The sequence below is a fragment of the Adiantum capillus-veneris genome, chromosome 25 (assembly GCF_014529385.1).
Source record: "Adiantum capillus-veneris isolate H3 chromosome 25, ASM1452938v2, whole genome shotgun sequence".
Taxonomy (NCBI): domain Eukaryota; kingdom Viridiplantae; phylum Streptophyta; class Polypodiopsida; order Polypodiales; family Pteridaceae; genus Adiantum; species Adiantum capillus-veneris.
In genome coordinates this window covers 76,389,775-76,461,863 of record NC_140955.1, presented here as the reverse complement: position 1 = coordinate 76,461,863, position 72,089 = coordinate 76,389,775, and the positions used below count along the sequence as shown (strand labels likewise).

General features: G+C 44.9%; 1 protein-coding gene across 4 annotated transcripts; it reads left to right on the top strand.

The window, feature by feature from the left end:
- The first annotated feature begins 16,245 nt into the window (after positions 1 to 16,245).
- LOC147425122 (uncharacterized) lies at positions 16,246 to 71,509 on the top strand. Of its 4 annotated transcripts, none has more exons than XM_086499716.1 (9): positions 16,246 to 16,457; positions 16,635 to 17,111; positions 17,276 to 17,437; positions 17,586 to 17,709; positions 55,133 to 55,319; positions 55,416 to 55,572; positions 55,671 to 56,100; positions 56,203 to 57,110; positions 71,303 to 71,509. In XM_086499716.1, the coding sequence occupies exons 2-8, from the start codon at positions 16,700 to 16,702 to the stop codon at positions 57,101 to 57,103; spliced, it is 2,373 nt and encodes a 790-aa protein (XP_086355842.1). In that variant the 5' UTR covers positions 16,246 to 16,457; positions 16,635 to 16,699; the 3' UTR covers positions 57,104 to 57,110; positions 71,303 to 71,509. The 4 variants fall into 4 exon arrangements, with proteins under 4 accessions (XP_086355842.1, XP_086355843.1, XP_086355841.1 ...); XM_086499717.1 differs by lacking the exon at positions 71,303 to 71,509 and adding an exon at positions 67,812 to 67,984; XM_086499715.1 differs by lacking the exon at positions 71,303 to 71,509 and having other exon boundaries at positions 16,247 to 16,457; positions 56,203 to 57,263.
- The last annotated feature ends 580 nt before the right edge of the window (positions 71,510 to 72,089 follow it).

The following is a 72,089-nucleotide window of genomic DNA, read 5'->3' as shown; positions in this document are numbered from 1 at the left end:
AAAAGCCCACCATGCCTTTTCTTTTTATCGATGGGCCTATTGGGCAACAACACGTCGGGATATTAAAAAACCCAAGGGGTCCGCAACTTAATAAAAAAACGAGCTCACCCAGGTCCATGGGGTGGCATTGTTTGAGCCTTGGAGGGTTGGGGGGGGGGGGGGGGGGGGGGGGGGGGGAGAGAGAGAGAGAGAGAGAGAGAGAGAGAGAGAGAGAGAGAGAGAGAGAGAGAGAGAGAGAGAGAGAGAGAGAGAGAGAGAGAGAGACGATGATGATGACCTCTGCAGGTACATCAAGAGGAGAGAGGGAGGTGAGGGGTCATGTGGGAGCGTACTCTGCATCCCAGTGCATGGTAGTAGCAAAGTACCTAACCACATGAATCATGTGTTTATGTCATGTGTGTGTTGTGTGGTAGAGTGCCTTGTGTCATATTGTGCAACAATAACAAGGTACCTCACCACACAATGTGGGTGTGTGCGTTAGATGTTCTACAGAATAGTCCTTACCACACGGGGGCATCACGTCAGTAAGGTGGGAAATATAATGTCCTTGTGGCAAGTATTGGCTCATCATATGGGTAAATGAAGTTAATGTGGCAATATTAGTATCATTATGGTGAGTCAACTTTTCTTCTCCATGCAATATGGGCATCAGTCGGTAATGCGGTCTTATGATGTTCGTATTCAAACTATTTTTACTATTTAGATTAGAGCGACATTTGGTCAATGACACAACCAATTTGTGTTTTTTGTTAGAAGCATGTGTTTTCGTATAAATATGGCATTCAATTCATTGCCTCACCTTTATGAACATCGTATAAATTGTATGGGCATGTCTATAGTGTTTGTTTGAGTATTAGGTGTACAAAATACTTGGTCGGTAACGTTGTCGTGAAGAGTATTTTGTATACAAATTTTTGTAATGTCTATAAATGTTTTATATTGATTGTTCTTGTTAAAGTATATCATATCAAATCATATAACATATTTACAGAAAAACCAAAAAATAATAATTATGTAACAACTATCTGTTGAATTCTTTGTCAACCATCTTTGGTATATTAACACTAGTTTGGTACCAAAAAAAACATTTTAGTACCGTCTTTTCACAAATCTAACAAAATGATACGTGCAATCTAGAAAACATATCAAGAAATGCTTTTTTTTCAATTATAAAATGTTATCTAAAGTACTCATAAAATTTGTGGCATGTTGCATTTGTACAATCTCAATAGTAGTTATACTTGTGAAAAGCACCTTCGCAAAATAGATGTTTCACTACAATCGACTTCCACATGAAACATTTAATTCATCTAAATTTGCAATGTCTTATGTTGCATATATACAACATCTACAACTCTACTACATAAGGTGATACTACTTGATGGTTATGCAAGCCAGATTTATTGATTTATGCCATATCCCACAAACTACGCATGTTGTAGTTTTCATTTATCAAAGATTATTTTTTGTCCACTTCTGAATTTTTCATTTATCTCACATATTTGTATACAAATAATTCATATGGACACAATTAGGAAATTGATATATACACGCTCATTAATTTTTCACAGCAATGTTTTCTTTCAAGAAAGTTTGCACTATAATTTTTTTTAAATCGGCTTAAATTACACGATGCTTGTGAGTTTGAAACCTTGAAAATTCCTTTTTTGATGGGTGTTGGTGATAGATGCATTAAAAACCTTAAGTTTTGTCTTGATATCTATGGAAAATCTTCTTTTGATGAGAAATTATATTCAATTTATGATTTTTTGTTAAAATTACAGTAATCTTTTAAAAAAATTATATGTTAAAACTTATCATCATATAACTGATTTGGTGGACTCATGTCTCATAATCCATCACAGTTTTTTGAAGTGTTATAATGTTTTGAATGTCTTCAACCTGATATTTTAATAGGCGTTACATGTATGAGACCTTTGGTATGCTATGTACTTGTATTTAAATTATATGAGATAGTGTTTTGAAGTGTTATATAAATTTAACATGATATTCTGATAGTCCAACATGTGTAAGATCATTGGTATGCTATTCAATTGTATTTAGATTGTTTTTTTATTGTCCAATGCAAAAATGACGCTTGAATACAGAAAAATTATTATGCGGGCTATTCGAAAGGAGTGCATACATGCAATTTTTCTTTGTGCAGATCCTTGAATCCAGAAAATAAATGAGAGTGATATCTTTATTAAGGATTTCATTAGCATTATTTGGGAGAACACAGAGCGTAGATTGTGTGGACAAGGGAAGTACGAGTTACTTATACCAATAGGGATCGGAGAAGTCAACCCGCACCTTAAAATTAGTAAGGAGCTTGGTAGTATGAAAGTGTGCTGGAGAGATTGGAAAGAAGACCTCCCTCCCACTTGCAACGTGGCCAAAGTAGAACTCTCGGATAAACAATGAGAGGAGCAGAAGGTGAAGATGAAACGGGTGAAAGTCCAAGACCTATCCTCTTTGCTGAAGTGAATCAACATGGAGCAAGATGCATAGACAGGGGGCCATTCGTGGCCGATAAGATGCTAGCAACCTCAGCACATTCATGCACACAATGCTGAATGCCAAGTGCGCACATTTAATAGGCATTCCTCACAAAGCCCTGGTCAAAGGTGTTAGGATTGGAGCACGCTCATTTGGTCTTTGCAAATTATATACTATTAAAATCATATCATCTTTCCAGAGCATATCACTTACGTAGGAAAATGCTACAAGGGAGGGATAGAAGAGAAGTTTGATAGCTTCTAGACATAGCAGGGCATGCAAACATTGCACCCGTCTGTTGTTAGATGTATTGGATTTACTACAGAGGGCCCTTGGATCACACTCTTCCATACTACAATGGGGGCTCATTGGGAGATCGGATGTGCCGAGTGTCCTTCTCGTAAGGAACATTTTGGTGTTGCATGCATCGCCTTCAATATGGTTGGAAGAATTTGCCACCTGCAAGTCAACAAATATAAGAGATAGAAACCGCAAGTCTCAAAGCAATGATTGAGCAAATGCCAGCTCTCTTACATGCTTTGATTGAGAGCGCTACGATCGCCTACTCAAGAATACTAAAATGGCAAACCAGTTGCTGCCAACCCTAAGCAGCTATACTCGGCCAACTCCTAGTGTCAGGCCAACGGCCACGACGGACATGCGGTCAAGGGGCACTATGTTTAGAGACTAAGAGTCTATATATAGAACGATTGGGTGCAAAGTTGCATGGCCTAGTCCCCGCGGTCTAACATTGGTATCAGAGCAAGGTGGAGAGGAAGGGGGAAGGTGGAGCCATGGAGGAGGAGAAGGCATGGAGCTCTCTCTCTCAAGCGTGGATCTCTCTCTTTCTCCCTCTCTTTCACAATCTCTCTCTCTCTTTCCGTTCATGGAAGCTCCATCTGTTTTCTTGCTCGTTTTTCCTTTGGCGAGGTAGGAGTAGCTTGTGCTAAGCATGAAGGCGTGCATGAGAATGAAGCATGGCTTCTCCCTTCGTGTAGTCGAAGGTTTCATGGCAAGCAGGCTGGAAAGAATGAGCGCCAGGCACGGAGGGGATGATTCTAAAATTTTTCAAGGCGAGCATGCCTACGGGAACGTATGCTAGGCTCAAGGGGGCAGATTCTAGAGCTGCAGCAATGCTGTCTTGGTAAGGCTCGATGCAAACGCGAGAGCATGCCGGTTGTTTTTTGCTTCTGCAGCGGGCGGTGCCAGACCGTGCAGGTGAGGTGAAGCAAGAGGTCGTCGCCTTCGTCGGTCTATGTGTTCCCGCCATCGATGCAGACTTCCTTTTGCATCGCATAACTTAGGGTACCATAAGGGTGCCCTCCCACGTATAATATACAAAAAAAAGTCCAGGAAAGAGCCATGGTTGCATGGCATGTCCAATGTAGAAACGGTGAAAATCTGCAAGGTACTCAAGATGTATTCTTGAGCTTCAAGAACCTAGGATTGTTTGATAATTGAGCAAGGCTCACAGTATCCTGTAAAAAGAAAAACCGTCCGTATGCCTCGAACTCTCTTTGATTCGAGTGAATCACATTCGAAAAGGTTTGCAGCCAAGAATTGGTAACTGATCCAGCAAGGCTTGCATGCAATCAAGGGGAGTGCACTTTAGGCACTCCAAGCACAAGCACGCCTTGTGACAGTTGTTTTAAGCATTACAATTTTGTTGGCATCGAACCAATGCTTAACCTGCCAACATGACTCAAGCATGGCTTGAGTACCTACAACCTTGATCTGTTGCACGGATCAATAGCAGTTCAATTTTAATGCCCATGGAATCTCAAGGAGATCGGCACACCCTGTGGCTCAACTTCAAGAAGGGTGCACAGAGCTCGGCATGGCCGACTTCTTGTCACTGCTTCCAAAAGCTGACAAAGATGCTCGCCACACAGCACTAGCCAATTTAAATTGAAATTGCTTGACAAGGTCAATTCTCGTTTGCCATGATCTTTGTACATCGGTACCAGCATCTGTTGGCTACAATTTGGGCATCTTGCATTGAACATTCCCGCATTTGGACTATGCTATGAGCATACAAACTTGGCGGGGGAATAGGCAATATGATTGCAGGTTATTTCATTACATACGAGACGGGCGTATATGATATACGAGGGTGTATATGATACACACGATAATTCTCTCTTGCACAACAGATAGGGCTATGAGCCATTTGAGCGAGTTTTTCCTTGACATCTCAAGACAACTGGTTACAGCAGGATGTCCAGGTTAGACCATGTTCAATTTTGATTATTTTTCCATGTTTATACCTTTGATTAAACTACTGCTTTTGTGCAAAGCAAAGTGCTTTAAAAATTTTACAGGAAGCAAGGCTTCTCCTTTGTGCCAAGGTACTGCGCAATGACTTGGCATCAAGGGCATTGGCACACAAGTTCAGGAAACTGGCAAAATAGGAAATCTTAGCTCATAGAATCCCTACCAGTCTAAATTGTGCAAGGCACTATGGTTTTGGCTCTCACGTTTGAGGCCATCATTTTTGCCAAGGGCTTAAGATTATGTATGCATGGCATGCTAGCTCGGTGGATTCAATTCTACCGCCTCCTGAAACACACTTCTGCTATAACACTAGACCCTTTGTCAAGGACAAGATAAGTTCTGGATTGTTTCACATAATTTTGGTCGCTGTCAACGCACAACAAAACTAAAAAGAACCTAAATCAAGGACTTAATTCAAAGGCAAAGTGCTATCATTAAGTCACATTGGTGTCGTCACAACCACGTACATGGTAGGTGGGTCAGTTTGTGACTTGTTTGTGTTTTTTTGTTACCTCTCTCGATGAGAGAGTTATAGTAGAAAATTGTTGCACGCTTATATGATAAGCTTCATGCTACGCATAAGATGCACACGAGCATGGGCACAGCATATACAAAGTAGTCACTTAAGGAAAGTTCCTTAGCCCAACATTCTCTCTCTCTCTCTCTCTCTCTCTCTCTCTCTCTCTCTCTCTCTCTCTCTCTCTTTCTTATTTCTCTCAAAGAATAAAGAGAACTTTTAAAGAATCTTTTGATACATGTTTTGCTCGTGAGTCATCCTGAGCCAAGGTGCTCTAACTTTCAGCTAGAAATTAGGCAAGACGCCATCCAAATTAGTCTTCATCGGTTCGTTGATTGACCATTAATTGCCATGAGGGCTATGAGCCACACACGCTAGCTAAGAGTCATTGTCAGATCTTGGGTAAGACCCAACTTTTAGCATTCCTTGGGTGATTGTTCTTAAGATCGAACAGATCTACCCAGTGGAGTACACATTGACGTTAATGGACAAGCAAGAGTCTTGCCATTATGGATGTTTAGGGTGTCATTTTTGCACTACATGTTTTCAGTGCGACGCTCGGTTGAATTTTTGATAACCATAAACTCACATCAACTGATCTCTCCAACGAAGTCTAGATGCAGCAAACCATTGTGATAGCATGGTTGTCCATGAGAGCTAGGCATTTTACTTGTGTTGATATCCTGCTCTCTCTATAGCACCACGAGTGTCTATGGAAGCATAGGTTTGGGGTAAGACCAGCAGGTGTTTACTCAATCATCCCGTATCTATTGAGGATAACAGTTTGATCTATTCCGTTATACTTTCAAGGAAAGAATTCCTCAATCTACCATGAGGTAGCGGACAAATTCAACTTTTCAAGTGAATTCCTCTCATTCTGTGCACGGTTGACTATGTTGGTTACCGTTACCTGCTAGTTGAGCAGTTTCTACAAAGGGTCTTACAGAGGGGTTTGACTACGTAGATTAGAACCAACGAGTTTTCATTGCGAAGGCAACATCCAGGGTTTCCAGTGCAATGTTGCTTGGTTTTTTCACAGGTGGGCGACGTGCTCGTGTTATTCCATTTTTTCGTATGTTTTGCTTGGGTTTTTCAAGTCATATAAGGTTTTTCAAGTCGTATAAATACGCTTGAATGTTTTAGAGACATGCCAAGGGCATGTTGAAACAAAGCATTTTGGGCCATCGTGTCCCATATATTTTTCTGCACTATGTTGTTATGGATCCACGTGTAGGGTTCGATTTGGCACATTTTGTCACATGGGATACAACATGGTCTAGGAACTCAAGGAGTTTGGTTTAGCCAGTGTGGAGCAATGATAATGAGGGTCCCTCTCACTAGAGTTGCAGAGTATTTGTAGTTACCTCCACACACAAGTACATCTCGTACTTGAAGGATGTTCTTTTTACAGAAATCCTTATTTGAGACAAATTCCACATGTGGAGAATATGAGTCTCTGGGACTGACAATGGCACCTAATGCCTAATGATGTATCACGACGAAGTCCCTACGTCTTGGTCGCATCCGTTCATTAGACCAATTGCAATACACCGTATCAGGAGCAATTTTCGTGGCCAAAAATTGTCAGGTACTAAGTACAGACTTGTTACGATTACAAGTGCTGTGAAACCACCTTAACGGAGGGTCGTTTCTACGTATAGCTAAGTATGCTACGTTCGTGAGAATGTCTCATGGTTGGTACCTAGGTGTGACTGGGTTGTCACATTCTGTTATGGTCCAACTTTTATTGCAAGACTTTCACGTATGTATCATGAAATTTTTTGTCATGGAATTGCGGTTCGAATGTGTTTGTGTTAAATTCATGCACACTAGGTGTTATGGGCCCTAGTGTTTAACATAGATTTAATCGGAGCGGCATCCAAATTCATGGACTTTATTTTTTCTGCACTCTTTTGCACCGCCAGTGCAATCTCTCTTGCAAATTTAGTATGAGTTTACACCCTGCCAAATGTAATGGCTCAGCATGGGTGTTTGTGATTGGATGTTTTAAATTCCAATCCGCTTTAAACCTAGTTGATTGTTTCCCCTCCATATCCAGTACATGGTTGGAACCTCACTTGGTGAGTCATAATTTATCGTCAGTCATGGAAGACTGTCTGTAAGTGGTTGGGGGAAAGCACCTCACTCTTACTACTGCTATTCATCACGTGTTGGATGGGCATCTTACAAGAATTTATTTAGTACTAAAGGATATGCTAAGCGCATACGTTAGTAAACCATGCTAAAGGATATGCTACGTGCATATCCTTTAGCAAAACTACTGGATCGGTTACCTTTCTGGTTTGGAGTTTGCTTCACATGGTGAAAGGCATGTTATGACTAGTTTTAGTCTCTGTCTGTTATTCTCAATTTATCAACCTTGATCATCAATTTTGATGAGGTTGGCTACTGGCAAGAAACAACAGCAAGTCAAGGACATGGTTGCTGCTTCTGCTGAGTATGTCAGCATAGTACTTTCATGAAAAGTTGAGTAGAGGTTGTATTGCACGTTCCAGTACCTTCCAAAATTCTGAAACCTGGGTATGCAATTAGACACCTCTTAGTTGTGATAACTCGATTAGCATTCTCAAGTGAGTTCTAAATGGAGTCTTCACACTATGTTGGTTATGGGTCTGGTTATGGGTCGGTTAACCAAGATGGTTGCACAGGGAGAACAATGTAGAAAATCAAGATGTTATCCTTGATTTCATTGAGCCTCCTACTGATCCGGGTTCTGATCCAACAAACCATTGGATCCATGAGGGATGCCACGGTGGAAACATTAGTGTTCTTATGAAGATACCACCACTTGTGTTTTTGAGGACAAAAACGCTTCTCCAAGGGGGGAGTAATGTCATGCCAAGGGCCAGGACGGACATGCGGTCAAGGGGCGCTATGTTTAGAGACTAAGAGTCTATATATAGCACGGTTGGGTGGAGAGTTGCATGGTCCAGTCCCCCGTGCTCTAACACCTAGCAGCCAAACCAAAGGCTGCTAACCCTAAGCGGCGGCTAGCCCTAGGTAGATATGAAACGACCAAATGCTATCCTAACCTGATTTAGAGTGGCCAAACCTAAACGACTCTACACGGTCAACCCTAAGCGACCAAACCAAAAGCTGCTAACCCTAAGCAGCTAAACCTAAGTGGATTGAAATGGCCAAACAATGGTCTAACCAAATTTAGAGCGGCCAAAAATAAGTGGATTACATAGCCACCAACTATAAGCTGCTAACCCTAAGCGGCTAGCCCTAAACAAACTAAAATGGCCAACCATAAGCTGCCAACCCTGAGCATCTTTACCCGGCCAACTCTCGACAGCCAAACAAAAAGCCGCTAACACTAAGCAGATATAAAATCGCCAAACGCTACCCTAACCCGATTTAGAGCATCCAAACCTAAGCGGCTTTACACCGCCAATTCTAAGTGGCCAAATACGGCCAACTATTAGCGACCAAACAAAAAACCGCTAACCCTAAGCAAATGACCCCAAGTAGCTAGCCTTAAGCAGATTGAAATGGCCAAATGCTACCCTCACCCAATTTAGAGCGGCCAAACCTAAGCGGCTTTACACGGACAACTCATAGCGACCAAACCATAAGCTGCTTACCTTAAGCGGCCAGCCCTAAGGAGACTGAAATGTTCAAATCAATACGACCCTAAGAAGACTGAAATGGACAACTCCTAGCGGCCAAACCAAAATCCACTAACCCTAAGCAGCTAGCCCCAAGCGGTTAGCCCTAAGTTTAAGCTTAGTATCACCTTATTTTCTTATTATTATCATTTTAAACTTTTTCAAGTCCTTGCATTGCATCATTCGCAAATAAACAAATAATAGACACGTTTAAAGGTACATTACTAAGCAAAGGTGCCAAGTGGAAGATACCTTAAAGGCACTTTGAGTCTAAAAAATAATCAAACCTGACACTCACGTCCGCTCTCTCTCTCTCTCTCTCTCTCTCTCTCTCTCTCTCTCTCTCTCTCTCTCTCTCTCTCTCTCTCTCTCTCTCTCTCTCTCTCTCTCTCTCTCAAGCCGCACCATATCTCTGTTTACAAGCTTTTGCCTAGCTCAAAAGGCTTCAAGCACTACCCGAGTGCTGCCTGGCTATACATCCACATACTTGTTGGTCCCCCGATTGGCTTCACTATCCACTATCTTGAATCATCACCACGTACCATGATGTCATCAACCCCTCTGACAATGGAGCTACGCATCAGCCCCTCCTCCCCCCCGGCCTATGCTCAAGCTTGCGTTGGCTGCTATTGCACGCTCGTCATCAACTGCAACCTTCACTTGCCTTGCTCAAGAATCACCCCCTATAGATCATAAGATTTGTAACCGGTTGCACTCTGTCTTTTCTTGCTTAAGAGCGTCTCCAAGCTTTTGTTGCTGCTATGTGCGAGCCCAGTCGATGATGCTAGGCATGGAGGCCATCATTCCACCTCTTAACTCCAACGGCTATAGGTGACTACATTGGGCATAATGGGCACCCATATCGCGTCCTCGTTCTTGCCAGCCAGGTCCGTAGCCATGCTATGGGGCGAGGTCAACTCCCGCTCTTTGCCTCTTGTCGGTGTTACCTGCAAAAATTTTGAGGCGAGGTCAACTCCCGCTCTTTGCCTCCTGTCGGTGTCACCTGCAAAAATTTTGAATTTTTGTTTTTCAAGGTTTGCAGGAGGTAGGTCCCACGAATTCGATTGTGCCTGGGTCAAGGCCCTCTTTCTACAAGATAAGGGAGCTTTCCCACTATCACTATAGCCATAATATCAACAACTAAAGAAAGTGGCTCGAGCTGACAGATGTCGATTAAAAATGAAGGGGAACAAACATGAGAACTTCATCATGAAGGACAATCCCATTGACAAAGCATCATTATCATTGTCTACACACTTCTATTTTATGTTACAACATACAATATTTGAATTATGGCATGGGTAATATGTCTCTTTGTACGGGTTTAGACACTACCGCACATGAATCGCGCCAAGACCTACCCTAAAACCTATGCATGGATGTATCCAAGTGTGAACCCAAGTGTGATGCATCTAATTAGAACCACGTCTTGATGAATCCAAATGTGAACTCGTGCCTATTCCTAAGGATTCCATTGTGAACCATGAGCTAATGCATCCAGAGATAACCAGCCATGATGTATCCTAACATACCTAGGATGAATCTGGGTTTAAGGGGGAAATTGTTAGGTAAACCCAAGCTTCATCAAGAATCCACTCTCATGTGTGCAACACCTCTTATGACTCGACAGCCATGTGTCAACCAAAGGCATCACTTTATGCATGTCACCCACCTAGAAATCTATGTGCCACCCTATGTGTCAAAAGACTAAATCCCTCACTATGCCTATAAAAGAGGCTCTTTTGTACATGTATTTTAACTCTGATAATTTCAAGCACTCTTTTCATAATGAATGGTTCTGTCATCTTTCCTCCGTAACCCTTTAGCCAACTCCTAGCGGTCAAAATGTAAGCCGCTAACCCTAAGCCAACTGAAATAGCCAAATCAAGAAGAACTGAAACTATAAGCAGCTAACTCTAAGCTACTAGCTATAAGCCGACTGAAATAGCTGGCCAATCTTAAGCGGTAAGTTCTAAACAGCCTAAGATGGCCAAATTCAAACACTCTAACCAAAGCTACTAGCTCTAAGCCAACTGAAATAGCTGGCCAATCCTAAGCAGTAAGTTCTAAATAGACTAAGATGGCCAAACTCTAACACTCTAATCAAAGCGTCAAGTTCTAAACGGATTAAGATGGTCAAATGGATTAAGCAACTAGCTCTAAGCCAACTAAAACAACTGGCCAACCCCAAGTGGCAAGTTCTTAGTGGACTAATTAGATGCCCAAACGCTGACACCTAAAACTCCTAGCGGCCAAACCAAAAGCCGCCAACCCTAAGCAAATTAAAAAGGCCAAACACCACCCTAACCCAATTTAGAGCGTCCAAACCTAAGAAACTTTACATGGCCAATCTTAAGCGGCAAGTTCTAAACAAACTACTAACATTGTAACCTAAAACTCTAAACCATAAGCGGCTAGCTCTAAGCTGACTGAAACAACTAGCCAACCCTAAGCGACATCTTCTAAGCGGACTACCAACACTCTAACCTAAAACTCTATCTCTAACCTAAACCATTATAACACTAACATTAACATTAAATTTACATTTGATTACGATAAAGCTTCAACATAAACCTACGGCTAACATAACTATCGATGTTTTGATCCAACTTGAACTTAAAATAAAATAGCATAAATATAAAGTAATTAAGTTTAAATGAATCTAAATATAAACGAATCAACTTTTAAAAAAAACTAAATATTCATGTTAAACAAGTTTCAATTACTTTGTTTAAGTAAACTTTTTTGTCAAAAGTAACAAATGATGAATTTAATTCAAAAAATTATTATTAATTATAACAATTTATGTGTAAATATGTGTGTGTATGTGTATTGTTATTTATGTGTAAATATAATATATGTGTAAGTGTATTTATGTGTGTGTTCATGTGCATGTGTGTTCGATTATGTGTGTGTACATGCAAGCAAAAAAAAAAAAGCACTCACATTTGAACAATGTGGGCACAAAAAGCCTTTCGTTTGGAGAAAAACCTACAAAAAAACAACAAAGACACAATTTGTTAGCCCCCCCTCCCCCCCCAACACACACACACACACACACACACACACACACACACACACACACACACACACACATACACACTTTCACTCTAATATAAACAAAAAGAAGCATACCTTTGTTCTCCGAGAGGGTGTGTGTGAGTGTTTATACAAGGTTGGGTGAAGCCAAACTTAGCACATCTACAAGTATGGAGGAGCATAGAGGAGAAGAGGAGAAAAATGAGTGCAAAATGTAGAAATGAGCCCGATGGTTCCGTTTTACAACAGATCATTGGTATAAGCATCAGAGTACGCGTCAATATTTACGTCAAAATATCGTCGGTATAAGCGTTGGTATACACATCGGAATTAAAGTCGGTATAACCAACGGTATTTTAAATTATTATTATTTTTTCAATTTGAGACTCCCTCCATATTTTACTAATGCATATACCGACGATCACAATGACATCGATAATCCATCAATCTCTTGTATTGTAGCCATATATGTATCACCATGCCCACTTGTGTCAAGAGACTGATGTTGAATTTCTCTCGTGAGCAAAGTACTAGTAACGTCACCGAGGCAGAGTTACTAATGGCATAAGCTTCTTCATTAAAAAAACGCTTCGTTGGATGCGCTCTTAGTCCCAAGTTGAGCATAATGACTCCCATAATTCCTTTGAGGTAGTCTTATCCATAATTGTAAAGAAAATGGACTCACCAAGGTGCAGGCGGGATGGTAGCCATAGCACATGCATCAAGCTCCTCCCACTCATCATCAGTGTAAACACCCTCTTTATGCTCTTTCAATATTGTTGCAAGGCCCTTATTGACCAAGACATCAAGCATATGTTGCTTTTATATTGTGAAGTTTGTGCCATCAAACTTTTTGATATAATACTCTTCTTTCTCAAAACTTCCAGCGATAATTGACGAGCAAATGCAAGACAGTGAGACTAAAAATTTATGGTGAAATTTCGGTAGAGTCTCCTTTGTTTCAAGATCAAAATGTCAACTAGCAACTCAACAAAATCATTGCCATGTCAGTGCAAAAGAGTGTGGCAAGCAAACCAGAGGACTCATGGAAAAAATCCGACAGAGTCTCCTCTGTACGGAGATCAAAATCTCAATCAAAACTCAAAAAAAAATCAACGCATAAAATATGAAGTGTGCTCTCTGGACATAAATACTGCTCAAAGAAACTGTAGAACAACTACCAACTTGGCATCAAAGGACCTATATCTATTTATTCATATCCTATGGTGAGGCAAAAAATGGGGATCTCTAGCAACCTAATCCGCCCGGCCCCTTGGCTTCAAAAACCTCATGCAGTGACCCTCACAAAAGGCTATGTAGACATGACTAGCCATAGTCTCGGAAAGGGCTCTTCCAAACCGAGCCTTGGAAACGGCAGTGGCTACCAAAATAAGCCCCACAATGACTTACAATGGCAGTATCCGTAGCACAACGTACATCCAAAATGTGAAATTGTCACTGCAAAACCGCATGACACACGCTTAAATAGTTTCCAATGAGTATGCAAGCAAAATCAAAGAACCAACTCCCTACGGGAAGTAAACGCTCTCAACAAAGCACAAGCACTCTCAAGTGCTAGTCACACATAAAGCATATGCATCCAAACTCCCACCGGAACTGTAATGGTTGTGATGCTGTGTCCATAGAACCTGTGAAGACTGGTCCTTCTTGTGAAAACCTGTGATAGAGGCTCCACTTGTAGTACCAATGCCGACGATTGAAAACTTCACCTCGCTTGGAAATGAGTATCTGTCGGCCAAATCTGCTCGTTTCGTCCTTACCTAAATCTACCAAAAAAACTCAAATCTTAGACTCAACATATGCTGAATCGCATCTTCAGCTTATAATTTATGAACTCAACTTTGAGCACCTGTCGTGCTTTTAAAAGTGCATCAAACTTGCACACTACGCAAAAAGCGTGATGAGTGTCTGGCCAGTTGCCTTGAACCCTAATAGGAATGTCATCAATTGGAATGTGTCGATTGTAGGATGGCTATGGAAATTAAGCACTATACTTTTCTCACCAGATGCAAAGGGAAGGTCTCTATCTAGATGCAATCACCTATGCTTGCACCTTGAAGGCTCTCGCCTTATGCAAGATGTTGACATGGGTCTAAGAATTCATGATAAGATTCCTAGTCAGGGGTTGTTCGAGAAAGATCGACGAAAAGTTCTTGAGGGGTTGTTGATTGCAGGATATGCCCACATGGCTATGGCATGGAAGCTCTATGCTATTCAAGAGAGATCTCTTGCTTCGGGGTGCTTTGGTTGATCTAAATGCAAAATATGGTGCCCTCACAAAGCACGGAAAGTTCTTGATGGACTATTGATTGGGGGTGCTTTGGTTGGTATGTATGCAAAATATGGTGCCCTCACATAGCATGAAAAGCTCTTGATGGACTATTGATTGTAGATGGTGACCAACATGGTTGTGGCATAGAAGCTATAGACTCTCTTAGCTAGATGTGAAGGACAACCTTTCTCCAAATTCATTCATTGATGCTTTCTTGGTAATTCTTTGTTCCATATGTATGACAAATGTGGTGCCCTTATGAAAGCACAAATTTTTGGATGAGCTTTTTGTGCAGAATGTCACATTCTAGAGGGTGTTGATTGCGGCATGGCTGTGACAATGAAGCTCCGAGCTGTTTTAACCAAATGCAGAGTGAGGATTTCTCACCAAACGAAATTTCATGGCATGCTCTCATAACAGGATATGCCCAGCAAGGGCTGGTCAACAAAACTTCGAACTAATTTTGTTGGATGTAATACGACATGGGAAAGTTCTTGATGATTTTTATGCCCAAAATATGCCCAACATGGCTATAGCAAGGAAACTCTTAGGTTGTTTTAACCAGATGCAAAGGCCCTTTCTCCAACTTGAAGTCAGCCTCTTGTAGACGTGCACACTCACTCACACCCACAATCCTTTTTGTCATTCTCCGTTGCTAATGAATGTCATGTAAGCATCACCAGTTTTGTGTCAACAAAGCGATGTCAAATTAATTGACAACTCTAGGGAAGAAGCAATATTGACTACTTGAATTTAGTATAGACAGGAAATGTGGAGCTTGGGATGATTGACCTCTAAGCATGCAATAGAATTAGAGAAATGTAATGTTGCAGCATGTCTATTAATAAGTGACACTTATGCAACTAGTGGCATGCAAAGGGTGGAACATGACAATGAATCCATGAGCAATGCTTTGGTCAATATTTACGCCAAATGTGGTGCTTTAGCATGAAAAGTTATTGCAAGATATGCCCAACATGGTTGTGGCAAGGAAGCCCTGGACCCTTTTAAGTTGGGATGTGAAGGCCTCTCTCTGGATGCAAGCACCTTGAAAGACTATGGCCTTCTGAAGTTGCTGACATAGGTGAGTGAGGAGAGTGCAAGTCAAGGACTATTGGAGAAAGATGTCATTCTTGGAGGTGATTTGCTCGATATGTATGCCAAAGGTGGTGCCCTTACACAAGTGGACAAGAGTGTATATTTTATGTTTACATTGATTGTGAAGCTAAACATTCTCTGTAGATGCAGTTACCTATGCTTGGACTTTAGCAATCTACTTACATTGATGTTATCCTTTTACAAGAGTAGAGACAACACGAGAGGTCAAAGGCAAGTTACTTGTATCGATGAGGGACATCGAAACATGTGGTAAGTAAGCTCTGCCACATTTTCTCTTGAACACTGACCGTAGAACGAATACATCAAAACTTGCATGCTGATGTAGGAATGGCATGTTCCCTTATATAAATATAATTGGGGAGGATTGTGCAAACTCCCTCGTGCAAAGAATCATGCATGTTTTGTTTGTAATAACATAAAAATGAACCAATACATAAAAAAAGGGTTTAAAATATTATTAAACATTAAATTAAAAAAATGTTGACCCAATTTACGGTTTTTTGCAAGGTCTTCGTGCTGTATGCGAAACATTATTATGATTGCAATGTACCAGAGATAGCACACTGACGATAAGCGCAAGCTCTCTCTCTCTCTCTCTCTCTCTCTCCAATTTCGATAATCTTGTTCTCTCTCTCCCCTTCACTCCCCCACAAGAAATAAATTTGTCATCTTTGTATCTGCTCCTATGCACTATACACTATGATGCAGCTAACGAAGCACTCTAGTTGTCTCACTCTCAATTTTGAGAGAGAACATGGGAACGGGAACTGGATAAGGTGCCACGACCGTTAAAATATCTGTCCAAGCAGCAGATCAGCGGACTGGGGTGACGTCGGCATTTGAGGATTTTGATTTTGCGGTCAGCTAGGCAGCTACTCGCGCTAATATAAAGTGAACACGTCAGCTTGTGGGAGTCCGCATCGCCATAACAGCGAAGGCTCTCACAGCTCTCTTCTTTTCCATGCTCAAGCAAATGCCTCGCCGTGCCGAGCTTCTCGCTAATCAATCGGCAGTTGCGGCGTCGCAGCTTCTTCTCCCAAGAGGCGTGTTTTACTGAGATCGCCACAGATGGAACCCTCTAAAGGTACAATTCACCGTCTTTCTTTCTTATTCAAACTTAATTTTCTCCTCGCTTCGGACTCTACAGCCCTTGTGAGAGCAATGGGTCGTGTATAGCTCCTGTCGAGCGTTAAGCAATGTAATTAGGAAAAGAGTCTTGCAGTATGCTCAAGTTCTAAATTGGTTTTGGCACTGTTTCCAGTCATTTGACTACTTTGACACACTAAGGAACAATTTGTATGGAGGGCCCTCTAAGGTGCTGATCTGATGAAGATTGATGTAAGCTGTACACGTAGGGAAGATGACACAGATGATACCACGAAGTATGAGAGAGCAGGTGAAAGGCAAGATGAGCTTCAGCAGGATATTAAGAAGCAAGCATTTCAAGGGAGTGCTTGCACTGACCAGAAAGGCTTTAGATTTCTCGTGAAAGAGGTCTTGAAAGGGTATGCAACTACAGCTACAAGCAGGGCCCTTCAACAGGCAGTTTATAAAGGAGTTTGGCAAGCCCACCGCCATACCCAACAAGAACAAAAACTTCAAGCCCAGCCCCAACATTCTGCAGTCGTTCGTTGGGAAAGGTTTCTTCCTCATCAACAACTCCACGTACTACTCGTGGAGGATGATGATGCCACCCGACACATTGTGGGTGCTCTCCTACGCAATTGCAGCTATGAAGGTCGTTACTTGACTTTTTGTTTGGGGAATCATGATGCTATTGATTTCGTCTGATCGGTCAGTTGATCATGATGAATTTCAACTCATTGTTATTGTTAATTTGAGTTCATGTTATAGATTTGTTGTTCACTTATGGAACTGCTGGTGTTGTTTACGCCTTCCCAGTTACACCTGCCTCCAATGGGTTACTAGCATGGGAGCTTTTGGTGGACCAGAACAACCAAGTCGATCTTGTTCTCACGGAGGTCGTGATGCCCTGTTTATCAGGCATAGGTCTATTGGGGCGAATTATGAACCATGGGGCCCTCAAGCACATTCCGGTTATCAGTAAGCTTCATACTTTGATACCTTGGGATTCCGTTATGCCTTTAATTCATTCAGGAGTTCGGGAATGGGGTAAACCAACAGCTTGGTCTTGACCTCAGTTTCGAAGAAAACATTGGGAATATTGTGATATTGTTTCCTGATTTTGTAGCGATGTCCTCTCATGACTCCGTGAATGTGGTATTCAAATGCTTGTCAAAGGGAGCTGTGGACTTTCTTGTGAAACCAGTGAGGAAAAATGAACTGAAGAACTTGTGGCAGCATGTTTGGAGAAGGTGCCATAGTGTAAGCGTGACTTCATCTGTGTTCATACTTCAATAGGATTGCTGTACTCTCCTGCTGTCAATATTGTCTATACTCAAATCAGTTTAATGTGTCCCACTGGGAGTGGTTTACTTGGCTGCTCTCAAGCGTCTAGACCAGCTGGTTTCTTAACCGTGTATATTGCAGTTCCAGGATCCATTTTTTTTGGCTAGTCATTATTGGCAGACAATAAGTTGTGGTGCTCATCAGAGTATTATGATGTAGCATCAAAGGCCTCAATGCATTAAAAGAGAGCGTTTTATTCTGCTGATTTCGCATAATTATTTTAGGGTGCTTGGAATGCCACTTTCTAATCTTTTGATTGTAAAATATCGAGTGAAGGAGTTCCGGGAGTCTCGCCCAAGGCTAAAGAAAAATATTCTAAAGCGCATCGCTTGGTTGTTTGCCTGGGCGTAAGACTTTGGTGCAACTTCTTGCTCTGTGGGTCTATTCGAGCTTATAGGGTGTAGGGAGTTGGTGCAACATGGAGAGGTTAGAGTGCTAGTGCTTTGCTTGTTAATCTTTTTTCTTCCTTCAAGTGACGTAGCTGCAGGTGTTAGATGTAGCACAAATTGACCACACTCGTGCATGAGGAGGTACGTATTTGTGCCCACAAGATGTACCGTGTCAGGCGCAGTGAAAGAGAGTTGACAAGATCAAGCAATTATACGATGACAACCCCTTTGTAATCTTGTGTTAATGTAGGTGGATTTACGTTATTGATGGTTTCTTTGCGCTAATGGGTAATTCTTGTTTGGAATGAATGTAGAGATATTGATGGTAGCTTCATGTCCATGGAGATTTGTTTCTCAAAATGAATGAGAGATGCCTCCAAAGTCTGTAAAGCTGCCATTTCCTTGAAAGGAAATCGCGTTCATGGTGGATGACATTGTCGATACAAGGATAGGCACCCGCCACATTGGTTTACTTCAAACAGATGTTTGCATTTGCGTGGCCGTCAAATGAATTTGAAGCTGATGTTATGAACGATTGGCACCAACTCAATGTGGCTACTTGCAAAAGACTTTAATGGCTGAGAATAAATGATTTATTTATGAGTAGCCTGGTCACTTTAATGCAGATTGTTCACAAAAGAAAAGGCCAACTGACTAGAGGACAAGAAAGAAAAGAATCCCAAACCCACGGCCGGTTTAATACCAGATACGGTGGGTGATAGGCCAAGCAGTGAGTTATGCAGAGCGGGGGGTAAAGTGAGGGATCAGACGACACTTATTTTCTTTGATCCAGGTGCGAAGGCAAACTTTCTCGGCCGGTGCTCCATAAGTTCATTAAGTTAATTGGTTTAGCTTCTCTTGTCCACTCGGCCATTTCTCTTCCAGTTGGTCATGCCACGTCATCACTTTGTGAACAAAACATGCAAAACCTCGCATTGCTATGTACCCCATCTCTTTAGCTTTGATGCCCAACTTGATAGCCAACTCTGGTGAGAGAGGCCTAAAACCCTAAATACCGAAAGCTTTACCTCTAGAAGTGATTTTTGTAAATCGCACTGACATGTTGACGTGGCAAGATTGTATGGATTTTCCGGATTTTGCACTGTTGTGTTGATGTTGTCGGCTGTACGGATTTTTGCAATTTGTGCTGGACGGATTTTACGCTAGCTTTTGAGAGCAGATGCTTTTGGGCTTTAGTGCCTTTAAGTTGATTGCTTTTGGGGCTCTGCTTTTGGGCATCCCTTATAAGAATAAAAGAGCCCTTGGGGCCTCACTCTCCACAGCATCTGGATGCACAGTCTGAGTAGAGGACCCTGGGGAGTTGTATCTTGATGCGATTAATAATTAACAAATACCGAAAGGGGCGCCAGTCTTAGGGGCCTTTGCTTCTGAGTGCGAAACTCCGCCGTGCCATGCCGACTCTCTCTCTCTCTCTCTCTCCCCCCCTTTAAAGTTGAGTGATTTTGAAGTTTTTGTTCGTGTGTTGCTATTGATATCTCGATTTGAGTGACCAAGCCTGTAACAATGATATCAGAGCTCATAAAGATTCTTCTTCTACGAAGGATCCGATCTCTTTTGCAGCACACGCAGGTTCTCGAGGAGAATCTGATAGAATGGACAAGATTTTTGCTTGTAAAAGAATCTTTGTGCCCCCACTCCGGACTTATTAGTCACTCCCACCCTTGCCCATCGTGCATTGGGCGCGTTCCCATCTTCATCGCTGTGCCTTAGAGGGCATAAGCCATAAAGAACCCCAGATTACACATGGGTTCTCGCAGGGTTGTCCACGTTCGACGTACGGGACGTTCCGTACGTTCCGTACCGTACCGTACGACTCGTACGTTCCGTACATGAGTCGTCCGTTTGTTTGTTTGTTTTTTTTTTGTTTTTGTTTTTTTTGTTTTTTGTTTTTTTTGCGGGGCGATTTTTGGTGTGGGAATGTTTTGGATCTCGACTGCATGTGAACAAGAGCCCAATGGCTGCATTGGCTCAAACCACCATGACCTATGTGCGACGAGGCTTGGGTAGCGGATCTACTATGGCCGCCACCACTTTGGAGATCATGATTCTTCTTTCTTCGGACATTGCCGTTTCCAATGTCCATGGACAGATCTTTCATGTTCTAACTTGTAAGACTTAAGTTACAAGTATTTAGTACTAAGCAGTGTTAGAAAAAAGCCGGGGTCTAGTGTATTTTAACCGGCTGAAATTATAAAATCCCGGTTAGATTTTGAGCTTGCCTCTAAGAAAACCGGCAAATTTACACAAGTTTTAGTGTAATTATCGGCAAAAGCTTCAAATTTTGACCTGAAAACTCAAGTTTTTCCTTATTTTGATCGGTTAGGAAAAATGTTTGTTTCTAGCCCTGGTACTAAGTACTAAGGTCGATGTCATGACTCATATGATCTATCATGTGTAAGACGCATGATTTTTTTTTGCATCGTACGTTACGTCACCGTACGTCTAATTTTTTTTAGTTCGATTAGTACCGCACGTCTTCGTACGTGTACCCGTCGTACGTGACCGTACGTGTCAACTATGGGTTCTCGTGGAGAATGACAAAGATAACACCCCTTAGGGAGGAGGCGAAGAAAAGTTGAAATCCGGTGTGGGAATTGAAGAAAGAATGAAGAATTGGGCAAATTTTTGGCGAGAAAGTTTGCCAGAGCGGAGTACAAACGTCAACTGCAGGTTGACACTGTCAAAGTCGATGATGTGCAAGAGAGAGAGAGAGAGAGAGAGAGAGAGAGAGAGAGAGAGAGAGAGAGAGAGAGAGAGAGAGAGAGAGAGAGAGAGAGAGAGAGAGAGAGAACTAACCAACCTTGGCAATGAAAATGATGATAATACAATGGGGGCTGAGGGTTGCTTATATAGCAACCTGAGTGAATTGCCCTACCTAGACTTTAACAAATAAGTAAAATAAATACCTAAAAGACAAACTAAATAATGGGATCACATTGGGCAGTTCACTTGAGATGCCAAAACTTCAACACCCTCTCTGCATCTCATAGTGGACATCAATAGTGAGACCAAGTCGATGAAGAAGCTACCATGGACACCCCAGCAACAGCTCCTTGTTGGATACATCTCGGATTGGCTACTCTCAAGTTAGTACCTTAGAATAATGCCATCGGTTGCCTTTTGAAAAATTGAACTGTAGATTACACTACATCCAAGAATCCCCATTCGTGAACTCTGAACACATTTCTAGATAATGAACTTTGAAATACATCCTGTTCATAATCCGACCAACAACAATGAATTGGTGTACTCATCTATAGTGTTTTAGATACGTTTGATTGGTTCCTTGCTAGATGCATGTGCCTTGAATTCCGAGCTACGGGTTCAAACACCGATAACTTGAACTCGAAACGCTACTGCAAGAGAAGGTGGGGGGAGGCGTAACAGAGAAGCGTTTCAAAACGCACACGTAGGGAAGAAGGGGGGGAGGCAATGCTAAGGCATGGAGGCGGCATCTCAAAACGCCAGCTCTGACTGCATTTTAAAACTGCCAACTACCCGATGCCGGCTCCACAAGGTCTAGCCTTTTAAAAATGTTGCAACAATTTTTTTTTTGAAGATACTGCCGCTCAGAACTCCTTCAACAATTTGTGTCGTTTCTCTCCTGTGATCGTGGAGCAAAACTGCAGTAAGGCCTCTTCGGTTCCTCTTCTCCACAGGTTTTCTTCAAGACGTTGCCTTGCTCCACCAAGGCTCTGATATCATGTCAAAAGTCGACGATGCAGAAGCGTAGAGACCAAGGGGGGAGAGAGAGAGAGAGAGAGAGAGAGAGAGAGAGAGAGAGAGAGAGAGAGAGAGAGAGAGAGAGAGATTGAAATTTCGTCCATGGAGGTCAGATATGACCCATGGGACCAAAAACAAACATTACAACGGTTCCATTTGAACAAAAGATGACGATACATATCAGTTAAGGACTGAGGGTCCATTGGGAGGGTAAAACGAAAATTGAAAAACAAAACCTAGGGGGGGGGGGGGGGGGGGGGGGGGGGGAGGAAGAGCTGAGTTAGGATTTCGAAACTCCTTGATGATGGCTTTGCCACCTTGGTAGATTGCCCGTTTACCTTGTTTGCGAGCTTCGTGTACCTTCTTGAGCTCGCTTGATTTAGCTTTGAGTTGATTTGTTGTCAGCTCTTCGGCGATCCAAAACGTTTTTGCCTTGAGGAGGCGAGATTGGCGTAGTAGCTTCAACCGTTCTTCTTTGTCCTTGAAGGTGAGGATACAATGCTTGGGTGGCACATGCTTGTGTGTGTCGTTGATCCAAGAAACGGTTTTAAGCCTGATGTTGACAGGTTGAAGAACGTCATTGAGTTTGTCGATTGCTTCCTCGAGAGTGTCCTCGCTGGTGAAACATGGTGCGTGAAGTCCTCTTATCTTGACCTTGAGAGAGAGGGATTCTTGTAGTGTGCATTCTTGTAAAATTGATTGTATCTTGTTGTCAATCTGCTTGTGTGTCACTTCATGGACCTCCGTCACTGCTTTGATGGTCTTGGTAAGTGAGGCTTCAATACCTTGGGTTTTTGTGAGTAGAGGTTGGCTCTCTACTTCCTTCGTCTCCTCTAGCTTACGCAAGCCTTGCTTGAGCTTCTCATTCTCTCCAATTAGTTCCTGAATCTGAGCTTCGAGGGCAATAATCCTTGCTTCTTGGCGATTGATGAGATCCTTTCGGGGTGCAGCAACGACAACGAGGAAGCTCTTGCGAGAGATTGGAGTGCCAAAGGAAGACATTGTGGCTCCCTTTTTTACCTTTCCACAGTCTGAATGTGCTTCTCAAACCTTTGAAAACCTTCAAAGGTTTGTATGAGGGCTAGTTGGAGCTCAACTCAAACCTCCAATCGGGGTACAATAGGAACCTCCGACTAACTGAAGCTATTTGTAATGTTTGTTGTTTTTTTTGGGCTACAGGCGAGAAAGCAGGCTGAGGGCAGAGACAAAGTAGGTCTGCAAGCGAGTGTCACAAACCGGTGACGTGGCAGCAGACCCTAGACAGACTGCCCGGACAGTGACATGTCGCAGGCTGGTACGAAAATTCCAGATTTTGCGGCGCAAAACCCACTGACTGTTGTTGATGTGGCATCCGTACGGTTTTTTTGCTTTTTGCGTAGCTTGCTGATGACATGGCAGCGTATGAAAGCCCTGAATTTACGCTTGCCGTTTTTATGGCAGCTTTTGGGGATAATTGCTTTTGTGAGAGAAGCTTTTCACTTACTGCTTTTGGGGCTCTGCTTTTAGGCATCCCTTGTATCAATAAATAAGTGGACAGGGCCTCACTTCTCAGAGCATCTGGACGCAGAGTCTGAGAGTGAGCACCTACCACTCTCTTGTACTTTGAACACAGATCAATACAAAAAGAAATATCAAAAGGGGTGCTAGTGTTTGGGGCCAATATCTCTAGGAATGGAACTACGCCGGGCCGTGTCGACTTAGTTGTGAAGTGTGAACTGTTTTGAAGTGAATCTTTGTTGTGTCGCGGTAGTATCTAGACTTGGGGTGTCCAAGTTTGTTACAGTGGTATGAGAGCACAAAAAGATTCTTCTTCTACGAAGGATCCGATCCTTTTTGTAGCGCGCAAAGCTTTTGGGAAAGAATCTTCATGTCCGGACCCCGGACTTATTAGCCACTCCCACCCTTCATACATCGTGCATCGAGCGTGCTCCCGTCTTCATCGCTCTGTCTTACAGGGCATAAACCCATAAAGAATCTCATATTACAAATGAATTTTCGTGAAGAATCAGACAGAGATGACTGCCTTTTAGACTTTGAAAGAGAAATTGACTATAGGACCAGTTTTGACTTTGCCGGATTTACAAAAGTCATTCCAAGTATATTGTGATGCTCGTGGTCTTAATGCAAGAAGGCCATGTCATAGCCTATGAGAGCCGATTGTTTTCAAGGCCGGAATTGATAGCACAGATTTATGAGTAAGAGTTTTTGGCGGTTATCCATGCTCTTCGACATTACCCACTCGGAGTTGATTTTACGGTCTTCACTGACCATCAGAGTCTACGCTACTTATTGTCACAGAAGCAGCTTTCGGAAAAGCAGACATGGTGGGCTAGCATCTTGTCACAGTTCACTTCCAGGTTGTCCATGTGCAGGAACAAAAGAACTTGGTGGCAGATGCTTTGTCCCGGAAGCCGTTAGTCTTGGCTATTTCCGCGATTCATCATAGAAGCTTCGAGGACATGGTCGATCAGTACGCCACAGATCCAGATTTTTAAGATGTATTTAGTCGAATACAGAATGGGGAGGTAGTAGCGGGATATTCCATTCGCAATGGCTACTTGATGAAGAGAACGATGTTGTGCGTTACACAGCCGTTGAGGGAAAAGGTTCTAACCGAATGCCACTGTCCACCATTTACGGGTCACCGCGGCATTGATACCACCTTGAAAGGTGTGGAGCAATATTTCTTTTCGCAGGGACTCGGTCAAGTTTGACAGGCATAAAGCACAGGGATTGTTACAGCCTTTACCCATTCCCACCCACCCCTTGGAAAGTATTGCTATGGATTTCATTTTTGATCTCTCGAAGACAAAGAGTGGGCACGATGGTATTTGGACTGTTATTGATAGATTTAGCAAGCAGGCTCATTTCATTCCAGTGAAGAAGACAGTCAAGCCGGATCATTTAGCGAGACTGTTCATTGCCCAGATATTCAGATTACATGGCATGCTTGAGACAACCGTCTCTGATAGAGATCCTCGATTCACGAGTTTGTTTTGGAAGTCTATTTGGGAAAACATTGGCACACGGTTGCAGTTCTCGTTATCTTTCCACTTACAGACAGATGGGCAATCTGAGATTGCAAATTCAGTCGTACTGGATTTATTGAAGTCTTACATTTTTAATCAGAAGACTCAATGGGAAAAGTTTTTATCCTTGGTGGAATTTGCCTACAATAACACGATCCACTCTTCGATAAGGAAGGCGCCATTTGAGATTATTGAAGGTGCTACGAAGGTTCCACCCTTCCTAAGCACGGAAGATAAGATTTTTGAAGCCGGCCAGTATACGAGGGACTTGGACACTCCTTTTGCCAAGGTCCGGGAGGCTTTAAAGAAATCTCAGGAAAGACATGTAACAAACTACTGACGTGTCAAAGCCTAAAGGATGGAGTCAACTTATAGAAGCCGGCAGAGGGACCTAAACTTTAAGAAGAAAAAGTAACAGAAGAAGAAGTCCTACCAACTTATGGGGACCCCGTTCGATGGGGCCCAAGTGACAGAAAGGATTAAAATAAAGCAAGATCCGGACACACGCCAAAACTGATGATGTGGCAAATTTCCGAAAAGCGTTGACATGATGACGTGGCAGGCTGTACGGATTTCCGTGTTTTGCGCTGGTTGATGACGTGGTTGTCCGAAACCCTAATTTTATTGAAATCCTAACCCTAAAATCAAAAACCCTAATTTTGCCCGAAAGCCTAATTCTGTTAAAACCCTAACCCTAAAATCAAAAACCCTAACCCTAACCCTGATTTGCTGACGTGGCGGGCTGACACGTGGCCTGCTGTACGGACACCGATGCGATTTACGAAAAGTTGGCAGCTTTTGGCATTGCTTTTTGGACCAGGAGCTTTTGCGTTTTGAAGGCATCTCACTGTAATTGCTTTTTAGGCTCATTCTTTGGCATGCTTCCTGGAGAAGGTGCAGAGTCTGGAGTTCCGGCTTATACTTTGATGATGCAATATAAAGAAATACCGAAAGGGGCGCCAGGGTTTGGGGCCAATACTCTCTGGGGTGGAATTTCGCCACTCTGTGTCGCGTGTCGTCTCTCTTTCAGTTCGGTTGTTATTGAAGTGCTAAAAGTCTGTTCAGTCTGCTCTTTTCTATTGGCATGTGGTGCCCGTTTTGTGACAGTGGTATCAGAGCATCAGGCGTGTGCTTTTCTGAAAGCATACTGGTCCTACAAAGCAGACAGTGCTATTGGAATTATTATTTGAGGTATCTTCGCCCTCCAACCTGGACTTATTAGCTACTCCCACCCTCACTTCATCGCGCATCGGGCGCGCTCTGGTCTTCACCGCTCATTTCTATAGAGCATAAGCCATTAAGATCACTTGCAAAGAAGGATCCGATATTTGTTTCGAGTCACTGGTTTTCTCAAAAGAAGTGCCATGCAGATGTTGATGTCTATAGCTACCAAGCTGTACACTCCAAGTACTTGGTAAGCTTTCAAGAAACAAATTTGTCCGAAGTTATATGGTTTCTGACATCTTCCTTCGGAGTGCAACTTCTGGTAGAGGGGGGTATCCTGAAATGCTTGCCATGGAAACCCTAGCAGTCTATAACTTGAAATTTCTCGACATCTCTCAGTAGATATCTCTTCACGAGCAGATGCATATGTAAGCATTTATGTTGCATTGTGAAGTGCCAATTACTGAATATTCCTAATTGGATGAGATTGCCTGGGTATGTAATTTTAGTGCATCAAGACACCCGTGGAAGGTCAGTACGGTCTGGGTGTGATGGCTAATTTTACTACGCCGGAATATCGAGTTCCGATCTGGACGAAAGGAGAAGCTAACTCCTTGATCAAAAGAGCAGAAAGGAGAAGCTAACTCCTTGATCAAAGCAGTCGAAAGGAGAAGCTAATTCCTTGATCAAAACACTCGAAAGGAGAAGCTAACTCCTTAATAAAAAGAGCAAATTGATTGTCCCTCGGAAATTTTTTAGCTAACTTGAATTGCTTTGCAGATATGCTGTAATCGTGGACGATTACTCTCTTTCAAGAAGGGGAGATGTAACAAAGTGCTGACGTGTCTACGCCTAAAGAATGGAGTCAACTTATAGAAGCCGGCCGAGGGACCTAAACCCTAAGAAGAACAAGTAACAGAAGAAGAAGTCCTACCAACTTATGGGGACCCCGTTCGATGGGGCCCAAGTGACAGAAAGGATTAAAATAAAGCAGGATCCAGACACACGCCAAAACTGATGATGTGGCAGATTTTCAAAAATTGCGCTGACATGATGACGTGGCAGGCTGTACAGATTTTCGCGTTTTGCGCTGGCTGATGATGTGGCTGCTCAAAACCCTAATTCTGTTGAAATACTAACCCTAAAATCAAAAACCCTAATTCTGTCCGAAACCCTTATTCTGTTGAAACCCTAACCCTAAAATAAAAAAAACCTAATTCTGCCCAAAACCCTACCCTAAAATCAAAAACCCTAACCCTAACTCTAACCCTGAATTGTTGACGTGGCGAGCTGACACGTGGCCTGCTATACAGACACTGACGCGACTTACGAAAAGCTGGCAGCTTTTGGCATTGCTTTCTGAACCATGAGCTTTTGAGTTTTGATGGCTTTTCACTTTAATTGCTTTTCAGGCCAAGGGCCTTTAAATATGAGGTTAGGGCTCACTCTCTGGCACGCTTCCTGGAGAAGGTGCAGAGTCTGGAGTACCGGCTTGTACTTTGATGATGCAATATAAAGAAATACTGAAAGGGGCGCCAAGGTTTGGGGCCAATACTCTCTGGGGTGGAATTTCGCCACTCCGTGTTGCGTGTCGTCTCTCTCTTTCAGTTCGGTTGTTATTGAAGTGCTAAAAGTTTGTTCAGTCTGCTCTTTTCTATTGGCACGGGGTGCCTGCCTTGTGACACACAAGAAGGCAGCAGATCGACACCGTCGCGATTTGAAATTAAAGGAAGACGATTGGGTGCTCGTTTTGAGAAGGCACGCCTGAGAAAGAAAAAGGGAAAGGGGCGGTTTTCCAAAGCTTAGCATGAGATACTATGGACCTTTCGAGATAAAAGAAAAGATAAATAATGTCTCCTTTAAACTGAAGCTGCCCGATACGTGGAGAATTCACAATGCTTTTCATGCGAGTCTCTTAAAGCCTTTTAAAGGCGATGTGCCTGATGATGGGGAGCCAGATGAGCAACCCGAAGTGGATGAAAGCGAGGAGATACTCGTCCCAAAACAGATACTAACACATAAAGATAGAAAGGATAAAGGTAAACTGATTAGGTGGTTCTTAGTTAAATTCAAGAACTATCCTGCATTGGATGCGAAGTGGATGGAGGAGGAGGATCTAGCATATACTCCTCAGATTGTGAACATGTACCTTGAAGCATTTGCTTTAGCATAATCTACTCCGATAGAACCCCGATTTCAGCATGGGTGAATGTAGTGCAGCGGGCTTGCATAAGAGGGGAGTCACTCCGCTCCTTTGTCAACAGATTACCCCGATTTTTGATATAGTCATTGATGTCCCTTTGGGTTTCAGGGATACTGCTAAGCTGATAGTATTCTGTTGTACGACTTTATGGATTGGAATTCCCGAAAACGAATACGATACTGATTTGTACTTGACTCGTTTGAGTGCAGGAACTGAAAGACGAAATGACTGTAGCATTTCGGTCTCATTAATCTCTATAGACATGATTGCAATATGGATTAGTTAATCGGGCATTTGTGAGGTTTCGACTGGATCTAGATGCGATTGCTAAATACGTTGCCGATTAATCATGGTTTGAGATTTGGAATGATTTTGAATGTGATTTGTCCTGTGATGTCAAGTGATGTCCTGTGAATCTCATAGTCACAGGGGACGCCCTTTTTTGGGCTTCTCATCCTCACTTTTTCGTCCCCACTTGCCGTCCCGCGCTCTTTTTTACACTAAAAATCCATTTGAGCCTCGTCCCCCGTCCCAGAATGCGTCCCTTATGACTATGCTTGTGATGTCCTACGATGTGATTGTCGATTGGTACATGTGCTAGATATGTTGTGCCTAGCGCGTTGGTACTAACAGTCAGTGTCTGCTAAGACAGTTTATGGCCTTTGTCTGTTTTGCAGGCGTAATCGAGGGCGATTACAATGCTTTCAAGAGGGGGGTATGTCACAAACTGGTGACGTGGCAGCAGACCCCAGACACACAGCCTGGACAGTGACACGTGGTAGGCTGGTACGGAAATTCCGGATTTTGCGGCGTAAAACCCGTTGACTACTGCTGATGTAGCATCCGTACGGGTTTTTTGCTTTTTGCGAAGCTTTCTGATGACATGGCAGTGTACGGAAACCTTGAATTTACGCTTGCTGTTTTTATGAGATCTTTTGGGGATAATTACTTTTGTGAGAAAAGCTTTTCACTTACTGCTTTTGGGGCTCTACTTTTGGGCATCCCTTGTATCAATAAATAAGTGGGCAGGGCCTCACTTCTCAGAGCATCTGGACGCAGAGTCTGAGAGTGAGCACCTACCTACTCTGGTGTACTTTGAACACAAATTAATACAAAAAGAAATACTAAAAGGGGCGCCAGTCTTTGGGCCAATATCTCTAGGCACGGAACTACGTCGGGCCGTGTCGACTTAATTGTGAAGTGTGAATTGTTTTGAAGTGAATCTTTGCTTTGTCGCGGTAATATTTAGAGTTGGGGTGTCCAAGTTTGTTACAGCGAGCAAGCGGGTGAGGGCAGAGAGAGAGAGAGAGCTTTTGGTCTGCTAGCTCGTGGGGGGCAGGTTTGCAGGCAGGTAGGCGGGCTGAGGGAAGAGAGAGCTTTAGGTCGTTTGCTTTGATTTCCATGGGTTGAGGGTAAGCTAGGGGGTTTAACGTCCCTCCACAGGCCTGCTCTTGAGCCTGGGAGAGAGAGACGGTGCAGAGTTGGGTTTGGGTTTGAGAGAGAGAGAGAGAGAGAGAGAGAGAGAGAGAGAGAGAGAGAGAGAGAGAGAGAGAGAGAGAGAGAGAGAGAGAGAGAGAGAGAGAGAACCAACCAACCTTGGCAATGAAAATGATGATAATACAATGGGGGTTGAGGGTTGCTTACATAGCAACCTCAGTGACAAATAAGTAAAATAAATACCTACAAGCCAAACTAAATAATGGGATCACATCGGGCAGTTCACTTGAGATGCCAAAACTCCAACACTCTCTCTACAGCTCATAGTGGACATCAATAGTGAGACCAAGTCGATGAAGAAGATACCTCAGCCTATCATGGACACCCCAACAACAGCTCCTTACTGGATACACCTCGGATTTGCTGCTCTCAAGTGTGTACCTTAGAAGAGTGCCATCTTGAGCATTGGTTGCCTTTTAGAAAATTGAAAAGTAGACCACACTACGTCCGAATTCAGCCAGCAGTTCAGCGTTTGCAGCATCGAGATTTCAGCCCCTTCATCGCCAGTTAGTTGTAGATCAAGGCCATCAATCCCTAGCGTTTTTGCATGTTAGCCATAGCCTGGTAGTATAAGCCTCTCTACCAAGTATCATCGTCGAAGTACATCTCATCGTCGTCGTCAGAGTACCCCAGCATCTAGCACCCCTTGCGTTTTGGCTTGGCTCTTGTGCTCAGCGAAGGGATCATCAGGTCCTCCATGTCCTTAGCACCCAAGTACCTACAGTATCCAGTAGTACCTGTAGTACCTAGCACAAGCACCAAGTATCCGTAGTACCCAGCACTTAGCCTCTCCAATACCAAGTATCCACAACAATACCCCTCATCATCTACCGCAATACCCTTCAATATCTCAGTAGTGTTAGGAAATAGGGCGTAGCTCAGTAGATAATTGAGTAGATTACTTAATGGAGAGAGATAATTTTCACACACAAGAGATTAGAGAGAGAGAGAGAGAGAGAGAGAGAGAGAGAGAGAGAGAGAGAGAGTACACACGATATACGTGGTTCACCCTATGTGGGCTACGTCTACGGGAAAGCAGCCACTCAATGGCTTTAGTACTTCAAAACAAGAAGTAGGGATTATACCCTTTTGGAGCTCCCGCCTTGCTTCACTCTCATCACCTCACACCCACCTTGTTGCATCAACTTCACACTGTGAGATGTGTGTAGAAATGGCTTCCTTTTATAGGCCAAAATGAGAGAGGGCAGCCATGTGTAGCCGCCCTTGTGTAGATAAGTCCAAATCGGACCCTCCAATCCGCCCATGTGTGGCCGCCCTTGAGAAGACAAATCCGGTTTTGAATTCGGCCACCGGCCACCGGCCATTGACTACCAGCCACCTGCCAACCGGCCATCCGACCGATCGTTTTCGGACCACTTTCCGGCAATCGTCCGGCCATAATATTCCGGCAAAAAGGAATATTCCGGCGATGGCCGTGAAAATTTTGGTTTCCGACAGAGTGATTTTTCTTCATGCACAATGGCTTCTCCTCATAATGGGGCCCTTACAAATGTGTGTTTTTACCACAAAAAATTACAAGGGTTAAATCATGCTCCATACTTAACAAGTAGTACCAAGCATCTGCATCAAGTACCCATTAGCATCTCAACATTTAGCATCATTGTATCATCATTGTGCAAGAAATAAAGAAAGCTCGCTCTCGCAACAGAGCAAGACGGCCCTTGAGGGTGATTGGGACCCGACATGCCGTGTCGTCTCTTTTCTCTCTCTTTGCGTTAATCTCCTTCATTGTGTTGAGTTCAGTTTCTCTTTTCAAGTGAAGTGAAGTAACCTTGTGTTTGTGCGGAGTACTAGATCTGAGCTAAATTCTTAAACTCTTCGGCTGCACCTGACATTAGTATCAGAGTTCTATGCATGCTTTGGCTTCGCGAACTCAAGGGAAGAACCACAAGAACACAAGTAGAACCACAGGAACCCAAGCCGAATCAAGAACCCAAGCAGAACCAAGAACCCAAGAGAACCTCTCTCAGATTTTTTTCCTCAAAAGAATCTTCGTGTCTGGATCTCGGACTTATTAGCCACTCCCATCCTTAGTCCATCACGCATCGGGCGTGATCGTGTCTTCATCGCTATGTCTTATAACGAAGACATCGCTATGTCTTTGAACGAAGATCGACATCGGATACACGAAATCCAAGTCTCGAGTACCAAGATTTGCTTGCCTTGTATGCGGATATAGGAGTTGGTGCAAGGAACCATAACTCTCTTCTATATTTTCATTCGCATTCGCATGTAGCGTGCATCCACTTCTGTCGACCAACAACCATTGGAAATATCTTCAAGCATCCTTACCTTTCGTCTTCACCCGCAATGTTTTCATGATATGACTATTCGAGTGGTAAGTACTTTCTCGCAAGGCAGAGTAAGCATCAAGGTTGGTATTCTACGACAGTAGTAAGGCTACCTAGTAACTCGGTTGATCGGTGTTTACATGGCAACAATACCTACATCTGCAGTTTCCACAAGTTTGGAGGAGTTTTCATCGGCTTATGCATCCACAAGCATCAGAAGCATTTAGCATTAGAAGTCCAAAAAGTATCCAAAGGTAGAAGTTTGGCAGTCGTGCCTCACCTTTAATGGGGGGATGTCACGTGCGCACTGCACTTTCGCCCTGCGGACAAGCTTCTGCTACTACAGTCTAGCGTCAGTCTTAGCTTAGGACCTAGCCTAGCACCCTTGTGAGTGTCTAGCAGGACGTGCAGGTCCAGGTCTGTCATTGTTGCATACTCTCTCTTGCACAGTTCAGTGATTTGGCATCTTTGCATTTTACCGCTTGTGAACCTTCTCTTATCTGCTCACTTAATAATTAAGTGACTTTGGGATTTTTAAGAGATCGTGGGCTGATCCTTGAGCCTGCTCGACCCAGTTTGTGAAGGCTATATATGCAGCCATGGCCAGTGCTTGAGAAGGCAGAAGAGGCAGGAAGCAGTACCAGTACCTGAAATATCTGCAGGACCAAGTATGTCATGTGACACATCCAACCCTATGTGTCCGTGGACAAGCTACAACATGATCTGGGTTCAGTCAATCCAGTCAGTCGAGTCAATCCAAGCTCAGCAGGCAACTTTTCAACAAGACCTTGGCGGTTTCCCCCACCAAGCAAGAAGAATCAGCCCTAGCGTTTTCTCATCAGCAGATCACCGCGACAGAAGACCCCATCACTTGGCCTTTTGCATCATCACACCATCGCGTGCAAGCCCCATTGCATAGCGTTTTTATATCAGCATCATCTCCAGCAGACCCAACCAGCTAGCGTTTTTGAGGAGCCTCTCCTAGCGTTTTTCATAAACACACCAGCCTAGCGTTTTGAAGACCCCATCGATTGTAGACATCGCCAATTCCAAGCAATGAAGACCAGCAAAAAACAGCCCTAAGAAGTAGCAAATTCAGCCCGGAAAGACCTCAGTTTTCAGCCTCAAAAACCTCAGTTTTCAGCCCTAAACCTGCAGATTTTCAGCATCAAAGAACCACAGAAAACAGCCCCCAAATCAGCGTTTTTGGACTAGTCGCAGATTTCAGCTCATAGCGTTTTTGGACAGCAGTAGAAAGATTGCAGATTTCAGCCTTAGGTCGATTTCGTCATCCCCGTCGTCATCATCGACATAGCCTTGACTTGCATCAGTCACATGCATACAGTTTGTACTAGTTTGTGCAATCATAAGTAGACCACTCTCGCCGACGAGAGTGGGGCCTTCGGAGGAGGGTTTTACAACGTCTTTGGTGTCGTATCTCTCTTCTCTCTCTATCTCTCAGTCTCATACACTTGCACGCACAGTGTCCATTCACTTTGTTTGTGATCATAGCACTCTCTCATTAAGAATGGAAGGCTCTTCCTTCCATAAGAACAAAAGGAACCTTGAGCACAGTTCGAAGCACTCATCTTGACAAAGCGCAAACATTCATTCCGCTGCACCTAACATTGGTATCAGAGCTTTGGCAGTGTTCTGTATCACTCAAGGAAAGAACCACAAGAACCACATAATTTTTTTTGCTTGTTGCGGTCGCACGAACCCACGTTCACTTGGGCGTGTTGATTCCTAATCGTGTTTTTGAAGAGTGACAGGAATCCCAGGAAAGAAGGGCTTGCCCAGCCTCCCCTTGTGTCTCTTTTCACTCATTGAGAGCGGACCGTTCACTTAGCGGCCGGCCAATTGACATAAAGTGGGAAAAAGGAACCTTGGTGTGAGCGCAAGGCCGCCAAGGGGTGTGCCCACGGAAAGGAGTAGAACTCGCGTGAAGAGAAGATCCTTCTCAAACACGGTTTGCAAGCGAAAGAAAACCTCAAGAACCTGAAGAACCCAAGAACCCAAGTTCCTCGTGAACTTAAGAACCCAAGACCACAAGAACCCACGACTTCAGAATGGTCATCACTCGAAGCGGAATGGATACTTCGCTTGGAGGTGATGAGCATGAGAGAGGTGAAGAAGAATTTTCCCCACCAGGAGGTTTTTCTGACCCTTCCCCATCCACATCAAGGATTGCACTAACTCCTATGGAGGCTTTGGAGCTGATGTTTATGGAAAGGAACTTAGAACGCGAAGCAAGAAATGCAGAAAGATTAGCAGAAATGAATTGCAGACACGCAGAAATAAAAGCAGAAATGGATCGCAGACACGCAGAAGACAAAGCAGAAAGAAAGGCAAGACAAGAACAGCGCGAGCGACACATGCAAGAGTTCTTGCGACTGTTTTCTCAAGTGCCGGCACAGATGCAAGAGATTCAGGAGACGGAGACTCTCTCAGTCTCTTCTTCTCCAAAGCATGACACACAGGATTTGCATGATTATGAGCAGCATGATGATTTGAATGACAATGATTTGCATGATGATGAATTGATTGACAATGATCAGCATGATGATTTGGATGATAAAGACAAGCATGATGATTTGCATGATCAAGATGTGATTTCTCACGAGCATGATGATTTGCATGAAGCTGATGTGATTGACAATGATTAGTATGATGATTTGGATGATAAAGACAAGCATGATGATTTGCATGATCAAGATGTGATTTCTCACGAGCATGATGATTTGCATGAAGCTGATGTGATTGTTCACAAGGATGATGTATTAGTGGATGCTTTTTCTAGCGAAGTTAACCTCGTTGTAGATTCGATCAATCACGAAGAACCGATCTTGGCTTTCGAGTCGAGGTCCAAAGAACCCCTACAGGATGTTTCGATCATTCAAGAAGAAGCGATCTTGGCTCTCGAGCCTAGGTTCAAAGAACCCTCACAAGAAGTATTATGTGTTCTCATGATTGATACGCACGCATTGTTCGAGTGTTTCATTCGTGATCGTTTCCTGTATTTTAGTCAGCGTCATTATGTGATCCCTTTTATTAGGCATGACATATTGTACGTTGAGCACGTTTTACTCATGGATGAGCACGAATGTATGCGGATTTTTCATGAAAAGCTGAAAAGTATGTCTGTAAGGAAGTCACATTCCATGCCTCTTCCTTGGCATGACACATTCATAGAACGAGCACATGAAAGTTTGAGCACCAAGCATGCTCATTTCCATTGTGATTTGCCACAGTTGATTGATTTCGATCAAACAGAAAAGATTCGATCTCATTGTTTGCGTGTGTGTGTTGAACGGTTTGGCACTTCGTCTATTTGTTCATCTTCATTGCATGCACAGTCTTTTAGGAAGACAAGATTTTTTCCAGTCACTTTACATGGAATAGGTATGTTCATGTTTTTGTGTTGGAGGTGGTTTCAGGAATTTTCAGCCATGGAGATTCTTGAAGAAGAAAGAATTATGACTCTCGACAAATTTGAAGCATTGAAGGAGCCACGGAAGACTTTGTGTCGCTTTGGGCGCGGCCCAAAGAAGCAAGCGTTGCAGACCTTTATGAAGTTCAAGTACGGCACGACCCACACATCAGAGTGGGCCGGCAAGAGTCCCTTCTAGGATTCCGGATGCTATTGGCGTTCTCCTTCGTCGCCATACAGTTCGGTACCAGTACCTTACTTTGAAAAGGAGGGGATGTCACGTGACACATCCAACCCTATGTGTCCGTGGACAAGCTACAGCATGATCAGGGTTCAGTCAGTCCAGTCAGTCTAGATTTAGAATGATCTGGCACATTTGTGAGTCTATTCGTAGACCGTGCATGTCGAGTCACTTAGTGTAGATGCATATCCTCTGGTTGCACACAACATGATCATCAGTATTCCCATCAAAATCCATCAGATTCCATCGGGAAAATTTTCGAGTGCATTTAGCCTAGTTTACCTATTTTTGGCATTTTTCACTTATTAATTTAATTGACTTTTCATCAAAAGTAGGTAGGGCAATTTGGGTAAGAAAATATATAAGCAAACCAAAGTTAGCACTAAATGGCAGAAGAGGCAACGGGAGCCAAGCTCAGCAGGCAACTTCTCAACAAGACCTTGGCTGTTTCCCCTACCAAGCAAGAAGAATCAGCCCTAGCGTTTTCTCATCAGCAGATCACCGCGACGGAAGACCCCAGCTCTTGGCGTTTTTCATCATCATGCCATCGCAAGCAAGTCCCATTGCATAGCGTTTTTGTATCAGCATCATCTCCAGTAGACCCAACCAGCTAGCGTTTTTGAGGAGCCTCTCCTAGCGTTTTTCATAAACACATCGGCCTAGCGTTTTGAAGACCCCATCGATTGCAGACATCGCCAATTCCAAGCAATGAAGACTAGCAGAAAACAGTCCTAAAGAAGTAGCAGATTCAGCCTGGAAAGACCTCAGTTTTCAGCCTCAGAAACCTCAGTTTTCAGCCCTAAACCTGCACATTTTCAGCGTCAAAGAACCATAGAAAACAGCCCCCAAATCAGCGTTTTTGGACTAGTCGCAGATTTCAGCCCATAGCGTTTTTGGACAGCAGTAGAAAGATTGCAGATTTCAGCCTTAGGTCGATTTCGTCATCCACGTCGTCATCATCGACATAGCCTAGACTTGCATTAGTCACATGCATACAGTTTGTACTAGTTTGTGCAATCATAAGTAGACCACTCTTGCCGACGAGAGTCGGGCCTTCGGAGGAGGGTTTTACAACGTCTTTGGTGTCGTATCTCTCTTCTCTCTCTATCTCTCAGTCTCATACACTTGCACGCACAGTGTCCATCCGCTTTGTTTGTGATCATAGCACTCTCTCATTAAGAACGGAAGGCTCTCCCTTCCATAAGAACAAAAGGAACCTTGAGCACAGTTCGGAGCACTCATCTTGAGCAAAGCGCAAACATTCATTCCGCTGCACCTAACAAAGTACCCAGCGTTTTCCAGCCCTTCTCGTCAGCGTTTTCAGCGTCCTTAGACCAACTATTTCAGCCCTTTAGCACCAGCATTTTTCAGCATGGAGCATCTCAGAATTCAGCAAGTAGTTCAGCGTTTTCAGCATGCAGATTTCAGCCCCTTCATCGCGAGTTAGTTGCAGATCAAAGCCATCAGTCCCTAGCGTTTTTGCATGTTAGCCATAGCCTCGCAATACAAGCATCTCTACCAAGTATCATCGTCAAAATACACCTCGTCTGTTTCATCGTCGCCGTCGTAGTACCCTAGCATCTAGCACCCCTTGCGTTTTGGCTTCGCTCTTGCCTAGCTCAACGTAGGGATCATCAGGACCTCCGTGTCCTTAGCACCCAAGTACCTTCAATACCCAACAATACCCACAATACCAAGCTTCAAGTACCCCGCAGTACTAAGCACCAAGTACCCGTAGTATCCAACGCTTAGCCTCTCCAGTACCAAGTATCCATAGCAGTACCCCTGAGCATCTACAGCAGTATCCTTCGGTATCTCAACAAGACCAAGCATCTGCATCAAGTACCCATTAGCATCTTAACATATCAGCATCTCAATATTTAGCATCATTGTATCAGCATTGTGCAAGAAATGAAGAAAGTACTTGCTCTGGCAATAGAGCCCTTGAGGGTGGTTGGGACCCGACATGCCGTGTTGTCTCTTTTCTCTCTCTTGCGTCACTCTCCTTTTTTTTTCCGAGAAAAAGATCCTTCTATTATTTAATGAAACTGCCCATAGGGCTACAACCACCTCTGCGAGAGGGGGCTAAAACAAGCATGATGGGGAGACTCTCCCAATGAAAAAACATCAAATGTACAAGGAGGCTAAATCAAGAGATGGGAGGAGAGAAAAGCCACACAGGTGGTCGGTAGTGCCATCTGAGTACACCCTGGACCAGGGTGTAGAAAGGCCCAAGACGCCAGATTCGAAGGAAAGCCTCTCTGCGCTTCCGCATGCGGTTGGAGCTGCCTTGGAGTCTCTCGAGTTGTCCTCTGAGAGTGTGGATCAGCTCTAGCCGAAGATCGTGAACAATCTCTCCTGGTGGCATAGGGCAAGCCTCAAAGATGCGGAAGCAACGGGCCCGCCAGATGAACCAGAGAGTCAGGCCACTGATGAGCTCCCAACACTCCTCTCTCTCACTGCACCACTCCTGTGGAGTAAGCTTTGTGGTATGCTGGATTGTAGGTTGCCCCCCCTGCATTACTATCATCCTGCTGGTGGAAGATAGCTCAAACTGAAGTGCCGGGCCTGTGAGGATGGACCAAGCAGCTGCTCCCCAAGTGTACTGTCGAGCCGTGGAAAGAGCAGGCATCAGCCGAAGAACACGAAGCCACACGTGCTGTGCCAAAGGATAGTCCCAAAGACAGTGACACTGACTCTCCACAAGATGGTCACAAGCTGCATATGCGGCCGAGAGACCATTATGCACTAGCCAGCTCCCAACTGCTGTAGCTCTGTGTGCGACCAGCCACTGAAACAAGGTGACTCGCCTCGGCTATCTGGAGTCCCACAACCTTTCCCAAAAGGTTGCCAAGAACTCAGTTGTGAGATCCTCCTCTTGCCAATGAGGTGCTGCAGCAGGGCGACCCTCTCTTTGTGTTGTCAGTATGTGACGTCCCAGTCGAACAGTGTATTGAAAGAAAGGAACGCCTGGATGGTCTACAGAAGGGAAAGGGTCCCTCCAAAGCCACTCTCTAGGATCCCATTGTACTCGTGCCAGTGGACAACACTCCCAAACCCACAGTCTCCAATGTCTAGTCTCAAGAGATGCTGGGTCAGGATCGATGACACAAGTCCTCACACATATGCACACCACTCAGATCCTCTGTAAGCAGCACTCTGCCACCTGTGGGGCCTCTACTGCAACTCGCTGTAAGCGTCCCTCACCTTGTAACTCGAAGAAAAGGGAGGGAACAGTCTCTGAGCAGGCCCGGACTGAGATGAGAATCTCCAGTCGTGTGAAGGCTCCCATCCACCTGGTGCTACTGGCTCGAAAGGTGTGAGCCACTCAGCTGGAACTGTCTCTTAGATGCCCTGGCACATGCTCTGCACCCCTCTCATGCCCTATAGCTGGAAACCCTGCAACTCCTCTAACAAGCCTGAAAACTCTTAACGAGTCACCTAAAGAGCGTGCTGGAGCTGCTGCCCTGGGACCCCAGGAAACATGAGGCCGACTACCAACCAAGTGGCCTCTCTGAGTGCTAACCATGGGGTTCGAAACAAGGGGCTGTCATAGGCGCTCCTCCGTGCAAGTAGGCTGTCGCTGCTCCAGGCCTCGCCGCAAATGCTCCCAAGGTCGAAGCAAACTCACAGCGAAGCGGGTCCTCCAGTCTCCTGCTCAAACAAGCTCTGCGCATCTCTGTGAAGATCCATCTGGTCGAAGGTCGCCAGGGGCCTCCCGCCTGAGGCACCCTAGCACGAAGCCGGTCTAGCAAGAACTCTTTCCAGGGCTCCTCACCTGGAAGAAGTCCTCTGACTATGAACTTCCCAAGAAGGGCTCTGCTCTGCTGTGCTGGGTCAATGATCCCAAGCCCTCCCTGTGAACAAGGAAGAGTGATGACCTGCCAAGCCACTTTGGCTCGGGCTATCTGAGTGTCATGTCCTGACTAAAGGAAGTTCCTGATGAGCCTCTCTACATGGCTGATACAAGAACTCGAGAAGATCCAACAAGAAGTGATGTACCACATAGTCGCCAACAACACTTGGTTGGCCACTACTACTCTGTGAGCCAAAAAAAGTCGTGCTGAGCTCCAGTGTAACAACTTCCTCCTGATAGATAGGAGGAGGGGAGCAATCTGCTGCTTAGGAGACAAGTCCAGACCAACCTGACAGCCTAAGTACCGAACTGAAGTCCCTGGGGGAATCCACCTGAAACCCTCACCTGGCATCCAATCGGACACAGGAGCATTACCAACCGAGAAAGCCATTGTCTTTCTCCAGTTGATCGGTGCGCCAGATGCACAACAGAAGGTCTCAAGAGCTTGCTCACACCTGTGAAGGTTGGCCTCCTGGCCATCCAAGTACAAGGCTGAGTCGCCAGCAAACTCAGCGTCCAATAGTTCATCTCCCCGAATAGGAAGTGCTAAGTCTCGCAAACCTACCTGCTGCGACACCAAAAACCTACTCTTTGCCTCAGCATAAAACAGAAAGAGGAAGGGGGCAAGAGGGCAACCCTGTCTGGCGGAATGTGCGAGCATGAAACGATCGCCTCTACCTCTTGACAAAAGTACCTGACTGTGTGCTCGTCTGTACAAAGCTGACACCCCTCTGATCCAAGAATCTGAGAAGCCCATCTTGCGTAGAGTGCCCTCCAGAAAGTCCAGTCAACTCTGTCGTAGGCCTTCTCAAAATCAAGAAGAAGAATCACCAGATCCTCACCACGGAGCCTTGCTAGGGCAGAAGCCTCCCAAAAAGTAAAGATGTTGTCAAGGATACTACGCTCCTTGACAAAACCAGTCTGGGTCCCATGTATAAGGCTCTCTAGAAGTGGCTGGATCCTCAAACTCAGAGCCTTGACAAGAATTTTGTAGGCTGAGTTGAGGATGGTGATGGGATGCCACTGTCGAATCTCATCCAAGGAGCCACCCTCCTTGGGAGTGAGGTAGATCAGACCCTCACTCATGCTGTCAGGCATCTCTCCTGTGTGCAAGATGAGCTGGAAAGCACTACAGAGATTTGGGCCAAGCAAGTCTTATTACTCCAAGAAAAAACTGGGAGTCAAGCCATCCTCACCTGGACAACTACCACGTGTGCAACTCCTCAAGCTGAAGTGGAACCTCAAGTCTCTGACGCAGTCACAAGGCAAGGCATCTGTGCCCACACCTGCTCCTTGCATGCATCCCGACGCTTTGACTGAGGCTCTGCAGAAAGTAACTCACGGTAAAAGTCGGTAGCAACTGCACGCATGTCCTCTGGCTCATATACAATTGACCCGTCGGGCCTTCTCAACTGACCGACCTGGGCATGCATATACCGAGGTCCCACTACCTCGAAGAAAGAACCGGTCACTCTGTCACCCATCTGCGTCCACTGAGATGCCTATCGGTGAAAAGCAAACTCATGGCGCCGCTCCTCTGTGCTAACAAGCTCCTGGCGAGCCTGCTGTAACTGCTCCTCCAACCAAGGACTGTCTGGATGCTGCTCCTGCATCCTCTGCAAGGAAGCAACACCCGTCTGAGACGCTGCTCCTCCTCTCTCGCTGCAGTCATGCAAGTCAAGGACTCTTGGAGAAAGAAAGGACTAAGCTTAGCTAGTCCTGAGGCCACTCTGTCAGCAGGAGAGTCCTGCTTGTCCAAGCTCTCTGTCCAAAGAGCCTCCACTCGCTCTGTGAGTGCAGACTCCAGCAAGACCCTCTCAGGGATGCGTAGCATCGTGCTCCCCCGCCTCTGCCTATCTGTCACTGTGAGGATCACTGGTGCATGGTCCGAGGAGGAAGTCCCTACTAGGATGCCAACTGTCCCACCCAAGTGACAGAAAAAGTCACTAGTGTAGAAGCGATCTATCCGCGATAGATTCACTCCTCCCACTCTGTGTCCGAACGAGAGAAGGCCAGGCTGTCTGGGGGCCTCACAAAGCTAGAGTGCTGCCACACATCTGAAACCCTCAGTCATACAAAACCTCTCCCAAGCTGCCAGCTCAACTGCCTGCACAGTAGCGTGGCTACCACCAATCCTGTCAGAAGGGTCCTCCAACATGTTGAAGTCACCCCCAATGCACCACTGCTCTGCTTGCGGCAGATACTGAACATTTTGTGACCAAAACTCTACTCGTGCACTCGCCACATTGGGTGCATATATGTTTAGGAAGCCCACAAGGCAACCCTGAACCTGCATAGTGATCCACTGAGCCCTGCCTGGCACAATAATCCCTCTGCCCACAATGGCCTGCTGTAGAGACTTCGCAATAGTCATACATACCCCACCCTGGATGCCTCCAGGTCCAAAAGCAGCTGGCCAAAAAGTCTCATAGTGACCACGCAAAATCTGACCACAACGCAGAATGCGGCTCTCACAAAGATGATACTCCTGCAGCATAAGAATGTTAATCTCACCACCCACAAGGCATCTCTGTAGCTCCTGACGCGGCCGACCCCTCGGTCACTGAAAATGGGGCCCTTATAATCCCTGCACATTCCATGAGATGATCCTCATGGAGTCAGTGAGAGAAAACAGATGCTGCAATAGCAACCAACCTCGCTATCTTTGAGGCCGGTTTGGATGGGGAGTAATCCGTATCCGAACGACCTCTAGACAAGCGCGTAAGAAGTGACTGTCCCGCCCAGGCCCAAGCCGAGCGTGCAGCCCATAGGGCTACATCCTCTGTCCAAGAATCCTCATGCACAAAAACATAACACGGAGGGCAGTGAGTGTTAGCAAACAAGTGCACCACAATGTGCCTGCAACCTGCTGCATCTGGAGGTGTCACCGTGAACTTGGCAAGAGGCCAAAGTGTCTGCACCAGATTTGTCACTGCTAAGTCCCCTGTGTGATGCTGTAATCGAAGAAATCCCAACGTCTGTGAATGTCGAAGCTGGTCAGACCTCTTGGGATCGTTGCAAAGGGAGAAGTGAGCACCAAAAAAGGCGGCCTCACGTGGGGTTGTCCCTCACGAGCCACACGGCTCGTAGCGAAAGCCCTACCAAGAGAACGTCTCGCGGCAGAAGCGTGGCCAGTATCCTGTGGTTGAGGAGGAGTGGCGGAGGGGTCCGGAGTCGAGGCTGTGGGCCCCATCGAGAAGAGGGGAGGGACGGGGGGTGAAGTTGGAGGTGGGAGGAGGCGGGGGAGGCAGGGCGGCAGCGGCTGAGAGAGGAGGAGACGGTGGTGGAGGGACAAAAGTGGACGGGGCCTCCCCAGGCAGGTCCTGTTGAAGGGGGTTGAAACGGTTTTCTGTCAGAATCCAGTGCTCCTGAGCTGCAACAGGTCGGCCACCAGGAGGAGCAGTGGGATGAGCTCTCCCCTGACGGCGGCGGCCAGGCACCTGCTGCCAACCATCAGTTGGTTGGTCAGTGGTCTCTGTCGAAGTACCAGCCTGTGTATCCTGTGTACCTGGCTGCTTGGCATGCTCAGCCTTGGGCGGCTGCGCATGCGCTGTGGGTCGAGGTCTCTTGCGAGGACAAGCCTTTGCCATATGGCTCATCTGTCTGCAAATCAAACACTGGTTCGAGAGACCCGAAATACTCCACACTCTGTCTGATCTATCCCCCACTCACCCTAGGTAGCAGTACCACCTTGGGGACAGGGTGTGTCACGAACGACAACCCACACAGTAGGTAGACCTGCGTCCTTGGCCACAATTGAAGCTACCGTGTGTGGAGACTCCGAAACTGTCCCGAACATGGAACCAATCCTGGGTAGGAGGCGATGGTACTCTCGCCTCAGGTGTCACCAGCGCGTGACTACTATTTATCCTTTTTGTTGATTTCTTTCTTATTATCTATTTACTTTTACGTTTTGGAAACACCCCTTGGGAAATCTAACTGCCCTGCATTGCATAGCTAGTGTGGAACTGTCCAGAGGGAGTCCAGGCTTGAGGGCAAGAGAGCACTAAGGTTGGACAAAGACTATGGTTAGCCAAAGTGGGGTCATTGACTAGCCAAAGTGGAATCCTTTGCTACAGAGGCTACATTTCAGTTCTGGATGTGGCCGCAGTGTACAAAGAGGGTCGGATGACCTAGAAAGATACAATGGCAGCATCTCCTAAAATTTAGGGAATTGTTATTTTGGGACCTGTTAGTTTGCGTCATTACCTCCGGAATGACAAGGGGAACATTTTCTTACTCTGCCGTGAAGTCAAATGGGCAACCGGTTGGGAGATTTTTAGGCGGCAACCCCGAAACGGGAAAATGCTTATAAATGTGCCAAGTGGCACCTTCTGGTGCACTTTCCTCATGCAAGAGAAGGGGGCGCTGATTTTAGAGAGGAGAAGGGCTCATTTTCAGCGTGTCACAGGTTAAGAGCTATGGAGTGCTTGCTTTCCCTCTTCTGCACAGTGCGGTGCCAGGAGTGATGCCCTGCACGCTACGCACTGCCCTCTCTCTCCTCTATGGCAGTATGTTATGCCCCTCTAGTGGGCTTTTCATTTGACCAATGTACAGTTGTGTGGGTTCATGCGCGATTGCCGAGGCAAGAGCCTCTTGCACAGGTACTGGATTAGCTAGCGGCTAATCCCCCCGCAGGTACAGGTGAATTCGGAGAGGTTTCACGCCAGAAATCTCGTCCGATTCAAAGGGCAAGTAGCCCTACAGGTGCGGGAGCTCGAGGACTTGCTACGGATGCGACCGGCACGCGAAACGGAGCCCGAAACAGTAAATTACAGCCTGCTGTGTATTTTTGCAGGTTTAGGGTTTTGGCCCTAAACGGACCCTAATACCCCTAGGAGGTTCGGGGACGCGAGGGGACCGCTGTACAGGTGATCTGGCGCATTTTTGGGGCTGAAAACAGAGAATTCAGCGTGCTGCAGATTCTCGCCAGGTTTTGCAAAGTGCCCGTATGCGTCGGGAAAGTTAGTCAATGCGTGGGAATATTGACCGTGAAGGGTTCTAGTACAGTTATGCTGCCGAAATCAGGCCAGAAGAGTCAAAATTCAGCCAAGGTTGTGCGGGGCAGCTTGGAAAGAACCACAGCGTTTATTCCCTCTTTTAAACAATAAAGAAATACCGAAAGGGGCGCCTTACGTTAGGGGCCAATCTGGTGTCGGTCTTCTCATACAGGTGCATTCTAGCATCTGTATCCCATTCCCCTCTCTTGTGTCACTATAGCGCAGGTATAATAGACGACCGCCCTTTTTGGATTGAACAGGCCGGTTTCATCAGGCCTGGGAAGCAAACCGAAATCGGCAAGTCTGCCTCCTCCTCGAGCACATCTGTAGTAGGGTCAAAACCGTGATGCCAACGTCGGAAGTAAGCTCGAGCTACTCTAATGCCGAGCGGGCTCATCGAAATCACCTTGGTCGCCATATTTGCAGACTCGAACTCGACCTGGTAATACCCTCTCCCGAGGATCTGGATATCTGTGATCTTGCCCGCATCGGTGAGAAGACGGACCTGTAGTAAATCCCGAATTTCGCCCCGACTGGGCCGAGTGCCAATGATTTTACAGATAACCAAAGTGGCTTGCAAGCGCTCCACTTCGGCCATCAAGCTCGCTTGCTCTTCTGGCGAAAGAGCAAGTCGAACGGGTGGCTCTGCTGTGTTAGGCTAGGGGGCTTCTGTGGAGTCTCTCTGAGGTGGAGCAGAGGCCGCCATTCTGTGTCTGCTGCTGAAAGGATAGGCTCGTTGGTGTTGAGGCGAATGCCAGCAAGCTGAGAAAACAGCCTACAGGCAGGTAGAAGGCGAAAAAAGAGGGAAACAGGGGGCGGGGGGGGGGAGTAAGAGGGTTGAGGCCAAGGGGCGGGCAGGTGTAGCGACGGCGAACGGGGGCGTGAGGGCTGGCTGTACCAACGCAGGCAGTGCGTTGGAGGGCTGGACAGCGGCGGGCACGGCAGCGGGCAGGGAAATGCACAGCGTGAGGGTGGAGGGGGGGAGGCGGGAGTGATGGTGAGGGGGGGGAGGGGCGCGGTTTACAGTTGCGCGCGCGCGGGGGTGGGGGGGGGCGTGAGCAGCAGCAAGCTTCAAATCTTGTGTCACTCTCCGTCATTGTGTTCAATTCAGTTTCTCTTTTCAAGTGAAGTGAAGTAACCTTGTGTTTATGCGGAGTACTAGATCCGAGCTAAATCCTTAAACTCTTCTGCTGTACCTGACACTGCCCAACTCTTTTTCTGCGACTGCTTCTTGGTCTTCATGAGTTTGATGACTCGTCGCTCTACAGCTTCGTCAAATTCATCTTTTGAATACACTTTTTCTGTGTATACCGTCGGAGTAGGTTTTTTCTTCAGAGCCGGCGAGTGGATGGCGCCACATTATCGAGAGTGCTCCTCGTCAAGTGGATGCTTTGCCTAAAATTTCACATACTGGGGATCCTTGGAGTACCGTATCATCTGTCGAGCACAAGTTGTCGACCTGTTGTCGAGGCTGTGTCTCCATTCTTTCAAAGGCTGAGGGTGGAAGCGGACCATACTCCTCTCCCAATTTCTCGGAAAGAGGTCGACTTCCGTTGGATCCCCGTTGGTTTCTTCACCCAAGTGATCGAGTGCAAGAGTTTCCACTTGGCGGGATTCATTGATTGAATCCATGTGTGCTGCAAGTAAAGGGATCTGATTCTTCGTAGAAGAAGAATTGTCTGAGCTCTGATACCACTGCAATAGACTTGAACACCCCAAGCCGAAGATCTAGAGCTACACACGTCAGAGTGAAAACAACTGAACTGAGAGAGAGAGAGAGAGAGAGAGAGAGAGAGAGAGAGAGAGAGAGAGAGAGAGAGAGAGAGAGAGATGAAATAAAATGATATATTAACGTCTTCAAAAGGCCAAAATGACCTATGAGACCATGAAATACAATGTGGTGAATCTAATACAATGTCTGAAGTACAAGTACAAAAAGTGGCTGCTCTCTCTCTCTCTCTCTCTCTCTCTCTCTCTCTCTCTCTCGCTCGCGGAAGGCTGGAGCGGCGCCAAATAGAAGTAGGGGCTCGCTCGCGCGCTGCAGCAGAGGCAGAGAAGGATGGAGCGGTGCTAGATAGAAGCAGGGAGGTGGCTCGCACGCTACAGCAGAGGCCTCTCTCTCTCAGATGGACCAACCAGCCGAGGATGGTGATACAGGTAGCTTTCTTACAAGGGATGCCAAACGGAGGAACAGAGATAGTGTACTCTCGCCAAGCTCTCTACGGGCAGGGAAAATCGTCAGAGTCCAGGATGATTCATTGATGGAGAGGGTTCAAGTGATGATTAAATCGGAGCTCAGCTTTATGAGAGATGACATCAGGAAAGAGATGTACGCACACGCAGAGAGTTATAAGAATTCTATGTATGCAGATATGAGGAAAGAATTGGATAAGGCGATGCTTGGTAAGCATGTTGAGATGTATCTATCTGTGAAAGGGGAGATGCAAGCTCTAATGCGGGTAGAAGTGAATGTAATGGAATGTATTATGTAGATGAAGTTGGATGAAGCAATTGCAAGCTTTGAATCTTGGAAAACCAATGTGGAAAAGTACATGAAGGAAAAGGATGCAGTGATTGAAGAGCCTTAAAGGTGAACTTGCAGCTTGCAAAATTATGCCCAAAAAGAGGGGGGAAATCAACCCTCGATGTTAAAGGAGCTCAAAGAAATTAAGGAGCAGGTGAAAACTCTGTGCGAAGGGGAAGAACAAAACTCGAAAGTGGCTTCCTCATGGGCGGAGCGCCTTTTTAAAACACAGGTTGAAATGGACCGAGGGTGAAAAGAAAGGGAAGGCCCGGATGCCAGAAGCCGCACAGACTTCTACCATCATCAATATGACCATTGAGGAGGAACAAAAGAGGAGGAATAGAGCCCTCCACGTGCGTATTACAAGTATCAATGACACCGAAAATATAGAAGAAGAAGTGAAGAAACTCTTGCAACGCATGGGTATCCCGGAACCTATGCACAAAGGTGCTTGGAGAGTAGGAAAGAAGGGAGTGGATGAGAAGGGAAACGTCAAAGAAAGAGCACTTATTTTGCGTTCCCGACTTTGGAAACAAGGAAGGAATTCCTGAAGAAGAGACCAGCACTTAAGAAAACTGGGATATTTATGGGGAATGACCTTACTTTAGCACAAATAGCACATCTGCAAGAGTTGATGCCAAAGATCAAGGCAGCAAGGGAGAAGAAAAAAATTGCCTTTTATAGAGGAGGGAAGTAGTGGTTTTGGAAAGACGCATAGCATGACGGTGCGAGACATATGGGACCACACTCCGGATGGCGGCATGGAATTGTAATGGATCATATAGGCTGGATGTGGGTGCCTTTGAGGATAGCTTCAGAGATAGAGACATTGTCTTTTACTCAGAGACACATCAGAAATCTGGACAGTTGATGCCACATGTGATTGGTTATTCATGGGAGACAGCTTGTCGGCCAGACACTAGATCCCAGCATGGGAGTCAAGGTTCAAGAGGGGTAGCAGTCTTATTCAGGGAGGAGTTGCAGCTGCTATTATAGATTGTCCGGAGAGATGACCAGGCGAGATACACGTGGGTGAGACTGAGAGCTGAGACGATATATTCTTATACATTGCTATATGTTACTTTTCCCCTAGCACATCGGTCGATACCTCACCTAGAGAGCAGTTCCCTTTCTCTATACTTGATGATGACATATGGGAGTTCTCTAGAGATGGAGATATCATTCTCTTGGGAGACTTTAATGCCAGGACGGCCAACTTCCAAACGGTATTTTATGATACCTCGGAGGAGATGCTTAGAGAGATGGATATATCGGAGATGGGGCTTGACAGACACTCACAGGATAGAGAGCACACAGAGTATGGGAGATATCTCATGGAGATGACAACTACGCATGGTTTGGCCATACTTATTGGTCTAGAGATTTTTCCTTCGTCTAGGGGATTCACATGCTTTCCACATAGACATGGGGCCAGTACAGTGGACTATGTCATGACTTCATCGAGCTTCATCTCTAGTATTCAGGATCTTAGTGTGGGACCTAGACCTGTTGGAGTAGCAGTGGACCATGCTCTCTTGACTTTTTCAGTCTCTTTCCAGTACAGTGCCTCTCAGACACCAGGGAGGATTGCACACACACGGTATACTTTTACACCAGAGACGGACTCAGTTTATGTGGAGGAGATTTACAGTCCGATGTGGGCAGCTGAGCCTGTATATACCCTGGAGGAGATCACCACTCTATTGTCGGAGATCTTGCATGGGGCAGCAGCAGAGGCATACCCACACACTCAACCAGATCAGAGAAGACGTTCTGGGAACATGCCTCAGAATAGTTGGTATGATGAGGAGTGGAGAGAGATGAGAGTTCAGATTTAGTGCGAGCTTATACTTGGAGTCATTATATATAGACAGTCTGAGATTGCCCTTCGGCGTTTAGTGCGACGGAAGAAGCGGGCCTTTTTAGCCCAGATGGAACGTGGTTTGTATCAGCTCTTTTTGAGTCGAGATTCAGGTGAGGCCTGGCATCTCTTCCATGAGCACTCACCCCCTCCAGTGATTACTTCTCCCGAGATTTGGGGTCAATATGCAGCATCATTATATATAGTTCCTGTGCAACCACCATTACCAGACCCTCCAGAGCCATGTCCAGCCACTAGTACCTTCTCTACCACTGAGATGGTGAAGAACGCCATTGACAGGATGAGGACTAGGAGAGCATATGATCATGATGGTTTGGTGGCAGAGCACTTGATACATGCTAGAGATTTACTGTCAGAGGTTCTTGCACGGTTGTTTAACCGTGTCATGTGTGAGGGACTACCCGAGTCTTGGAGATTATCTACTATTGTACCTCTCTTCAAGGCAGGGGACCCCACGGTGCCAAGGAACTACCGTACTATTATGATAGGGCACACATTGGCACGGTTGTATGCATCCATTCTTGAACAGCAACTGAGTAAATCGGCAGAAAATGAGGGCATACGAGCAACAGAACAGGTTGGATTCAGGAGGGGTTTCTCCACTTTGGACCATATTCTTACACTTAAGAGCCATTATTGAGGAGGGTCGGGCACATGGGAGACGGATGTATTGTTGCTTTGTGGACTTCTGCAAAGCATTTGCCACAGTGCCGAGGGCCAAATTGATGCGCTTGGTGCAAGCTACTGAAGTTGGGAGTACCCACAGAGATCATATGGGGGATCATGGCTTTATACGGCTCAGTGACTGGCCATGTACGCACTCTTGAGGGGATTTCTGACGTTGTTCATTCCACTATTGGAGTGAAACAGGGGTGTCCTTTGTCCCCTACACTATTTGGTATGTATGTAGATGAGGTTTCTGACTACATTGACAGAGAGGGCGATAGAGGCGCTCAGCTAGCAGGGACATGGATCCCTTTGTTATTATATGCTGATGATATTGTGTTGATATCAGAGTCACCAGAGGGCATGCAGAGACAGTTGGATGCATTGCGCAGCTTTGCAGAGGATAGTGGATTGTTTGTGAACCTTGGTAAAACCAAGGTTATGGTGTTTAACACCACACCATAGTGGGTCAAGAGATCGGCACCTACACTCGTATATGGTCAGGACACTGTGGAGTACACAGATGCATATACTTATTTGGGGGTGGTATTCACTGGACCGAGGTTTTCTCTGAGGAGAGCAGCAGAGACTAGACTGTCCAGAGCCTATGCGGCATTGGGAGGGCTAGAGAGGATGTGTTCGTAGGTTCAATTTTAAGAACCACGAACAAAGCTATGGCTCTTTGATACTTTGGTTGCTTCAACTATGCTTTATGGGGTCCAGGTTTGGGGACCATCTGTGAATCATGACATTTGGATGAGCATGGAGAGACCCTTGGTATTTATGATATCCCGGATGATTAGAGCCAAGGCCTCCGTACCACATGCGATTATTCGAGCAGAGGTAGCCGCCCCTCCTATAGAGATTGAGACTCTTACGAGATCAGTGTCCTTTATGCACATTCTAGGCAAATATACTAGATTGACTCTGGAGTCCTCTAGACAGTTAGCGATGCAAGGAGACGCATCATGTTGGTATGCGCAGATGACCTCATGGTTTGAGAGGCATGGTTTCAGCATGGATAGACTGCCTCCTTTTCAGTATTCCCTGGATGCACCCTCATTGCAAGTCACACGGACGGAGATCACTAGACTCGTTCGTCATCTTATACAACTGGACACCAGGAGAACATGGGTAGAGTCTATGCAGGAGTTGGGCACGAAGATGGCTTTCTACAAAGAGCATCTTCTCCAACTTTCGGGAGATGGGTTTGTGATTCGTCCGAGCTACATGGACACTCATTTGTCTCATGGTCTGCAATGTGCTATTGGTCAGATTCGCACATCCTCACACCAGCTAGAGATTGAGACGGGTAGATTTAGAGGGATACCACCGGAGTATAGGATACGCCAACGGAGACTGCTACCCCTCCTGAACCTCGACTCCCATGCTAGGATCTAGTGTCTGGCTGACAAGCTGTCTCCCATCAATAACCAATCACACCGGCATCAACTGTCCAGATTTCTAATGTGTCTCTGAGTAAAAGACAATGTCTCTATCTCTGAAGCTATCCTCAAAGGCACCCACATCCAGCCTATATGATGTCTCGCACCCTCATGTTGTGCGTCTTTACAAAACCACTACTTTCCCTCCTCTATAAAAGGCAATTTTTCCCTTCTCCCTTGCTGCCTTGATCTTTGGCATCAACTCTTGCATATGTGCTATTTGCATATGTGCTATTTGTGCTAAAGTAAGGTCATCCCCCATAAATATCCCAATTTTCTTAAGTGCTAGTCTCTTCTTCAGGAATTCCTTCTTTGTTTCCAAAGTCGGGAAACGCTAAATAAGTGCTCTCTGTTTGACGTTTCCCTTCTCATCCACTCCCTTCTTTCCTACTCTCCAAGCACCTGTGTGCATAGGTTCCGGGATGCCCATGCGCTGCAAGAGTTCCTTCACTTCTTCTTCTACATTTTCAATGTCTTTTATACTTGTAATACGCACATGGAGGGCTCTATACCTCCTCTTCTGTTCCTCCTCAATGGTCATATTGATAATGGTAGAAGTCTGTGCAAATTCTGGCATCCGGGCCTTCCCTTTCTTTGCACCCTCATTTTTCTGCTTCGTCAACCTTCTCCTGTGTTTTAGAAAGGCGCTCCGCCCATGAGGAAGCCGATTTTGAGTTTTGTTCTTCCCCTTCGCACAGAGTTTTCACTTGCTCCTTAATTTCTTTGAGCTCCTTTAACATCGAGGGCTGATTTTCCCCCTCCATTTTGGGCATAATTTTGCGAGCTGCAAGTTCCCCTTTAAGCTCTTCAATCAGTGCATCCTTTTCCTTCATGTAGTTTTCCACATTGGTTTTCCAAGATTCAAAGCTTGCAATTGCCTCATCCAACTTTCCTGCATAATACATTCCATTACATTCACTTCTGCCTGCATTAGTTCCTGCATCTCCCCTTTAACAGATAGATACATCTCATCATGCTTACCAAGCATCGCTTTATCCAATTCTTTTCTCATATCTGCATACATAGAATTCTTATAACTCTCTGCATGTGCGTACATCTCTTTCCTGATGTCATCTCTCATAAAGCTGAGCTGCGATTTAATCATCACTTGAACCCTCTCCATCATTAATCATCCTGGACTCTGACGGTTTTTCCTGCCCGTAGAGAGCTTGGCGAGAGTACACTATCTCTGTTCCTCCGTTTGAATGTTGCTTTCTTTTTTGTGGGGTGATGAAGCTACCTGTATCACCATCCTGGGCTGGTTGGTCCATCCGAGAGAGAGAGAGGCCTCTGCTGTAGCGTGCGAGCCACCTCCCTGCTTCTATCTGGCGCCGCTCCAGCCTTCTTTGCCTTTGCTGCAGCGCGCGAACCAGTCCTTGCTTCTATTTGGCGCCGCTCCAGCCTTCCGCGCGCGCGCATGCGAAAAAGAGAGAGAGAGAGAGAGAGAGAGAGAGAGAGAGAGAGAGAGAGAGAGAGAGAGAGAGAGAGAGATGTTATATTAACGTCTTCAAAAGGCCAAAGTGACCTATGAGACCAGAAAGTTACAATGTGGTGGATTTGATACAAAGTCAAAGTAACAAGATGACAAAATAAAATACTATGGAATCCTAAACTGCTAGGTGTGAACTTAGCAGCTAAACAGCTAGCTGGGATAGCTAGATCATAGGAGATCCAGCATCGGTCGCTTTAGGCCCCTTGGTTGGGATCCGTAAGTTGGAACAATCTTTTGGGTTAGGTTTTTAAGCCTAACCTCTTCATGGCCACTCGGCTGGGTTCTGTAAGTTGGCAAACTGATTAGGGCTTCTTTTGTCCGGCGTGTGTCCTTTAGGCCATCACTTTGTGACACTTGACCTGTCAAGGGCTGAATTGCCAGGCTTTCGACCCAATTTCAGCAGCATAACAGCGCCAAAATCTCTGTAGGTCAAAAGTACGAGTCTAGGACGGATTCCCTTGCATTTTAGATGCTTTCCGGTGAGCTGTAAGTGAATTTCAGCGTGCTATAATCGCCTTTTTTGGTCATTGACAGGTGCCCAAACTTTTGTATAACCATCCTAAGGCTTCCCCGAAGCTTCCCAGGTGTTATCTTGCAGTTTAGGCGCGAAACCTTACACCTGCAAATGAATGTAGCAAGCTGAAATTCTCTGTTTTGGATTGTTTTGAGCAGAGCAAACACATCTATGATTGTTTCAAGAGCGCTTGCACACAACGGGACACTTCCCCTTTGATTTGGACGAGTTTTCACGCGAGAGAACTCTCCTGTTTCACAATGTGTTGCGATGGAACTATGCGTACATGCAAGGGATTAGCAATTAGCTAATCCGGTTCCTGTTTAGAAGGTTCTTGCCTTAAGCTGTCCCTTAGCTTCTGGAAAGGTGAGTTGACCAGCACATAGCTCTCCTATTGATAAGTGTTCATTATGTCCCTTATGGTTCAGTTTCCTAAACCCGCTCAACTTATGAAACAAGCAAAAATAAAATAATTAAACATATGTAATACATATTTAAAGAAGTCAACAGGAAAAGTACACCTCTTGGTGACAACTCAAGTCAGTTCTGTACTCAATGCTATTCAAAAGAAAGTTGATTTTCTAAATGCATTGGCCATGTGAATGATGCGCGAGTAATTTGTTGGTTAATCCAAGAATTGAACACGATGTCATTTTTGTGATCATGTAGTGAACAGTGCAAAAATTGAGGTGATATCAGCCATTTCAATATTGGAATTTTCCAAAAGAATGGATACTTCTCTTGCAGGTGTCTATTGCAATGTTCACTTAACAATCAAAGTGCTGCATATCATTGTGAATTTGTTGTCAATAAATTTAATGGATGCGTTTAGGAAGTATAATCTTCCAGTTGATTGAAAGGCTAATTATATTTTTTTGTGGAATCATTTCCTCAATCGGTGGTGATTTTTTAGAGCACTTTTGAAGACACGTGGAAGTAGAGCAGGCTTTGTTCAATTCGCCACAAGTACCAAAGACACTCTAGCCTCCCTTTTGAGCAGGCAGTTTTGTCTCAAGTTATCGTAAGTGTGGTTGGTGATTGTTGTTGCAAAGGAAGGATGAATGAGTTTGAGAATGGTAGTGTGGTTGGTGATTGTTGTTGCAAAGGAAGGATGAATGAGTTAATGTTATCCACAGATAACTAGGCCCGCTAATCTCGGCATCAATAAAGAAATAACCTGTTCCCTTTTTTCCAGCCAGGGATCTTCAACAGCAAAGAAGGTGTCACCAAGAGTAAGAAATAATCTCAGATGATGGATCTTCCAATCAAATGTAGGCAATGAACGTCAAAAGTGGAAGTGGTTAGACTCTGATACCACTTTAAACTATGACAGGAATGGCTATGGTGGCTCAAAGGAGAAAATAATCATGGTTATTATGAGAGAAGAGGAAAGAAAAGTAGATATGGATATTGGAGAAAAGGTCCAAGAGATAATGCTCAAAAGTGCTGTGTTATCCCTTCATCTTGGCCTTTACATTAAAAGGCTAGCTCACATCGTTTCCTTTTCTAATTGACTCACATGGACACATCTTCTCTCTCATTCTGGTATGCTCATGTTGACTAAAGGTAATCTGGACAAGCAATCAAGAAATGATAATTTGCACATTTATTGACACAATGTCTTTAAAGTGAGAGGAATATTATGCTGTTCTAATCTGCAGCATAATACTTTATGCTACTGGAAATAGGTCATTCAGTACTAATGCTGATGAATCTGAGGGCATGGTAAATTTTTTATCAATATAGCTTTTCATCTTTCAATTCTATGGTTTAAGCAGCTTATTGTGCTGCCAATGGGCAAAATTGTTGTGTGGACCACCTATGTTTTGGTTGTAACCTTCTAATAAACATGGGTTTTTTTTTCTCGCATAGTTTAGGACTTTTGCATGCCTTCTTTTGTTTTATCTGAACCTGGCATGAGATTTCTCAACATTTTCTTAGGACCTCTTTTATGGTGGCCTTGTGTTGGTCACGACAGTCAAGCGAGAGCAGTGATAGTCACAGTCGAAATTTACCCAGACTCAACGATGGTACTGATTTGACTGAATGTGGAACCAATGAAGATAGTGACAAGACTGTCAGTGACCTTAATATGGGGGGTGGAAGTAGCGAAGGAAGTGGCACCCAAGTATGTAGCTTTACTTGGAATGTTAAAACTGGGAAAGGCTTTATTTGCTTTCTTTTGTGTTCCTGACATCCTTTGCTCGAAATTTTCCGTAATCAGAGTACATCGGTCGAGAGAGCTTTGGGAGCTGAAAGTGGGCATCAAGCTAATAAGCTACATTCCACGAGATTGAGGACAAGTCTAGATCTGCGACCTGTTGCTAAACCAGAAGCTAATTCCTCATCAAGACCTGAGCATTGGGAAGATAAAGATTTTGGTATGATGATCTCAAATGTATGTCTTCATTGCTACTTAGTTATTTCAATAACAGAGTTTTGTGTGGGCTGATATTTGCCTTACATGAAAAATTGGCAGATCTAAGAGGAGAAATGATAGTGGCTGCTGCAGCGAATGCACCTTTTCTAGATCTTGTGCCATCAACACACGAAAATTCTGGGACAGCTGGAAGTGTTGAGGATGCTCATTTGGCTGGGCACAAGGGCAATGCATGTGTTTTATATGGAGGGATAACTCAGCGAATAGTAGATTCATCGGGTATGATCAAGGAGCAGGATAGGGATGAGGAACAATATGAAGCAAGAAAAGATACAGATGATTTGATCGAAAAGCATGCTAGTAACTCTCCCATCTCTAAAGATAAGTTATCTGATTCTAACTCTCCTCCGCCATTGAACAGTTCTAACATTATAGAGCCCGGTTTAAAGGGGTCTTCCAAAGAAGACGGCCAAGTGTGGGGAAAAGGAGACAGAGCAGTAATACATTCATCTACCTCTGCCTTTTCAAGGTAATTGTATGCTCGAATGTTGGGTGTCAATGTGTTCAGTCATTATGCGAATGTGTACTATTGACTAAGCGTGTGTAGTAAAGGGTGCAATTATGCTATCAGGTACGATTCCAGGGGCAATTTCTCACCCTTGATTGATCCAGCTACCACACATACACCGAATGTTGGATTTGGAAACGGATTGACACAGGAAAGTGGCCATGGGGATGTCCATACATTATCTGCGATTGATACGTTGCGAAAGGACAGTGTCACTCTTCCTAACAGTGACAATACGATAGCTCAAAGTCATCTTGAAGCTAACGCTGAGGTTGAATGCCCAGCAGAAGTCTGTCCTCCAGCAAAACATGGAGTGCAAAGTAAAGAAGACACTTCATTGCCTCCTGCTTCTGACTCCTTTCCTGCAAGCAAGCAGGCTGCAATTGTGCATGCTGTTTATCTTGGCGCAGGTCCTCAAGTTGGGGAAAGTGGTCAGACTAAGGATTACTGTGTCAGCCATAAACATGATGAATTAGTCTATTCGCACACTGACAATCATCACCATCACCACCATTCTCATCATCACCACCACCATCACTACATTCAACATCATTATCATCATGTTTCACAGAAGAAGCTTCGGACAGGGCCGATGAGTCCAAAGCCTAATGATCAAACAGTGACCCATATTAAGGACGGAGCTCCCAGGTGCGGATCCTCATCCAACATGGTAAATAGTGTAGAAGGAAACGTTGATCCAAGTGGTAGCTGCAATGGACATGGGAGGAATGGTAATGGGGCTGGGAGTAATGGAAGTGCCATCCGAAGCAACATTGGAAGCAATGGTGTCCATAGTGCTACTGCGGTTTTGCCACATAGAGGCAAGGATTTGAACAGTCTGGTTGACGAAGACAATGGTCTACCTGATGCAATTGGTGTGGCTGGCTCTACCAAGAACGCCATATTGAGACGGGGAAGCTGCCCCGACCAAATGCAGGCAGAAAAGAAAAGAAAAGTGTTTTAAGGAAAAGGTAATTACTTGCTTTGACTTTAGAGACAAATCACTAATTTTTGGAAGCTAGCACCTTCGAAGCTACGAACACATATACATGTGCCCCCCTCCCCTGCGGAGGATTGATTCTGTCATATGTTTTGGAGGATCTGGGAACACTTTGTTGAGGTAACTTCTTGACTGGTTGACCATTGATAGGTGAAAAAAGTTACAAAAAGGTCAACGTGTCAAGTTTAATACTTGCCATAGGACTAAAGATAAGGTCAATGCGTTATAGCTTGTTTGCAGCAGTTGGGTGTTGCCTTCTCGAGCAGCAACTTAAAATAAGCAGTTCTAGAAAAATTGCTTTTCTTCATAGGGGAATGCGCTCTAAGGGTTGTCCACACGACTTCTATAGGGGTACGCTCGATATACTTGCTCAGAATTCATACAGCTTCACTTGTTCCTGCGAGGTATATGTGTTATCTGCCTGGAAGCAACTGTAAGCTGAAGAGGAGACATATTTGGAAACTTCGGGGATACTTCCTTTCCGGCCTCTTTTTACCGATGGTTGATGTGGGAGTGTGTTTCTTTTCTTTTCTGATTTTTGTTTTTCCTTTTGGGGTGGGCTTCTTCTGAATGCTGTTGCAACCTCTTCATCAGCATGATTCCTTGGCTCTATTCTCTGTCCCCTTGTGGTGTCCTTCCTCTGAGGTCCTGCAGCAGTCACTCTAGCAAATGGGCTGGTCTGTTATCGTGCTTTCATCCGGAGTGTTCTCCAGTCTTGTGAGCCTTTCCTCCACTACCTTTGTTTTTCAGAGCTCTTGGTTCCTTCAGTGGCCTCTTTGCACATACGAAGAGTTGCCGTGGTGGTGGTAATCTCCCAGTGAGTTGAGTCAACCCATGCATTGAGGTATACATCTGTTGTACATTCGACTTACACAATGGAAAGCAAACATAACTCTGATAATAGGGTGCTTTTCCCTTGAGAGGGCTGGCTGGGATCCCTTCGGTGTGCCATCTCCTCCTCTCTATGAAGGAGGCAGCAAAGACCAGACTCGCACCCGGTTTTGCAGCTTTGGGAAAATTTCAGCCATAATTGGAAGGAGCACCATGCGCAGATGGATATAACCACTGGAAAAAAACTTTAGCACTTTAAACACTTGAACTGAAAAGATCTTCACGCTTGAGGCAAGACATGGAGTGGTGGAGTTCCACTCTTAGATGCACTGGCCCCTCAACTAGGTGCCCATTGTAGGTTTTCTTTTATTATTGGTCTTTGGTACAATTGCCGGGAGGAGCACTTGTCTAGAAAAATTGAGTGACTAAGTCTCCCCCAAGGCACATATTGAAAGGGCCTTGGCCTCTTGCAAGCTCTTACAAGTGCTCAAAAGCACCCCAAAAGCTCTAGAGGTCAATGCTTTCAATAACTGGTCAAAAAGTCGCACACTTTCAATTGTTACGCCATCGGTCAAAAAGTCCGCATTGATTCTCTTGAAAATTCTGCCGCAAAATGCAGGCTAATGCGCTGAGAGATCGGTCCACTGCTCTTTCTCCTCTTGCAAGCCCTTACCAAAAGCTCTAAAGGTCAATGCTTTCAATAATTGGTCCAAAAAGCCACAGTTGCCACGCCATTGGTCAAAAACTCCGTAGCGATCCCCGTCAAAAATTTTGCCTGCATTTTCTCGCTCAGAGATAGGGCCATTGCTATTTCTCCTCCCTTCTGGTCCGGTGTCAGCATGCCATGTCACCAAGTCGTGACATATACGCCCCTCCCCACCCGTTGTGCCCGAGAAGAGTACTCGTCTTTGGTTACACTTACAAAAAGAAATCCCATTCCCGATCAGACAGTGACTTCATGCATACATGCCAATGGTCATCCCTGCTAGACATTACATTCTGTAATATGCATCAACACACAATCTAGTTCCACAATCATATTCTATCCAGTTCGACGTAGGGGACAACTTGTACGTTTTGTTCTGCATCATGAGCTCGTACAAGACTCGTTGGATAGTTTTCGGGTCAACGTTGAGGTCTCTAACAATGTGGGCTGCTTTTTTTACCTTTTTTCATGTGTTCAGGCTCTAGCCTTTCTAGCCCTTTCTCCTATGTAAGCTGTTTCCCAACATGTTTATTCTTTAAAGACTAGACTCTAGGCAAAAAAAACATGCCTTATATTTTTATCGTACATAAGTCACAATTTTTCAGTTCGAATAGTACTGCTCGTCTTTGCATGTGTACTGGTGGTACGTTACCGTACGTGTCAATCTTGATATTTTAGAATAGTGATGGTCCTAGTCATCTCATCCTTTTCTGAACTCTTGATTGTCCAGAGTAATGATCTATCTAATCATCTCATTCTTGCAGAACCCTTAATGCACTAAGTCCAGCAATCTAGTTTATCTCATCCAAGCTAGAAGTTGTGATGGCAGATGCATTAGAGTTTAAATTTCCAAAAAATATGCTTCACAAATGCAGCACAATCACATGCGAATGCGAATTCGAGTGCCACTTTTACTTAAACATGAATATAGAAAGTCCATCCATCAGAGGCGAGTCTATTGTATGAAACCAAGACTCGTGTCGTATGTAGAGAAGATAGCAAACTGCTCAAGTATGTGCTTAAATCAAGAACATTACCAAATGCGCTGGGCAGGAACACCGGTTGCTCAAGGCATTTGCTCAAAGTAGGAACGTAATCGGTTGCTCAAGGTAGGAACATCCGCCACTTTAGTCCAAACAAGTGCAAACCAGTCAAATAGGTATAGACGAATACCAACCAAATCCAAATCTAGTTCAGTCAATATTAAACAGACAATACCCAAATAAGGGTCTTATAGGTCCACACAAATCCAGACAAGTTCAAACAATATTCTCAAAGAGGATTTGTAACTAGCAAGCCACTGACAAGGCAGTGAATCAACAATAGACCCACGATTGAGAACAGCAAACACTTGAAGTTAAAAAGAGCACTGAAAGCGGAACATGTGACACAAGGAGCTCTTTATTTCTTGATAGATACAAGTACAATTGCAGGGGAGTTGCTTTGCAATCTGCAACCATGCAATGATCTGTAGAGATGCTCCCAAGGCCTCACTTATAAAGGCACACAAACCTAAAATCAACTACTAAGAAAAACTAACACCCAAAAGCTTCGGCGGCCCAAAGGTCAATGCTTCGAATGACCATTTGCATCCATTGCCACGTTAGTAGGCCGTATGGCCGTGCCATGTCATCACCCACCACAAAAGTGCCATGTTTTTTGGGAGAGAATATTACCGTGTTTTGCATGTAGCTGTTATCAGATTGGGGTCCTTTGCTCCTGTCTAGACCTTGGCTCTACTCTTCTAGTCTGGTATGGTTATGATGAGGCTTTGTGACATATTGCAACCCCCCCCTCCCAAAAAAAAAAAAAAAAAAAAACCCAAAAGAGAAGACTAATCATCCTCGTGTATGCCTGCAAAATAGGCAGTAAACAGTAGACCACTTCAATAGACATTGACTTCATGCAGACATGCATTTGATTGTTGTGCACCAAACAGTACTCAAACCTTGCACTAACACAAAGAAAACAGACTCGTTTAAAGCGCCCGAAAGTGGCCAAAACGAAGGGGACTAGTTTGGAATATCAAAATATGATGATGTGGCACTTGTATTGACATCTTGGAAACCGCGGTAGATTTTTACGAATCCCAAATTTTTAGGGATTTGCCATGTGAGCGCTAGCTTTTCATATCTGATGCCTTTTGGATTTGGGCCTTTAAATATGAGCCTTAGGGGCCCTCTGTGGCACTCTATAGTGTGCAAATTCCAGAGGAGGTGCTCCCGAGCTGTTGTACTTTGAGAATCATCAATAAAGAAAGAAATACCGAAAGGGACGCCAGTCTTTAGGGTTAGTGCATCTGGAAGCGGAACTTCGCCGCTTCATGTCGACTCTCTCTCTCTCTCTCTCTCTCTCTCTCTCTCTCTCCAGGTTCCATTGTTGCATTTTTTTTTCGTGTGTTGTTATTGATTTCTTGCTTGGGTGTCAAAGCATGTTACATGGTATTAGAGCTCAGACAATTCTTTTCCTACAAAGAATCCAATACGTTCTTCACGGGTGCTTTTTGGGAAAAAGGTGCTCTTGGAAAAGAGTGCTTTTGGGAAGAAAAAACGACAACAAAAAGGGGAGAACGAAGAAGCAATAGTTCATTTTTGCCTTAGAAAGCCCAAATAACGTGCTTTTCTGTGTCTCAAAGATTTCTAAAAATCTCTTCAGCGGATGAGAATTTGGATATGTGTTAGATGCAACGGAATTTGAAATGGTGACGAGTTCTAGATTTTACACTTCCACAAATCTTTACTTCTTACTGTGTGCTACTTAGCATGAATGATGGTTCCTTTCGGAGAGAGAATGAGAGAGAGAGAGAGAGAGAGAGAGAGAGAGAGAGAGAGAGAGAGAGAAGAGAATGACACCCGATGGGGTCTGAACCAACCCTCTCAAGGGTCCCCCACACCGTTTTCCAATGTGGTATCTATTTTTGATTGCGTAAATGGAATGTACACACATGCAATACTAAAGTGCAGACTCTACTGACTCGAATGGGAATGTTGCCACGGTAACTCTTCAAGACGAAGCACCTCTGGGCCTGATTTGATGCATCTTTTGATCCGTCTTGCTGAGGGGTTGCTGATGGCCACCAATGGGTAGATCTAGGGCTGATTTGCGCCCCCGATGTGAGAGGAATCAAGGGTTGAAAGCTAGCTGCAAAAACGCAGCCAATCCGTTGCCTAAAGCAAGGCTGAAAACGCAGATGGTGATAGAGCCGATGATGGGCAAAACGCAGATATGGCTGACAAAAGGCAGCCAATCCGTTGTGTAAAGCAAGGCTGAAAATGCAGATGATGATAGAGCCGATGATGGGCAAAATGATCCATGCGGTGAGGGAATGGCTGAGAAGAGGCTCAATGGGCTTATGTAGGGCAAAAGTTGAAGACAAATAAAAAATATTTTAAAAAATCACTTTTTGATTTATTAATAAACTTGTCGAGGTCAAGTTTCTGGGTGCTTTTTGGCCTTGAGCCTTTAAATATGAGTCTTGGGGGCCCTCTCTTGCACTCTACAGCTCCCTGGCAGAAAGAATATTGAAAGGGGCACCAGTCTTTGGGGCCCATGCGTCTGGATGCAGAACTCCCCCACTTCGTGTTGACCTCTCTCTCTCTCTCTCTCTCTCTCTCTCTCTCTCTCTCTCTCTCTCTCTCTCTCTCTCTCTCTCTCTGCACCTCCTCACCCCTAGCCCCCTCGCCTCTCGCCCCTCGCCCCTCCCCCTAGCCCTCGCCCCTAGACCTCTCACAATCAACTTTCAGCTCTCTCTCTCTCTCTCTCTCTCTCTCTCTCTCTCTCTCTCTCTCTCTCTCTCTCTCTCTCTCTCTCTCTCTCTCTCTCTCTCTCTCTCTCTCTCTCTCTCTCTCTCTCTCTCTCGCGCGCGCGCGCTGCACCTCCTAGCCCCCGCCCCTCGCCCCTAGCTCCCTCGCCTCTCACCCCTCGCCCTTGCCCCTAGCCACCTCGCCTCTCGCCTCTCGCCCCTCCCCCTAGCCCTCTCGCCCCTCGTCCTATCTCCTCGCCCTTACCCCTCTCCTAGTCCCTCGTCCCTCACCCTTGAACCTACCCTCGCCCTCTCTCCTTGCCCTCGCCCGGTTTAGGGTCGCCCTCACTCGTGGCATTAAAGCACAATTTAAATTGCATGGCATTGCTTTGCTTTAATTTTCCCTGCAGAAAGCACTGCCCACCGAAAAGCAAAAAGAAAAATCACAATCATCAGAAAGGCCGATTCTCCTACAGGTGCTAGAACAGGACATTGGACGCAAGGCCCCCCATTATTTTGGTTTTAAGGTTGACGCCCGCAGTGGGCTGTGGTTGTACCTTTACCTTGGAATGCTTGATGCTAATGTATGCTTGATGCGGGAGACAATGTATGCATAGTGTGGATGCATATGTGCGCTTAGTGGCTCTTTTCCAGACAGTGATTAAGCATGAGGAAGCTGGGTGATAAAGCCGACCCCCTAGAGGATGCCATTCAAAAGTGCAAAGAGGAAATGGCGGAGACTATTACCAAGATGAACCGCAATCTATTGGGCACAATAAAAATGTTGGAAGGACGCGTCCTGATCCAAGAAAGCAAGATAAACGGACTGGAAGACCGAGCGACGATTCAGGACGAAGAGATTGCGTCACTCAAGAAAGATCTCGCCCAAGCACGATCAAGCAGCACATTGAAAGAGGGCGAATTGCAACCCTCAGTAATCGAAGAAACCAACACTATCAAGGAGCAAGTACGGGCCATCAAAAAGGGAGAAGAGCAACACAAAGAGATGACGACTTCTTGGGTGGATGTTCTTACCAAAACTCGGCAGAAGGCGGATGAAGCCGAGAAATGGATCGAGGTGGCCAAGAAAGGAAAAGGCAAGGAGATAACGTCCATGTCCACACCTACTATCATTAATCAGACACTAGAGGAGGAGCAAAGAAGACGTGTGCGCGCTTTACATGTGAGAATTTGCAGTCTTAAAGACAAAGGCAATGTGGAAGAAGAGGTAAAAGAACTCATGGCCTTGATGGGGGTTCATGAGCCGACGCACATAAGAGCTTGGAGAGTAGGCAATATAAAGAAAAATGGAAGCAGTGGGGAAACCTCGAAAGAAAGGGCACTCATCCTCCGTTTTCCCTCCATGGAAGCGAAGAAGTCCTTCCTTCTTGAAGAAAAGGCCAACTCTTAGAGAGACGGAGATTTTTCTCGGGGATGATCTTACCCTCTCGCAGATCGCTCATATGCAGGAAGTAATGCCGGAGATTAGAGCGGCGAGGGGAAAAGGCAAGATTGCCTTTTACCGAGATGGAAGAGTAGTAATACTGGAGCGACGCTCCACATAACGGTGCGAGACTTATGGGACCACACTCAAAGTGGCTGCCTGGATCTGTAATGGATCCATGCGTCTTGATGTGGGTGCTTTTGAGGATAGCTTTACTGGAAGAGACGTCATCTTCTACTCTGAGACACACTAGGCCCTTGGGCAATCCATGCCTCACATCAGTGGATACAGATGGGAGACAGCTTACAGACAGGAGACACGCTCAGAACACAGAGGACGGGGCTCGGGGGGAGTGGCAGTGTTATTTAGAGAGGATTTGCAGCCATTGATACATATAGCCCGCAGGGATGAGCAGGCTAGGTACATGTGGGTGAGATTGAAAGCAGAGACAGGCAGATATCTCTACATTGCTATTTGCTACTTTCCCCCGAGTACGTCGGGCTATGCATCACCCAGAGGACAGTCCCCCTTTTCTATTTTGGATGATGACATATGAGAGTTCTCTAGAGATGGTGACATTATCATTCTAGGGGACTTCAATGCTAGGACTGCCCATCACCAGACAGTGTTTTATGATACTTCAGAGGAGATGCTGAGAGAGCTAGATGTTGTAGAGACGGGCCTGTCAGAACTATCACACGATGCGGAATCTACTAAGTATGGACGACACCTGATAGACATGGGCACCACACATGGACTGGCCATCTTGAATGGCCTAGAGAGGTTTCTTGCTTCGGGAGGCTTCGCATGCTTCCCACACAGACATGGAGCCAGCACAGTAGACTATGTCATGGCACAACCAAGCCTCATCTCTAGTATTCAGGACCTCACGGTTGGACTTAGACCTGTTGGTGTGGCAGTGGATCATGCTCTTGTATCGTTGACCATTTCTTTTCAGTTTAGTGTAGCACATAGGCTACAGGCAGCACCCCCTACTTGCTACACCTTCACGCGGGAGACGGACTCTGTATACATAGATGGGATCTACAGACGCCTGTGCACAGAGAAGCCAGGGCGACCTCTGGAGGAGCTTACTACTATACTAACACAGACACTACATGATGCAGCAGCAGAGGCATACCCACATACCCAGCCTGAGCAGAGACGCCGTTTAGGGAGCATGCCCCAGAACAGTTGGTATGATGAGGAATGCCCAGTACACTAGAGCTAGACTTTAGAGGGAGGTGCTTTTGGGGAACATCACTCATAGGTAGTCACAGATTGACCTCTGACGCCTAGTGTGGCGGAAGAAGAGGGCATTTCTAGCTCGCCTAGAGGAGGATCTATACCAGCTATTCTTGAGTCAAGACTCACGTGAGGCGTGGAGGCTCTTCCATGAACACTCCCCCCCCCCCCCCCCCCCGCCATCACTTCTACAGAGGCCTGGGGCCAGTATGCATCATCTTTGTACACAGTTTTTGAGCAGCCCTCCCTTCGTGACCCCCCCGATCCATGCCCGCAAACACGTGTTTTTTTCTTCGCTGAGATGGTGAGGATGGCCATTGACAGGATGAAGACTGGGATAGCATATGATCATGATGGCTTAGTGGCTGAGCATTTCATGCATGCCAGAGATTTACTAGCAGAGCTTCTAGCAGTTATGTTTAATCGTGCCATGTGTGAGGGCTTGCCTGATACCTGGAGCCTATCTTCTATTGTACCTATCTTCAAGTCGGGAGACCCTATGGAGCCTGGGAACTATCCCACCATCATGATTGGACACACACTGGCACGGTTGTACGCATCTATTCTTGAGCAGCAGCTGAGTAGATGGGCAGAGAGGAAGGGGATGCGCGCAGCCGGGCAGGCAGGTTTCCGGAGGGGTTTTTCTACTCTTGACCATATCTTGACACTCAGAGCCATCATTGAGGAGGGTAGATCGCGTGGGAGACGGATCTATTGCAGCTTTGTGGATTTCCGTAAAGCATTTGACACAGTGCCCAGAGCGAGATTGATGCGCAGATTACAGCAGATGGGAGTACCCACAGAGCTCATTTGGGGGGTCATGGCATTATACAGGTCAGTGGTGGGGCATGTAGGCACCCCAGAGGGTCTATCCACACCGGTTTACTCCATTGTTGGGGTGAAGCACGGCTGCCCGCTCTCTCCTACTCTATTTGGTATGCATGTAGATGAGGTTTCTGACTACATTGAGAGAGATGGTGATAGAGGTGCACAGCTGGCGGGGACATGGATTCCACTATTGTTATATGTTGATGATATTGTTTTTATCTCTGACTCTTCGGAGGGGATGCAACGTCACCTGGATGCTTTGCATAGGTTTGCCCAAGAAAGTGGTTTGTCCGTCAACGTTGGTAAAACCAAGGTCATGGTATTTAATACTACCCCACAGTGGATTAGGAGGTCAGCGCCCGCTTTCACATACGGACTGGAGAAGGTGGAGTATACAGATGCTTACACTTACCTTGGAGTGGTTTTTAGTGGGCCAGCATTTTCATTGAGGAGGGCAGCAGAGACTCGATTGATTAGAGCCCATGCAGCATTGGGTAAATTGGAAAGGATGTGTTCACAAGTCCAATTTCAGGAGCCTCGGACAAAGCTCTGGCTCTTTGACACTTTGGTGGCTTCTGTATTGCTCTATGGAGCTGAGATTTGGGGACCTTCACTGGACCATCACGGGAGGACAGGCCGCAGTGATGGATGGGGGGACATGGAGAAGCCTCTGGTCTCTATGATCTCGCGGCTCATTAGGGCCAAGACTTCAGTACCACGTGCTATTATACGAGCAGAGCTAGCTGCCTCCCCACTGGTGGTTGAGGCGCTCACAAGATCGGTCTCCTTCATACACCGCATGTGGGAACTCCCTAGAGACAGATATGCACGCCTTGCACTTGAGTCCTCTCGACAGCTAGCTGTGCAGGGAGATGCAACATGCTGGTATGGGGAGATGACGTCATGGTTTCAGGCGCATGGGTTCAGCATAGACAGACTGCAGTACTCATTGGATGCGCCCTCTCTGACTCTTACACAGTCCGAGATCACCAGGCTCATTCGCCAGGACTTGACCCAGCTAGACACCAAGAGGACATGGATACAGCCAATACAGGAGCTAGGCACGAAGATAGCTTTCTACAGAGAGCATCTCCTCCAGCTTATGGAGGATGGTTTTGTGACGAGGCCTAGATACATGGACACTCACCTGTCTCATGGGGTACGATATTGGCCGCTTCCATTGCTTGTTCAGAGAGGGCTTTGGACCATTCTCTAGAGTCATGCGGTACAAGGATCAGAGATGCCTGGGTTTGTTTTTGCTCGAGCTGCGCATGATGAGAGGAAAGATTAACCAGTCTCAGAGATCGATCACAGACTTCTCTAGAGCTGCCACTAGACACCCGGAGGAGTTACTACCACAGCAGAGCTCGTCGCTTTTCACCAGAGGCATACTGATCGAACGAGCGACTGAGCTAGGGAGATCCAGACGCCCACGACTGCAGAGGACTACACAACATAGACAGAGGCTGCATAAGAGGATCCAGGTCACTTTGGCTCGACATGCACAACGCCCGGTCAAACTACTGACCATGGAGGAGATTGATGAGTAAGTCGCGTCAACTTATTTTACACATGCCTTTTCTAAAAAACATTTTTAAGTTAATAATGTTTTGTTTTATCTAGTTTTGTTTTAAGCCAAGTAAGTCGTGTCAACTTATTTTACACATGCCTTTTCTAAAAAACATTTTTAAGTTAATAATGTTTTGTTTTATCTAGTTTTGTTTCGTAGCAAACATAGTGATTTAGTTTGTTGTTTGTTTGTCTTTTTTTGTTTTTTTTTTTCTTTTCTTTTCATGTGTCCCTTGCTTTTATAGTTTTATGAGTGCTTTATTCCCTCTTATAATTCGTGAGTTCAGACTATTCTGAACTTATGAAGGTGTATGGAGGAGATTGATGAGATCCGCCAGCGACCGATGTTGGATCTCCTATGATCTAGCTATCCCAGCTAGCTGTTTTAGCTGCTTCCACACCCAGCAGTCTAGGATTCCATAATATTTTATATTGTCATTTTGTCATTTTGTATCTTGTTACTCTGACTTTGTATCAGATCCACCACATTGTAATTTTCTGGTCTCATAGGTCACTCTGGCCTTTTGAAGACGTTAATATAACATTTCATTTCATTTTTTTTAATTTCTCTCTCTCTCTCTCTGTCACACACACACACTCTCTCTCTCTCTCTCTCTCTCTCTCTCTCTCTCTCTCTCTCTCTCTCTCTCTCTCTCTCTCTCTCTCTCTCTCTTCAAGTTCAGTTGTTGCAGTTTTTGACCATTGTACTTTGACTAGTCTCACAGGACGGCTTCGGTTTCTCACACATGGGAAAATGTTTTTTCTAGTTACTTTTTCTTGGTTCATTGTGATCTTTTATGCATGTACCATATCGTTGCTGGCACTTTCACATTCTCAAAGTTTGCAGTTTGTAGCCAAAACGGAGCGGGTGGCTGCTCTGATATCTTGATGGTACATATTAGGTTGTATCTGAACTGTAGCTCAACAATTGAGTCTTGGACCCATTTTCTTGAAGGACAGAAAAGGGTCTCTTATTGGTTTCGCATGACATGCAGGGAGGTGAAACCTAGCTCTTGTAATTTTTGTGTGTATGGAGTACCTGACTGCTATTCATGAAGAGCTCAGCTCTTTGTTTAGCTCTAGAGGATCATGGCTTTTTATCAGTATTTTTATTGGTTGCATTTACCATGATCGCTACCTGGATGTTACAATGGTACAATCTGTTTTCACCTCCCTTCTTTACTTTATTTGGACATAGCAATGTGTTTGCTTAACTAATGAGCATCAACTCCTCTGACTGCTTCACAAAGATGAGCGCTCAAGCTTTTAATATGGCGGAGCCTCCTGCTTTGGGTTTTGGCAGCAAGTAAACACCAGCCCACCATCTGCAGCTTGACGGCATGTATTGGACACCCCGTTGGTGTGATTAGGCAGTGTGAAATCCTGCTAAGGTGCTTTTGCCCTGTTACTAAATGACACCACAATTTTAGAAGGGATCAATGGTTGAGATGAAGATCTGATCCGAATGTGAACTAGATGTAAACTTGGGCAAACGTGAACTTGTTGTGAACTTTACTAGTTATGTGCACTACACTTTGGTGGTGTGAACTCTGCGTAAACTCGAAGTGAATTCGGGGGGATCGCGGACGTGCTGAAACTACTCAATATATTGCTACTATATCCCTTGTATAATCTAATGCGTGCACTAGCGTATTGGTATTGCATCTCTGTGTGACGGGGAGATCATGAGGTCAAACCCCACCAACCCATATTTTTTCCTTCAAATGGTTTTGATGGTCTAGGATCAACAACGATCTGAGACCGTAGATCCCCTCCAAAAAAGGTATCAAATAGTGCTGCAGATGGTTGTGGTCGGCTGATGGGCACAGTAGCATAGTCAGAAGGTGGTTGAACTTTCCTACAATATGTGAGGGTTGACTCGTTGTCAAACGCCCTTCCCTACACCCAGTTGATTGAACTGAACATTTTGCACCATTTTGAGCACTCTTGATTCGACCATTTGCCGCTTCATTCTACACACTCTTCCCCAACTTGTTTGAGTGGGTTTTGGTAGATCAAAGATGTTGGGTCTTCCACTTGGAACTTCCAACTCTGGACAACCTTATCTAGGCATAGCACGTCTTCCTTGTCACACATCTTGAAGTACAAATATGATGACGGATAGCTACCTGCCTTCGCAACGCGATTTCCTTCAGGAGTCTCTCTCTCTCTCTCTCTCTCTCTCTCTCTCTCTCTCAGAGCCCAATGCCCATATTCTACTATGCGTCATTGCGTTACAAACAAGTGGCCGTCACTGTCGAGCCAACAGGGGGCACCGTTGTTATATCTGACAAAGAACGAATGATTTGGCTTTTTGTAAAAATCAAGAATGCTTCAACACATTACATATCACTAAAAATCCGGTTCTCATTTCAGATGCTCGAAACACCAAGTTAATCTGTTTTGTTTGGAATACTTTTGAATGGTCTATTTGGTTTTATTCTGCCATTACTAATAGAAATGCTTTGCTCATAACCTCGGGCTTTGTGTTAGTGTATTAAGCTGGTTCCACTTCTCATTGGCACTAAAAATAGTTTTGGGATTACACTTCTAAAGTTGGCTGGCTGGCTGTACATGTAAGTGTTTTTTAGGGTGACATCGTATTGATACTTGCATTGACAGGTTAATTGATAGTGCAAACAATTTGTACCTTACAGACAAGGACCTAGATTGTTGTGTAGCAAAGTTTTAATTTATTACTTTTGGAGGTAAAGTTGATATAAACTAAGCGGTCATGGAACAATGTGGCTTTACTTTTGGTCTCAAACTCTATTATGACTGGCTCTTGAATTTGGCACAATACCAAAGATTTGGGAATGAGTAGCAGGTCTTGATGCCTAGTTGCTAATGAGGTTTAATTGTTTGATCCACTAACGTAAAGATTTCTAAAAGCTTAATAAAATGGAATTATTGATCTTATGGAGAAAGCTCAAAAAAATCTCGGATAAATACACATTTTCTTGATCCTTAGTATATTGTGGACTCTTAATTCAAGGTATAGACGTCGTGTTCGATCTCCTTGACTTTGAATTGTTTAAATTGATACCGAGTCAGCCAAGTCAGTTCAGGTTATTGGCTCTTATTGGTTGGTAGTATTTGCTCTGATTTACCGGCTTTGGTGGTATTTGCTCTTGTCCAGAAAGTTTTTTTATCGAGTTATCGCATGACATTTTGGCATAGATTTCTATATTTGATCAATTCTTACTTCAGCTTTGCTTGAGTATTTGATCTAACTTGGTCGGCCTAAAGTATTGCTCCTCTGGGTAGTTTCAATTGAGGTAGGCAGTTCTCATCCTAAATTGGTTGCAATATGGTGACATTATAAGAGCTTTGACTCTCCTTGGTTCTATGGGTATAGTTATTTGGCTCTCGTAAGTTGTTGACTTTGGGAATATTCTTTCCATTAGGTAGTTTTTTGAAGGGCTTGACTCTTCTCCGTACAATATGGTTGTAGTGGCAAAACATGGTTTCTCAAATCACCTTGTAATTTTGCATACAAGTGGTGGTTAGCTTATTAATGGTTTTTCAACTCTTGGATTAAGTAAAAGACTACTTTAAGGCTTTCAACATCATGTGGTTTTTACTATGAGGATGCACTTTTGGCTTGGAAAATCAACTTGAAAAAAAGTGGGATTTACTTAAATTTTATTCATACTCTTAGATTTTTAAGTACTATTTATGATATTAGCTAGGGTAATAATTTTAAGTTTGACATGGATAACAACTGATAGATTCTTTGACACATGCCATACGTAGCCAAGCTTAACAAAATTTCTTGCCTTAACTATATGGATGTAGGTGAGAATTCTATCTTGGCTTGAGAAGGTTTAGTGATGCTATAGTGTGACTTTGAAGACCCCTGTTGATTCAACTTGGATGACCTCCACAGTTCCATGGCTTATGTATAGAATCATTGAAATGATGCTTCATTCTTATTATATTGTGCAAATCATTGTCCAGTTATCTAAAACCAACTATCTTTTAAACATTATATTCTTTTGTGTATATGTATTAACTTTAATACAACAACACACACACACACACACATGCACGCACACATGACTACATTTTGTTATTTTGGCGTATCTGAAGGGCAAGGCCATAGCATTGCTTTACCTTTTTGGGCTAGCTACAATTTCAAAGGCATTCTATTAACTTGTTCTCGTGGATGAGAAAGACCTATTGATTGGAAGTCCTTACATGCTCAAAACAATCATGACTTTGAAATAGTTATCTCTAGTTGAATATATTTTTTGCTTTATGAAAACAAGTCATAATCATATTGATTCTACACTTCCGTATCTTAGGTTCTTTTAAAATTAATTTTGTAGCATATTCTTTTTTCTCTACTTTGGTTATGAGTTCTCTTTTTGTACATGTGTGCGTGTTTTGAGAATTATATATATAGATAGATAGAGAGAGAGAGAGAGAGAGAGAGAGAGAGAGAGAGAGAGAGAGAACTTAGTAAACTTATATATCTCTATACTTGTGTAGAGGTCTTTTTAGCAACTGACGAAGATAACCATTTAGAAGCCTAATTTAGCTCATTATAATTTATTATTTACTTTTGTTTTTTTATGTGTAA

Bases quoted from the DNA above. Each gene is read 5' to 3' on its own strand.
- LOC147425122 (XM_086499716.1), top strand. From the start codon at position 16,700: ATGAAGATTGATGTAAGCTGTACACGTAGGGAAGATGACACAGATGAT. The intron at 17,112-17,275 runs GTCGTTACTTGA...ACGCCTTCCCAG, and splicing joins ACGCAATTGCAGCTATGAAG to TTACACCTGCCTCCAATGGG. The intron at 55,573-55,670 runs GTATGATGATCT...AAAAATTGGCAG, and splicing joins TTGGGAAGATAAAGATTTTG to ATCTAAGAGGAGAAATGATA.